Below are 60,948 nucleotides of genomic sequence, written 5' to 3'. Positions count from 1 at the left end.
AATAATTTATTATTATTTCATATAATAATTTAAATGATTATACTTTATTATTATTGTTTTTGCAGATAATTTCATATAATTCACTTTTGCTAATATGTGCGTCCCTGCTCATTCCCTCAGTCGTGTCTGACTCTTTGTGACCCCATGGACTGTAGCCCACCAGGTTCCTCTGTCCCTGGGATTTTTCAGGCAAGAATCCTGGAGTGGGTTGCCATGTCCTCCTCCAGGGGGTCTTCTCGGCCCGGGGATCCAACCTGCATCTCCTGTGTCTCCTGCAAAGCAGGAGGATTCTTTACCTGATGAACCATCACTAATATGTAAGGTTCTATTTATTATTAATAGTTTGTCAGAATTTATTATCCTTTCTGAATTAATGTCCACTAGTTTTCTCCTCTAGATTTTGGTGCTAGTACAAACAGGACTGCATTCTTATACCTTTCTTTACATACCAGGTATAATATTTCCCTGTGCCTGCGTATATAAAAATTGAGCCTTAGGGTCACCACGTGAACTTTACAAACTAAGACAAAATGCTTTCCAAATTAAGCCAAATAAATAATCCCAGCAACTGTTGTGTGTTTTCTAGGGTTGCACATCTAAAATTCAATTGGTACTATTCTTTCTAAGTTTTAAAATTGCTGGCTGTGCCAGGTGGCATGTGGTTTACTAGTACCCTGAACAGGGCTAGAACCAGCACTCTCTGCAGGGAAGCCCAGCATCTTAACCACTAGACCTCCATGGAAGTCCTGGCACTTAATGTTCTTTACCTTTGCTAGTCTATTAGGATAAAATAGTATATCACTCTAGTTTTAGTTTGCATTTTTATGACTTTTCAGTTTAGTTCAGTTCAGTCGCTCAGTCGTGTCCAACACTTTGTGATCCCATGGACTGTAGCACACCAGGCATCTCTGTCCGTCACCAACTCCCAAAGCTTGCCATCGACTTGGTGATTCCATTCAACCATCTCATACTCTGTCACCCACTTCTCCTGCCTTCAATCTTTCCCAGCATCAGGGTTCTTTCCAATGAGTCAGGGCTTCATATCAGGTGGTCATAGTATTGGAGCTTTAGCTTCAACTTCAGTCCTTCCAATGAATATTCAGAACTGATTTCCTCTAGGATTGACTGGTTTCATCTCCTTGCAGTCCAAGAGGCTCTCCAGCACCACAAGAGTCTTCTCCAATACCACAGTTCAGAAGCATCAGTTCTTCGGTGCTCAGCTTCATTTCTGGTCCAACTCTCACATCCACACATGACTACTGGAAAAACCATAGTTTTGACTAGACAGATCTTTATCAGCAAAGTAATGTCTCTGCTTTTGATATGCTATAGGTTTGTGATAGCTTTGCTTCCAAGGAGCAAGCAACTTTTAATTTCATGCCTGCAGTCACCATCTGCAGTGATTTGGGAGCCCAGGAAAATAAAATCTTTCATTGTTTCCAATTTCTCCTCATCTATTTGCCATGAAATGATGGGATTGGATGCTATGATCTTATGATGAAAAAATAAGAAGCCAAGCTTAAAGAACTTAAAAAGACCTCAGTAAAATAGCAAGGAGGGACTTTTAGGGGAGGGAGAAGTATTCTGTGTCTTGATTGTCATGCCATCTATCGATAGAGGTGCAAAATCTCGTCAAAAAGTATTGAAACGTATACTCAAATTGGGTGCATTTTATTGCAGAATTGTTGCTTTTAAAGCTTGTGTAATCGTAGTATTCAGGACCTAGGGAGTTGCTGAGTTTCTTGCTCAGCTCCTCTGGCAGGGACAGCGGAGAGAAGCAGCCATGAACCCCTAAGGAGTCCCTGGGTCTGGATCAATGAATGTGCTGAGCAAGGCAATCAGGGTACCTCTGCTGATTATTCCTGAAGGCACAGTTTTGCCAAGTGAAAAGCTCAAAATTACATGTCTTAATAAAGATTGTTAGGAACCCAGCAAGGTCACATCCTGTGTCTCTTTTGCTAGATACCCTGCAAACTGGGGAATCTGAATCCCCTTACAGCTTTCTTTCCTGTCCTTGGGTTTGTGTTCCCACCAGCTGTTTTCCACCTCCCCTTCTGCTCATCCTGTGTGGTCATTTACAGACTTTTCCTTCTGCTTTATGCTCTTTCAAGGTGGGTTTCTGTTAGTTCCTACCCTCCTACGACACCACTGATTTCCTGAGCTGGGTCCATGGTGAGTTTGTGCTCTAAGAAGAGCTGACGTGCAGCACTGTGGACTGGCTTCTGGCACAGAAATACAGAGCCGAGTCCGCTGCCTAGGTGGAGTTGATTTCCAGGCTGCAGGGTGAGTTTTGGGGCCACGGATCCAAAAATTGCTGTTGAAATACTTCTGTATCTTCCACAATGTCTTGATTCTTTAAGTAAACCAAAAATTCAAATGCTCCTTCTGGCTTCTTGCGATACCGGTAAATATTCATATGTCCTTTTATGGGGACACAATCCATCTTTGCTTTCTGGCCTTTTCCTTTGACAGATGACCTGGACTCTGGATGACCTCAGTGTTCATGGAGCCTGTAAGGAATGAGACAGTAAGTGCAATGAAAGCCCAGGAGAAAGGCTGATTTTGCAGCCACAGGAGAAAGTCCTGAGATTGGAATCCAACAACTTCACAACAGGGACTTACCTGCTCCCAAGAAAAAAAAAAAAGCTGCACAGCATAGGAGCCTGAGCACCTCTCTGGCTCAGGGAGAAAGCAGGGTGGTGACTTTTTCCCTAAGGTGCTCATCCCCCTTCAGCAACTCCTTGTGACGTGGTGGGTTCACGTGGTCATTATAGCCCCTGTGTACATGAGTGTCTAACATTTCATAGGCTGGGAGGGCAGAGAAAGCTGGGGAAACAACTAGTTTGAATTTGAAACTGCTTTATTTTTCTTTTTTCCTGATTCTTCTCTCTCATCAGTCTTTAAAGAATAGAAGTCATTTCACATCAGCAATTTATTTCCTTTTTTAACTTGTCGATTTGCCTTTTCCCCTTCTCCCATCCCTCTTAGGCAATGAATGATACACTTTGCTATATGTCAGTCATAGCTTCTATTGCATTTACAAAATCGTATAGCAGCTACTTTATGTTTAAAAAAAAAACAAATTTTGAGCTCTACAAATATTTATGATGAACATGCAATACATCTAGAGAAATCACAAAATGAATGATCTTGCCTGGAACAATCAGTTTAGGAAACAGACTTTCACTAAGAATTTTCAAGTCTCCGTGTTATTTTTGTAGATTCTTATATTTCTTTCTCTACCTATCTTGGTAATCGTAACATTATCTTCCCTATTCTCTCTCTTTTCCTAAATTTCAGTGACTTTCATCAAGTTTCATGAGAATATCTTTTGTGATTTTCATTAGTGCTGCATTGAATGCATAGATAATAGTACAAAAACAGATATACTCTTTCTTTTGGTTTAGCTTATTCATGATCATGGTGTATAGCTTCACTTGTTTCAGGTTTTTTAAATGTTTTTCCTAAAATGTAATAGTTTTCTGAATTAAATAATCATTTACCAAATAGATTTTTAATGTATTTTATATGTTGTTATAATTGTAAATAGTCTCTCTCTGTATAAAATATATTTTTGACTGTTTCTTGCTAATAATTGGAAATAAATTGACTTTTTAAGTTTATGTTAAATTCAGTCAATTTATTAAATTTGTTGTTATTAATAATGCAATGCTTCTTTAGATTCCTTTGGTTCTTCTCAATTTTCTATCTGTCTTTAATCATTTCTTCACTCCTTTACTCAGTCTCACCTTTTTTTCTAGTTGAATATCTAGATTGGCTAGATATTCAGCACAATCATGACCAGAAATCGTGGCAGACTTCATTTACTTACTTGTCAATTATGTTTGACCCAGAGAGCTACAGGTAGTAGATATGTGGTAGATGCTATGGAGGGTTAAAAAGTGTAAGATTAGGTCCTGCTATTAGAGGAGTTATTGGCATGCCAGGATATTTGCAAATCATTCTCCACTGTTACTGGACCAGGTTCTTCCTAACTGACCCACAGCTCAGTTCAGTTCAGTTCAGTTCAGTTGCTCAGATGTCCGATTCTGCGACCCCATGAATCGCAGCACGCCAGGCCTCCCGGTCCATCACCAACTCCTGGAGTTCACTCAGACTCACATCCATCGAGTCAGTGATACCATCCAGCCATCTCATCCTCTGGCGTCCCCTTCTCCACCTGCCCCCAATCCCTCCCAGCATCAGAGTCTTTTCCAATGAGTCAACTCTTCTCATGAGGTGGCCAAGGTACTGGAGTTTCAGCTTCAGTATCATTCCCTCCAAAGAAATTCCAGGGCTGATCTCCTTCAGAATGGACCAGTTGGATCTCCTTGCAGTCCAAGGTACTCTCAAGAGTCTTCTTCAACACCACACTTCAAAAGCATCAATTCTTCGGCGCTCAGCTTTCTTCACAGTCCAACTCTCACATCCATACATGACCATTGGAAAAATCATAGCCTTGACTAGATGGACCTTTGTAGGCAAAGTAATGTCTCTGCTTTTCAATATGCTATCTAGGTTGGTCATAACTTTCCTTGCAAGGAATAAGCGTCTTTTAATTTCATGGCTGCAGTCACCATCTGCAGTGATTTTGGAACCCCAAAAATAAAGTCTGACACTGATTCCACTGTTTCCCCATCTATTTGCCATGAAGTGATGGGACCAGATGCCATGATCTTAGTTTTCTGAATGTTGAGTTTTAAGCCAACTTTTTCAGTCTCCTCTTTCACCTTCATCAAGAGGCTTTTTAGTGCCTCTTCACTTTCTGTTATAAGGGTGGTGTCATCTGCATATCTGAGGTTATTGATATTTCTCCTGGCAATCTTGATTCCAGCTTGTGCTTCTTCCAGCCCAGCATTTTTCATGATGTACTCTGCATATATTAAGTGCCTATATATGCATAGCTAAAATGCATAGCTATTTTAAATTTATGATTTTCCATTTGTCCACTTACTTATACAAAATTATAAAATAATTTGATGATTAGACTGCAAATTCACATCACTTTGTAGTTCTTTAATATTATCTGGAGTATTCTTTCCACTTTTTTCCACTTAAATTTTGACTACTTTTGTCAAATTTCATGAAATTCCTCTTGTGACTTTGTTTAGTGCTGTAGTGAATACATAGATGATAGTGCTGAAATTGGAATACTTTTAGTATTGGTTTAACTTATTCATGGACTTCCCTGGTGGCTCAGACGGTAAAGCGTCTGTCTACAATGCAGGAGACATGGGTTCGATCCCTGGGTCGGGAAGATTCCCTGGAGAAGGAAATGGCAACCCACTCCAGTACTCTTGCCTGGAAAATCCCATGGATGGAGGAGCTTGGTGCAGGCTACTGTCCATGGGGTCCCAAAGAGTCAGGCATGACTGAGCGACTTCACTCACTTTAACTTATTCATGATCATGGCATGTAACTTCAGTTATTTCAGATTTTAAAATGCCTTCCTCTAAAATTTAATCAATTTCTGAATTGTTTATCTTTGTATAGATTTAGGTGTATTATCTTTTATATTTTCTGTTACTAAACGGTCTCTCTTTAAAAAGCTATTGCTAGTATGTGGCAATAAACTGACTTTATGTTAATTTTCATTAACTTATTAAATGTTATTATAAATAATGCAATGCTTCTTTAGATTCCTTTGCACCTTCTAAACTTGTCCTCTGTCTATAATCACTCTTTCCCCCTTCTTTTTTCATTTTCATGCTTTTTTCTTGTTTTACCAGGCTGGAAATTCAACACAATCTGGAACAGACTAGTGATGACATTCATTGACTTACTTATCATTTACGTGTGACCAGAACAACTACTGGTACTGTAGACTGTGATACATGCTCTGGGGATTAGGAAGTGTAGAATTAGATCCTGCTATTTTCAAGCCCTATTGTCATCCCAGGATAGCTGCAAATCATTCTCCCAACTGTTACCACGTTCATTTTGCCCTAAGTACAAGGAGTCAAACTGCTGAGACTCTGATGTTTTCAGCAAGTAAGGGCTTCTTCTCAAGCCAGCCAAGCAAGGGTATCCCCCTCCCCCCTACCTCATTGGGCTGACTCTGTGACCCATGAACTGTAGCCTCCAGGCTCTTCTGTCCATGGGATTCTCCCGGCAAGAATACTAGAGTGGGTTGTCATTTCCTTCTCCAGGGGATCTTCCCGACCCAGGGATCATATCCATGTCTCCTGCATTGGCCTGTGAGTTCTTTACCACTGAGCCACCAGGGAAAACAAGACCTCAAATCCGCCTCCACAAAGGCAAGGGCACAGGGTATTTACAGGGTCACAAATGAAGCATGACTTGAAGGTCTGAGATATGGGCTTCCCTGGTGGCTCAGTGGTAAAGAAATCCGCCCTGCCAATGCAAGGGATGCGGGTTCAGTCCCTGGTTTGGGATGATCCCCTGGAAAAGGAAATGGCAACCCACTTCAGTATTCTTGCCTGGAGAATCCCATGAACAGAGGAGCCTGGCGGGCTACATCCATGGGGTTGCAAAGTGTTGGGCATGAGTTAGCTACTGAGAATGTGCACATGGGGAGCCTGGGGCGCTTGGGAAGCTTGGGGGAGGGTGACTGAAAAAACGTGCGTGTGTTGTCCTTCTCTGCTGGGATAACTGAGCTGTAACCTCTGCCCGTTCACCACAGAAGTGCTCAGCAAGATCTGAGAATGGAGTCTTGGATCCTCTGAGGTCACAAGGTCCCCAGGCAGACACCTGTGCTTCCCTAGGAGGAGGGTCACTGGTTCTAACTAGTCTCAACCAGTTCGGCTCAAACTAGACACAGCTGACTCTGGGCTCTGCTGCACTACCAGCAGTTTCCTGGAAAATAACTCAGGCAAACATCTTATTCAGGACACATGCCACTTGGAGGCCAAGCGAGTCTTAAGACGACCTTGATTAGTGAAGGCAGGTGCAATGGATCTGATTAATCCCTACTCATGCTTTCACAACCACTACCTCAAAGATCTCTCCTGAGTTTCCAGAAGTATCAGACAACTTCTCAAATGAAGGAAAGTTGGTGCTGCTCTCTATGCTCTGACGTGTTTTACAGAAAGACCCACATCACCCCCTAGTGCTCAAGTGAAAGTCTCTCAGTCGTGTCCGACTCTGCACCAGTCCATGGGATTCTTCAAGCCAGAATACTGTAGTGGGTAGCCTTTCCTTTCTCCAGGGGACCTTCCCAACCAAGGAACTGAACCCAGGTCTCCCGTATTGCAGGCAGATTCTTCAGCAGGCTCAGATTCCCAGCTGAGCCACAAGGGAAGCCCAAGAATACTGGAGTGGGTAGCCTATCCCTTCTCCAGTGGATCTTCCTGACCCAGGAGTTGAATCGGAGTTTCCTGCGTTGCAGGAGGATTCTTTGCCAAAGGGAAGCACTGATAACTCTGACTGACTGACTGACTCGATGGTCAGAGGGGCACACTTCTCACAGGCCCTCTGGTCTCAGGAGGTCTTCACCTCCTGTGTGGTGAGTGGGGAGTTTGTCTACGCTGCACAGTGGCAGCCAGACACCCCAAGAATCATCAGGACCAGGAAACATGCAGCCATGCGTGTGCTGACCTGCTGGAGTACTGCAGAGATTTGCTACTAGTACTTAGTTACACAGTCACTGATCCAGTACTGATTGGTGTTATTGATCAGTTAATTAAATTTAATCTCTTAGGGCCACATTCAAGGTGAGTGGGCTCCTCAGATCTCTGTCCTCAGTGCTTTGATCTTTTCTTTGTATATTCTGTCATCAAGGAATCAAGAAGGCACTTTCATTCTTACAATTATGGAAATTGTCTCAAATTTTTACCTTCACCCAGGTCCATTTTTTGAGCCCCGGACTCCTACGTATCACTGCTTTCTGCATATTTCTGGTGAGATTTCTGTCTCAGAGACATCCCCAATATCAAGAAAATCATGATCTTCCCACTTGGTCCTCCTGATTCATCTCACTTGTAGTCAAAACCTTCCTCTCCATCTATTGCCTCTCGTGATGAAACAGTTACCCAGGTCTTGATTTCATTTCCTAATTATGTTTTAAAACTCTCATTTTCCTGTACTTCTAGCACTGCCACCATAATCGTCCTAGCTTCAATACCCCTACGGTTGTTTCTTATATTGTCTCTCCTTTTTGATCTCACACGCGTTTGGTTGTTGTTTAGTCACTAAGTCGAGTCCAAGACTCTGTGACCCCATGGACTGCAGCACACCAGGCTTCCCTCTCTATCACTATCTCTCTGAGTTTGCTTAAACTTGGGTGCACTGAGTCGCTGGTGCCATCCACCCATCTCATCTTCTGTTGTCCCCTTCTCCTCTTGCTCTCAGTCTTTCCCAGCCTAAGGGTCTTTCCAACGAGTCAGCTCTTCACCCCAGGTGGTCAAAATATTGGAGCTTCAGCGACAGCATCAGTCCTTTCAATGAATATTCAGGACTGATTTCCTTTAGGCTGGACTGGTTGGATCTCCTTGTAGTTCAAGGGACTCTCAAGAGTCTTCTCTAGCACCACAATTTGAAAGACTCTCTCTAACACTCTTTATTTCTAGGCTTTTTATATTTTTCTAATCAAATGGATATCAATTTACATATAATTGCGTCTTTTTCCATGTTTCTTGATCACCAGGAAATCAATGTTAATTGATTACAGATGTTTCTTCTCCAAAGTGTATGTTAATATTTTTGCTTATTTTTACTGGGCTATGCAGGAGATCCAACCAGTCCATTCTGAAGGAGATCAGCCCTGGGATTTCTTTGGAGGGAATGATGTTGAAGCTGAAACTCCAGTATTTTGGCCACCTCATGAGAAGAGTTGACTCATTGGAAAAGATTCTGATGCTGGGAGTGATTGGGGGCAGGAGGAGAAGGGGACGACAGAGGATGAGATGACTGGATGGCATCACTGACTCGATGGACGTCAGTCTGAGTGAACTCTGGGAGTTGGTGATGGACAGGGAGGCCTGGCATGCTGCGATTCATGGGGTCGCAAGGAGTCAGTCATGACTGAGCAACTGAACTGAACTGATACAAGATTTATGGTCAATGTGTGATTTTTCCTTTTCCTAGAAAAGGATATTTCTAGGGGTTTAAACTCAGTGCTTCACTTACTAGCTTGTGGCTTCTGACAGAACTTTCTAGTTTTGCACACAAACCTTGTTGTCTGAAGTCTTTCTTATTTATCCTTTCTCTCTTCTCTTCCCTCTGATCCCTTTATGAAGGTTCTGCGCATGCTCTGTATTTGGGTGTAGAGTGTTGCCTGGTCCAGTCCTACCCTGTTCTTTCATCAGCCTCAATACTGTATATAGCACATCCCTGAATTCTTTCATGAGTGAACATCTCTACTTGGCTGCCTAATGATTCCATTTGTCTTGAGAGTCTAGGATGGTGACAAGACAGTGCTGAATTTTCTTGGAGGAAAAAACTCCAGTGTTTATTATAAAAGTGTTAGTCACTAAGTCATGTCTGACTCTTTGTGATCCCCTGGACTATAGCCTGCCAGGCTCCTCTGTCCATGGAATTTTCCAGGCAAGATACTGGATTGGGTTGCCATTCCCTTCTCCAGGGGAACTTCTCAACCCAGGGATGGATCAAACTCCCATCTCCTGCATTGCAGATGGATTCCTTACTGTCTGAGCCACCAGGGAAGCCCATTACTGAAGTATTCATTGCTTTATAGAAGCATTTTGGGATCTACCTATAGGATTATGTGTCAATTTATCTAAGAACTTATGATTATCATATGGGAGAATCAGAAAAAAAAAATCCAGATTTTATAATTTTCAGCCCAGGGAACTTGGTTGGCCATTGATAGGCCTAGCTCCATTTCCATATGGCTAGTTCTCAAGCACCATACCATCCCCCTGCTCTCTACTCAGATATTTTTCTCTCCCTTTCTCTCTCTACACACACAGCCACAGATGACTCGTCAGAGAGGCTGTGGTTTTCTCTCTCCACACCTCCTTCCACAGGGCCCCATGGTTCAGTGGGGTGGGGAAGGGGGTTGCTACCAAGATTCTTGTCTGGGTCTCTGATCTCTGCCCAGCGCTGTGTCTCTAGCACTGCAGAAATAGAGGCTGCTGTCTGCAGGATCCACTCTTGTCACCATCAGAGATGAAAATTTTAGGTCTGGTTGATTGATGGGAAACTTGTTCTTGTTATAACCTTGTTCGTATGTGGCATTAGTGCCCTCATTAGAAGTTGCCATCAGCACGAGGCCTCGTTTCGGGAACTGACGATACCAGAACATACTTGAGGCTTGAAAGTCCACTGCACGGCACTCGATGGTCACAGAGGCTCCACTCTTACTGACAGCCCTGCGGGGCTGCTGAGAGACGAGAGCGCCAAGCCCAGAGCCTGCTGAGACACAGGTCAAGGAGATGAGAGCCCAGCAGGACAGGAAGACATGACCATAGGCAGAAAACCACAGCCTGGCTCACTCGTTCACCTTTTTCCTGGCTCCAAGGGAATCCTGTTTGTTTTGTGAAATCATCCTGTCCTAATTCTTAGGCTTCTCATCCCCCATCTCTCCTGACTGGTGGCTCCTCACCTTACCCTTTATACCTCCAAATAGGATGGAATGTCCCCTCTCATTTTGTTCAGTGTAAAAAAATCCACAGTCTTAAGGAATTCCCTGCTGGTCCAGTGGTTAGGATTCAGTGTTCTCACTGCCAGGGACCAGGTTCAATGCCTGGTGGGGGAACTAAGATCCCACAAACCAAGCAGCCAAAAAAACTTCAAAAATTATAAAAGTCCACAATCCCTGACTATCACTTCACTCATGCCAACACACACACACACACATACACACACACACACTTGACCAAGCTACTTAGCTAATCAGGCTCGTACTGGGTCCCAGAAGCAGCAGAAGCACCAGCATCTTCAGGAACTGGCCTCACACCACATCTCTCAGCAGAAAGATATGACCTTGCCCTTTCGTTCTCCACCCCTAGAAGGAGGGCTGAGTGTCTGCATATTCTAAGGATGCTCTCGTCTGCCCCCTGGTGGTCATCATTACCACTGATGCAGGATCCGCCCCTCTTTAATCAAGTGAAAGTGAAAGTCACTCAGTCATGTCCAACTCTTTGTGACCTCTCGAACTATAGCCCATCAGGCTCCTCTGTCCATAGGATTCTCCAGGGAAGAATACTAGAGTGGATAGCCATGCCCTTTTCCAGGGGATCTTCCCAACCCATTGAGCGAACCTGGGTCTCCTGCATTGCAGGCAAATTCTTTACTGTCTGAGGCACCAGGGAAGCCCTTTTCCATAAAAGAACCATTCAAACATTGCTGGAAGGAACCTCAGAGATGTTGTAACCCAACGCTCAATGTTATAGGACAGAAACTGAGGCCTAGATCATTGAAATGATAGTAGTTTCCTAGTCTTATGTAAGGAAATGGCTATATTTGTGTGGTAAATGACATTGTTAATTCTTTATTTCTGTAACGTATCCTCAAAGTAATCAAGACAACTCATGCTTGTTAATCACTAGAACCATAGATGAACATAAAGACTATCAGGCTAGAAGCTCAATGATCTTCACATTGAAAAAAAACATGTCCTCAACTTCTCAATGAAGTATTTATTTCATGAGTATCTTATGCCAGTCCCCTCATATAATGGACTGAATACTAAACATATCTATGTATTATATAAACACACATCTCTTTATAATACTCTGAATGCGGTAGAAGTGACGCCATGATTTTTGAAGCTGGGTCACAAGTAACCTTATAGATCCCTCCAGGGTCTCTCGAATGCTCACTCTAGGGGAACCAGCCACGAGATAATCATGTTCACTTCCCCGAGGCCACCATTCTGCAAGGAAACCCACGTAGCCACATTGAGGGGCTGAGGGCAGAAAGACAGACGTGCTAGGCTGGCGCACAGCTGTCCCGGGCGCCCCAGGGCGGGGCCCAGCCACGCGCGGAAAGACGCCATCCTGGATGTGCGGGCGGCTGGAGCCTCAGGCGTCTCCCGCCTCAGGGGCTATCTGACCATGACCGCATCACTTCAGTTCAGTTCAGGGACTATCTGACCATGACCGCATCACTTCAGTTCAGTTCAGCCGCTCAGTCGTGTCCGAGTCTTTGCGACCCCATGAATCACAGCACGCCAGGCCTCCCTGTCCATCACCATCTCCCGGAGTTCACTCAGACTCACATCCATCCAGTCGCATGAGCGGCCCCAAATGCGGACTGCCCAGCCAGGCCCACTCAACCCACAGAACCATGAGAAATAATATATGTTTAAGTCACTACATTTTGAGGTGGCTGTTGTTACTGTTGTTTTTCTAAGCTTTTAAAATGAGATATAAAATCCACATGTAATAGACTACACAAACCTTGAGTGTATAGCATAGTGAAATTTCACAAATGAGTACATCTATATACCTATGACCCAGATCAAGATATAGGACATTCTCATAACCCACAAGCCTCCCTCATGCTTCTCTACAAGTAAATTAAAAATGCCCTCAGAATGTAGCTGCTGTCTTAATTTGGTACAGTCTGTGCTCTGGCTTCTTTTTCAAGAAGAGCTCCATACATTCCTGAGATCCATCCATGATTTCACAAATAACATTTGCTTTTCTGCTAGATTTCATTCCATTCCTAAGGGTAGCTATTTGTTCACTGTGTTGCTGATGGTCATTTGGGTGTTTCCAGCCTGAGGTCACCATGAATAGAGCTGCCATGACAATAGGTTTTTCTCACATATCCCTTTCTATTTCCTCAGAATTCTGCACTATTTAAGTTTTTATACAATTAAACTGGTTTTATGACTTGTTTAATTTACTCATTATTTTTTCAAACTATGTATATGGTGTCCAAGAAACATTATAGTTATTTGATTGTATTTTTCTAGAAATTGTTCTTCCAAGGTAATTGATGCAATGGCTTCTTAACACTAAGAAAACATTGAGTGATACTTTTTTGACTTTCATACAGTCACTTTCTTACAACTTGGCCATGGGAATAGGGGCCATTATGAAATTTCACAAAGAGTTCATTTTAGTACTAGGAGCACCCTGATAATAAAGAGTTCGATAGTTTTACAGTGGATGTTTCAAAATCAAGTGATGTTTTAAAATCTGCTTTTTTTGTCATAAATTCTTCCACTAGAAGGAGGAAACCTGTTTCCTTTCCGTAGTTGATTTAGTCACTAAGTCATATCTGGTTCTTTGCAACCCCATGGACTGGAGCCCGCCAGGCTCTTCTGTCCATGGGATTGTCCAGGCAAGAATACTGAAGTGGGTTGCTATTTCCTTCACTAGGCCATCTTCCTACCCAGGGATCGAACCCATATCTTTGGCATTCTTTACTGCTGTGCCAGCTGGGAAGCCCCTAATGTAGATAGGTGTGATTTTTAACAATCAACCCAGTGGATTGCTGAATCAGGATTGTGCCATTCCAAGACGTGTGTTCCTGCAGCAGCTGCTTTGGGTGCCTGGTTCAGGAGGAAGAAGCCGACGGCCAAGGGTACTGAACACAGAAAAGCCCTGCCACCTGGTGGGAAGCAGGACTCATTTGTGTGCAGAGAGGAGGTGGCTTTGAGTCACTGTGTCTCTACTAGCAGCACAGAGATACAGAGCCGTCTGGTTCTTCTGTGCTGATGTCACGGTAAGAGGAAAGAAAGGCTTCTTTTCACGAGAGGCACTGTAGCCTTTAGCTATGTCTTCTTCCTGAACATTGTTTACAAATTGCGAGAAGAAGATCAGCCTCAGTCCTAGACCTGGGTCCTGTCGGTACCAGCACATTGAGTCATAATCAAAATCCTGTTCACATTCCAGGGTCACAGCTCCGCCTTCCTTTTTGAGCAGGTATTTAGGGGTCTGACTGACCCCACCAGCCATGGTGCCTATGGAGGAAAGGGAGCGGCTCAGGAAACATGGCCCAAGAGGGCAGCCAATGCTGCTGCCGTGAGGGAAGGCTTAGCTCTGGAGCTGAGCATCTTTAGCATGGGAATCTACTCTCTGAACCTGGGACTCACCTGCTCCAAAGAGACAAAGGGCCACGTAGCAGATCACCTGGTTGCCCATAGTAGGAAGGGGGTCTCCTCGTAGCCCCCAGCGCAGACCGATGAGGAAAGAAACTTAGCTATGGGGCTCCCCCTGGTTGAATGTGTGGAATCTATCAGAAGGCCAGAAAGGAGAGTTGGACAGGATCCTGTAGATATCCAAGAGGGGCTCCCTAATCTGGCAGATGAGGGCACTGAGGACAGAGATCTGAATCACTTGCACCTCCCTTGTGCCTCCCTCCCCCAAACCCTGCATTTTGTCTGGCCCTAGTGGGCGCCACCCCACATTTCCAGGCCAGAGCCTCACTGTGATTGGCCCACCTTCCTCCTTGCAGTAAGGAAGGTTTGATCACAATGGGATCACAGTAGATGCTCTGGTCACAAAAGAGCACAGAGTTTATTTTTTTTAACTTTTTATTTTGCAATGGAATATAGCTGATTAGGTTCATCTAGTCAAGGCTATGGTTTTTCCTGTGGTCATGTATGGATGTGAGAATTGGACTGTGAAGAAGGCTGAGTGCCGAAGAATTGATGCTTTTGAACTGTGGTGTTGGAGAAGACTCTTGAGAGTCCCTTGGACTGCAAGGAGATCCAACCAGTCCATTCTGAAGGAGATCAGCCCTGGGATTTCTTTGGAAGGAATGATGCTAAAGCTGAAACTCCAGTACTTTGGCCACCTCATGGGAAGAGTTGACTCATTGGAAAAGACTGTAATGTTGGGAGGGATTGGGGACAGGAGGAGAAGGGGACGACAGAGGATGAGATGGCTGTATGGCATCACTGACTCGATGGACGTGAGTCTCAGTGAACTCCAGGAGTTGGTGATGGACAGGGAGGCCTGGCGTGCTGCGATTCATGGGGTAGCAAAGAGTCGGACACGACTCAGCGACTGATCTGATCTGATCTGAGCACTGATTAACCATGTTTGGATGTTTTCAAAGGGACTCAGCCATACATATGCTTGTATCCATTCTCCCCCAAACTCCCCTCCTATCCAGGCTGCCACATAGCCCTGAGCAGAGTTGCCTGTGTTGTACAGTAAGTCCTTGTTGGTTCATCTACTTTTTGATTTTCTGCAATTGTTTCATCAAAGCAAGTGTAACAAAATGGTGTTTTGTAGGTGTCCAACATTTTTTGTTTGATGAGAATAAAAAAACAAATCAAAATTCACCGAGATGAAAATCTGAGGTGATGTGTTTCTAATGAATAATATTTCAGGATCAGACCCATCTCTTACATTCCAGACCAGTTTATCCAACTCTATTCCCACCATCTCTGGGATGTACCATAGACATTTAAAGAATTTCTAATCCTGGCATCCATACCTCCCTGTGCAAGCACTAGGCAGGGAACGTTCCAGAAAGAATAAGATGCAACATAGGTTGGTATAAAGAGCACAACCCTTTTGGCCAACACACCTGTTGTTTTCTCTCTCTGTTTCTCCACTGCCCACCTCCCATTTTTTTGAGCTTGAGAAAGAAAAAGTGAACTCCTGAAACCGTATTTTCCTAAGTTGAAAATGAAGAAAATAGTGCCTTTGCTTGTCTTGGTGATTAAATAAAATCCTATATTTAAAGCATGTGGTAGAGAACTCAAAATACAGTATGAAAGAGAAGCATCAGGCAATGCATATTTCCCATGACAAATGATGTTGTTCTAAATTATGTTCCGGTTTTGGGGTAACACAGTCTTCATCCCTGAGCCTCAGTTGGCGTGTTCCAGCCCTCTCCTATCTCCATCTTCATCCCTTGGAAGGCTTTGTAGCCAATTTCACTAATCAGACATGTCGGCTTCCCCAGCCCACGGCTGTTTCTGGGATGGGGCTGGAGAATGTTTGTGCAGTGGAAGGACATGACTGCGTTGATATGGATTAGGAACTGGCCCAGAAACACACTGGAGAGTCTCCCAGCTCCACCAACTGTATCTTCAAGACAGCAGGTCCCTCTTTGGGTAATTCAGCAGAAAAGCGCTCCAGTGGCATTCCTGACTCATGTATGATTTTTCGCTTCCTCAAGGTCAATCATGAATTTCAGATCTTCCTCCAGGAGCTGCTGATAGGAAACTTAACTGTGTCCTTTCACTGGGCTGCATCTCAGTGTTACCACCTGTTCTTCGCCCCTGACATGGTGTCTTGGGTTCCTGGTGATGCCAACATTCATGGGACCTCAGAGCTGAAGGGACTGCATGAGACAGAGTTTTAATAGAAGGGGACGTGAGTGCCTTCCAGTGAAGCAAGGCAAGGGGAGCTCAGAAATGTTTGAAGTCTCCTTCATTCATTTAAAAGTTCACAGGAATTATGCTTTGTACTCCAAAATGCAATTATTTGCATTGGTATGAATGTCAATACCTTTTAGAACATCTCTGGGCAACATGGAGGTCCAGGGCATATTCGAGACACAGCTGTTGACCCACAGATAAAGTCCAGTGATGTTGATCTGTTAGTTCAAAACTCACTGCCGCCAGGAGCCAGATGACCCCTCAGCTGAGTAGGCTGGTCCCCATGGCAGGGTTGGGCATGAAGGGGAGCCTGCAGGCAGGACCAGGGAGTATATTTAGTGCATCAGCTTGGGGAGCTAGAGCTCAAAGCTGGCTTCTATGAGGCCAGTCTTCCTGTGAGGTCACCATTTCCAGTGCATCCCATTGTCTCCAGAATTAATCTTGTACGTCACTTAAATGGAACTGAGGTTCAAGATTAGTCTTTTTTCCCCCTGAATTATGCACACAACCTGGTTTAGAATGTTTCACTATGGTCATAGTGTTGAGAGGTGAGTAGCGTCGTTATCAGTCCTTAGCTTCTGAAACAGTTTGTGCCACTTCTGCACACTTTTTACTTTTAATTCCTCCATTTTCTTTCATTGGCTTGTATCATCTTTCCATTTTCCATTACCGAGTACAGGGAGTGACCACATGTGATATTTAGGTACGTTTGTTGAGAGGCAGGGAAGTGGAGACAAGAATTTCTGCCGAAAAACAATAGAGACAGAAAAGGATTTGACTCAGTTTCTTTCCTCCACCTCAGCTAAGCAGGGCTTCAAGCATCTTGAGAGAACCTTAGTTAATGGTTCATAATCCATTTTATTCTCTGTTATTATCCTACTTGATTTTTTTGATGTAAGTAATACAAAGAACAGTCACTATAAAAACCATAAACTCTCCCTCTCAAACCTTTTGTCTCATTTCTATTTATTTGTATTATTCTCTTTAATCACGAATGATACCTGTGTGTGAGGGATCTTCTTTCCTTCTATTCTTTTATCCTTTCCTACCCTGTGACAGTAGATAATTATATGAAAGAAGATGCAGAGAAGGAATTAGACACCATCCCTCCCTTTTAGAACACACAGACTCCCTGGAGGAGATGTACCTTGTACATCTAGGATGCTTCAGGCCTCAAATAATAAATAAGATCATAGTAACTTTTAGTGTCCAAATAACTATGGCTCAAGACCTTCTTTTATCATAGCAGGGTCCTAAGGCCTTCTTCAAAGGGTCTCTCTTATTGTCATAGGCTTACCCAATTATATGCTTCAATCAGAACTTAGCTGCCATCACCACTTAGAATCCGCTCAGTCATTTCTCCTGAAAACACTCCAAATTGTTCACTAATGCTATTGACAAAAATGCCCATCACTGAACACACACGTCTAGCCTGAAGGGACTCTTTCAGGATGCTGTCAGATCCAGGAATCCTCAGGCTGCTAGGGCAGTAGGGAAATGAGTTATCTCTTCACTTTTTTGGCTATTACAGATAATGCTGCCTGAACACACACGTGAAAGTTTTTGTGTGGACACATGCTTTCAGTTGAAATTGCTAGGTTATATGGTAATTCCACTTTAACTTTCGAAGAACTACTCATACATTTTACACAGTGGCTGTACCATTTTCCATTCCCACCAGCAATGCACGTGGTGCCCAATTCCTCCCCAGCTGCCCCCAAATTTGTTGTTGTCTGTCATTTTCATCATGCCAAGTGGATGTCAGATGGCATCTTACTGTGATTTTCATTTCATTTCTTTAATGATTAATGATGCTGACTATCTGCTACATTTATTGGACACTTACATATCTTCTTTGAAGATGTGTATTTAGATCTTTTGCTCATTTTAAAGTTGGATTATTTGTCTTTTTATTGTTGAGTTGTAAGCTTTTTAAAATATATATATAAGCTTTAAATATATATATCATAGATATATGATTAATAAATCATATTTATCAATAAATTAATTATTAAAATAGTATAAACATTAATAATGTTGTTATTAAAATTATTAATAAATTAATTTTATTAATAAAATAATAAATCAGTTTTCTCATTTTGGAGGTTATCTTTGCCTCTCTTGAGAGTGCTCTTTGAAGCACAAACTTTTTTTTTTTTTTTCAGTTCAAAGAATTCCAGCCTACCTAGCTTTTCTTAGCTGCCTGTGGTTTTGGTGTGATAGTTAAATCATTGCCATTTCCATCATCATGAAGATTTACACCTTTGTTTTCTTCTAAGAATAATCTCAGATCTTATACTTAGCTCTTTGATACATTTGAGTGAATTTTTGTATATGCTATGAGGAAGGGACACAACTGTATTCTTTTGTATATGGATATCCAGTTTTCCTAGCACAGTTCATTAGAAAGAATATTGTTTCCTAGCTTAATGGCCTTTGCACTCTTATCTGGAGAAGGCAATGGCAACCCACTCCAGTACTCTTGCCTGGAATATCCCATGGACAGAGGTGCCTGGTAGGCTACAGTCCCTGGGGTCGTGAAGAGTCGGACATGAATGAGCAACTTTACTTTCACTTTTCACTTTCGTGAACTGGAGAAGGAAATGGCAACCCACTCCAGTATTCTTGCCTGGAAAATCCCACAGACAGAAGAGCCTGGTGGACTACAGTCCATGGTGTTGTAAAGAGTGGGACACGTCTGAGCAAGCATACACGCACTGTTCTAAACAGCCCTTTTGGCTTGAATTACATTTACTTGCCTTTTATTTATTTTTAACAGCTTCCTCCCAACCCAGAGTTTGAACCCAGGTCTTCCACATTGCAGGTAGATTCTTTACCAGCTGAGCCAGAAGGGTAGTCCAAGAATACTGGAGTGGGTAGCCTATCCCTTCTCCAGTGGATCTTCCCGACCCAGGAATCGAATTGGGGTCTCCTGCATTGAAGGCGATTATTTACCATCTGAGCTATCAGGGAAGCCCTAGATTTACTTACTTTTTAATTATTTTTAACAGCTTCATTGAGCTATCATTTATGTACCAAAACTGCACATATTTAATGTACACAGTTTAATGAGTTAGCATCAGTTCAGTTCAGTCGCTGAGTTGTGTCCAACTCTTTGCGAACCCATGGACTGCAGCACACCAGGCCTCCCTGTCCATCACCAACTCCTGGAGTTTACTCAAACTCGTGCCCACTGAGTCGGTGATGCCATCCAACCATCTCATCCTCTGTCATCCCCTTCTCCTGCTGCCTTCAATCTTTCTCAGCATTAGGGTCTTTCCCAATGAGTCGGCTTTTCACATCAAATGACCAAACTCTTGGAGCTTCAGCTTCAGTATTAGTCCTTCCAATGAATATTCAGAGTTGATTTCATTTAGGATTGATTGGTGTGATTTCCTTGCTGTCCAAAGGACTCTCAAGAGTTTTCTCCAGCACCACATTTCAAAAGCATCAATTCTTTGGCTCTCAGACTTCTTTGTGGTTCAACTCACCTCTGTACATGAATACTGAAAAACCATAGTTGGACAATATGGACCTTTGTCAGCAAAGTGATGTCTGCTTTTTAATACACTGTCTAGGTTTGTCATACCTTTTGTTCCAAGGAGCAAGCGTCTTTTAATTTCATGCCTTCAGTCACCATCTGCAGTGATTTGGGAGCCCAAGAAAATAAAGTCTTTCACTGTTTCCAATTTTTCCTCATCTATTAGCCATCAAGTGATGGGATTGGATGCTATGATCTTATGATTAAAAAATAAGAAGCCAAACTTAAAAAACTTAAAAAGACCTCAGTAAAAGAGCAAGGAGGGACTTTCAGGGGAGGGAGAAGTATTCTGTGCCTTGATTGTCATGCCAGCTATCTATGCCAATAAGTCGCTTCAGTCGTGTCTGACTCTGTGCGACCCCATAGACGGCAGCTCCCCAGGCTCCCCCTTCCCTGGGATTCTCCAGGCAAGAGCACTGGAGGGGGTTGCCATTTCCTTCTCCAATGCATGTAAGTGAAAAGTGAAAGTGAAGTCGCTCAGTTGTGTCCGCCTCCTAGCGACCCCATGGACTGCAGCCCACCAGGCTCCTCCATCCACGGGATTTTCCAGGCAAGAGTACTGGAGTGGGGTGCCATTGCCTTCTCCGGCCAGCTATTGATACAGGTGCAAAATCTCATCAAAAAGTATTGAAACATATACTCAATTGGGTGCATTTTATTGCAGAGATGTTGCTTTTAAAGCTTGTGTAATTGTAGTATTCAGGACCTAAGGAGTTGCTGAGTTTCTTGCTCAGCTCCTCTGGCAGGGACAGCTGAGAGAATCAGCCATGAACCCCTAAGGAGTCATTGGGTTTGGATCAATTAATGTGCTGAGCCACGTGATCAGGGTGCCTCTGTTGCTTATCCTTATTTCTGAAGGCACAGTTTTGCCAGGTGAAAAGCTCAAAACTACACTTTTTAATAAAGATTATTAGGAACCCATCAAGGTCACATCCTGTGTCTCCTTTGCCAGATACCCTGCGAACTGGGGAATCTGAGACCACTTACAGCTTCCTGCCCCATCCTTTGGTTTGTGTTCCCAACAGCTGTTTTCCACCTCCCCTTCTGCTCATCCTGTGTGGCCATTTACAGATTTTTCCTTCTGCTTTATGCTCTTTCAAGGTGGGTTTCCGTTAGTTCCTACCCTCCTACGACACCAGTGATTTCCTGAGCTGGGTCCATGGTGAGTTTGTGTTCGAAGAAGAGCTGACGTGCAGCACTGTGGACTGGCTGCTGGCACAGAAATACAGAGCCGAGTCCGCTGCCTCAGTGGAGTTGATTTCCAGGCTGCAGGGTGAGTTTTGAGGGCACTGAGCTGAAAATCGCTCTTTGAACACTTCTGTGCCTTCCACAATGTCTTGCTTCTGAAAGTAAACCAAGAACTCGAATGCTTCTTCCAGCTTCCTGCGATACCAGTAAACATTAATATGTCCTCTTATGGGGACACAATCCATCTTTGCTTTCTGGCCTTTTCCTTTGACCAGATGACCTGGACTCTGGATGACCTCAGTGTCCATGGAGCCTGTAAGCAAAGAGACAGAAAGTTCACAAAAATCCCTTGAAGGAGTTTGATTTTGCAGGCACAGGAGAAAGTCCTGAATCTAGAATCCAAGAGATTCACCTCACCTGCTCCCCAGATGAAAAGAGCCACACAGCACAGGAGACCAAAGCACATGGCTGGCTCAGGGAGAAAGAGAGCAGAGGCTTTTCCTCTCAGGCTCCTCCTCTCCCTGCAGCACCTCCTTGTGACGTGCTCTCTTCCTGTGGTCATCACAGGCCCACTTACTTGAGAGTCTAACTGGGAGGGCAGGGAAGCTGGTGAAACAACTAGTGTGGATTCCAGTCTTTCAATTGTCTTTTTTCCTGATTAGGCTCTTTCATCATATCTTTAAAAAAAAAAAATCGGTTACATCAATAACTTCTTTGCTTTTTCTCTTGTCTATCTGCCTCCTCCCCTCCTCCCTTCCCTCTCAGGTAACGAAATACACAACTTGCTGTACGTCAGTCACAGCTTCCACTGCACTTGCAAATTAACAGAGTAGCTATTTTATATTAACAAGCCAAATTTTGAACAATACAAAAGAAGTATTTGTGATGGATATATAAAGCATCTAGATAAATAATAAAATGAGTCGTCTAGCCTGAAACCGTTAGCTTAGCAGGCAGATTTTCTCTGAGAATTTTTAAGTCCCTGTGTTATTTTTCCAGATTTTATCATTCTTTCTCTACCAGGTCTGGGTAAACATAATCCCAAAGTTCCTGTGTTTACTCACTTTCATTCCATTTTCAGTTTTAGACTTGTGTAAGAATCTGTAAGTTACATATGAATCAGTATTTTATGTCTTTGAAATTTATCTAAGGGGTTTATTCTGTTTATACTTTTTTCCGTGTCATTTTTTTACTCAGCATTATGTCTGTGACAATAATTTATTATTATTTCATATAATAATTTAAATAATACTTTATTATTATTGTTTTTGCAGTTAATTTCATATAATTCACTTTTGCTAATATGTGCGTCCCTGCTCATTCCCTCAGTCATGTCTGACTCTTTGTGACCCCATGGACTGTAGCCCACCAGGTTCCTTTGTCCCTGGGATTTTTCAGCAAGAATCCTGGAGTGGGTTGCCATGTCCTCCTCCAGGGGGTCTTCCCGACCCGGGGATCCAACCTGCATCTCCTGTGTCTCCTGCAAAGCAGGAGGATTCTTTACCTGATGAACCATCACTAATATATAAGGTTCTATTTATTATTAATAGTTTGTCAGAATTTATTATCCTTTCTGAGTTAATCTCCACTAGTTTTCTCCTCTAGATTTTGGTGCTAGTACAAACAGGACTGCATTCTTATACCTTTCTTTACATACCAAGGTATAATATTTCCCTGGGCCTGCGTATATAAAAATTGAGCCTTAGGGTCACCACGTGAACTTTACAGACTAGGACAAAATGCTTTCTAAATTAAGCCAAATAAATAATCCCAGCAACTGTTGTGTGTTTTCTAGGGTTGCACATCTAAAATTCAACTGGTACTACTCTTTCTAAGTTTTAAAATTGCTGGCTGTGCCAGGTGGCATGTGGTTTACTAGTACCCTGAACAGGGCTAGAACCAGCGCCCTCTGCAGGGAAGCCCAGCATCTTAACCACTAGACCTCCATGGAAGTCTTGGCACTGAATGTTCTTTAACCTTTGCTAGTATATTAGGATAAAATAGCATATCACTCTAGTTTTAGTTTGCATTTTTATGATTTTTCAGTTTAGTTCTGTTCAGTTGCTCAGTCGTGTCCAACACTTTGTGATCCCATGGACTGTAGCACACCAGGCATCTCTGTCCGTCACCAACTCCCAAAGCTTGCCATCGACTTGGTGATTCCATCCAACCATCTCATACTCTGTCACCCACTTCTCCTGCCTTCAATCTTTCCCAGCATCAGGGTCCTTTCCAATGAGTCAGGGCTTCATATCAGGTGGCCAAAGTATCGGAGCTTTAGCTTCAGCATCAGTCCTTCCAATGAATATTCAGAACTGATTTCCTCTAGGATTGACTGGTTTCATCTCCTTGCAGTCCAAGGGGCTCTCCAGCACCACAAGAGTCTTCTCTAACACCATAGTTCAGAAGCATCAATTCTTTGGCGCTCAGCTTCATTTATGATCCAACTCTCACATCCACACATGACTACTGGAAAAACCATAGTTTTGACTAGACAGACCTTTATCAGCAAAGTAATGTCTCTGCTTTTGAATATGCTGTCTAGATGTGTGATAGCTTTGCTTCCAAGGAGCAAGCATCTTTTAATTTCATACCTGCAGTCACCATCTGCAGTGATTTGGGAGCCCAAGAAAATAAAACCTTTCATTGTTTCCAATTTCTCCTCCTCTATTTGCCATGAAATGATGGATTGGATGCTATGATCTTATGATTAAAAAATAAGAAGCCAAGCTTAAAGAACTTAAAAAGACCTCAGTAAAATAGCAAGGAGGGACTTTTAGGGGAGGGAGAAGTATTCTGTGTCTTGATTGTCATGCCATCTATCGATAGAGGTGCAAAATCTTGTCAAAAAGTATTGAAACATATACTCAAATTGGGTGCATTTTATTGCAGAGATGTTGCTTTTAAAGCTTGTGTAATCGTAGTATTCAGGACCTAGGGAGTTGCTGAGATTCTTGCTCAGCTCCTCTGGCAGGGACAGCGGAGAGAAGCAGCCATGAACCCCTAAGGAGTCCCTGGGTCTGGATCAATGAATGTGCTGAGCAAGGCGATCAGGGTGCCCCTGCTGATTATTTCTGAAGGCACAGTTTTGCCAAGTGAAAAGCTCAAAATTACATGTCTTAATAAAGATTGTTAGGAACCCAGCAAGGTCACATCCTGTGTCTCTTTTGCCAGATACCCTGCGAACTGGGGAATCTGAGTCCCCTTACAGCTTTCTTTCCCATTCTTGGGTTTGTGTTCCCACCAGCTGTTTTCCGTCTTCCCTTCTGCTCATCCTGTGTGGCCATTTTCAGATTTTTCCTTCTGCATTATGCTCTTTCAAGGTGGGTTTCCGTTAGTTCCTACCCTCCTACGACACCACTGATTTCCTGAGCTGGGTCCATGGTGAGTTTGTGCTCTAAGAAGAGCTGACGTGAAGCACTGTGGACTGGCTGCTGGCACAGAAATACAGAGCCGAGTCTGCTGCCTCGGTGGAGTTGATTTCCAGGCTGCATGTGAGTTTTGGGGCCACGGAGTCAAAAATCGCTGTTGAAGTACTTCTGTATCTTCCACAATTGATATCTTGATTCTTTAAGTAAATCAAAATTTCAAATGCTCCTTCTGGCTTCCCGCGATACCAGTAAACATTAATATGTCCTTTTATGGGGACACAATCCATCTTTGCTTTCTGGCCTTTTCCTTTGACCAGATGACCTGGACTCTGGATGACCTCAGTGTCCACAGAGCCTGTGAGGAATGAGACAGTAAGTGCAATGAAAGCTCAGGAGAAAGGCTGATTTTGCAGCCACAGGAGAAAGTCCTGAGATTGGAATCCAACAGCTTCACAACAGGGACTTACCTGTTCCCCAGAAGAAAAAAAAAGCTGCACAGCACAGGAGGCTGAAGCACATGTCTGGCTCAGGGAGAAAGCAGGGTGGTGACTTTTTCCCTAAGGTGCTCATCCCCCTTCAGCAACTCCTTGTGATGTGGTGGGTTCACGTGGTCATTATAGCCCCTGTGTACATGAGTCTCTAACATTTCATAGACTGAGAAGGCAGAAAAAGCTGGGAAAACAACTAGTTTGAATTTGAAATTGTTTTATTTTTCTTTTTTCCTGATTATTCTCTCTCATCAGTCTTTAAAGAATAGAAGTCATTTCACATCAGTGATTTATTTTCTTTTTTAACTTGTCAATTTGCCTTTTCCCCTCCTCCCTTCCCTCTTAGGCCATGAACGATACTCTTTGCTATATGTCAATCACAGCTTCTGTTGCATTTACAAAATCGTATAGCAGCTACTTTATGTTAAAAAAAAACAAATGTTGAGCTCTACAAATATTTGTGATGAACATGCAATACATCTAGAGAAAAAACAAAATGAATGATCTTGCCTGGAACAATCAGTTTAGGAAACAGACTTTCACTGAGAATTTTCAAGTCTGTGTGTTATTTTTCTAGATTCTTATTTTTCTTTCTCTACCTATCTTGGTAATTGTAACATTATCTTCCCTATTCTCTCTCTTTGCCTAAATTTCAGTGACTTTCATCAAATTTCATGAGAATATCTTTTCTGATTTTGATTAGTGCTGCATTGAATGCATAGATGATAGTACAAAAACAGGAATACTCTTTCTATTGGTTTAACTTTTTCATGATCGTGGTGTATAGCTTCACTTGTTTCAGGTTTTTTAAATGTTTTCCCTAAAATGTAATACTTTTCCGAATTAAATAATCATTTACCTAATAGATTTTAACATATTTTATATGTTGTTATAATTTGTAAATGATCTCTCTCCTTAAAAAATATATTTTTGACTGTTTCTTGCTAATATATGGCAATAAATTGACTTTTTAAGTTTATGTTAAATTCAATTTATTAAATTTATTGTTATTAATAATGCAATGCTTCTTTAGATTCCTTTGGTTCTTCTCAATTTTCCATCTGTCTTTAATCATTTCTTTGTTCCTTTCCTCATTCTCACCCTGTTTTCTAGTTCTATTGGCTAGATATTCAGCATAACCATGACCAGAAATAAGAGTTGGACTTCATTTACTTACTTGTCAATTATGTTTGACCCAGAGAGCTACAGGTAGTAGATATGTGGTAGATGCTACGGAGGGTTAAAAAGTATAAGATTAGGTCCTGCTATTAGAGGAGTTATTGGCATGCCAGGATATTTGCAAATCATTCTCCCAACTGTTACTGGACCAGGTTCTTCTTGACTGACCCACAGGAAAGCCAAAATAAGAGATGCCCAGGTTTGTGGGAGAGAAGAGGTTTGTCTTCAAAGCAGACAGCCAAGCAAGAAGATGAGAGATCTTCTGCCGTTTTTTTTTTTGTGTTGTTTTTGTTTTACATATTGAATTGATTGAACTTAGTATGAAAATTTTGGATATTAATGCTTTGCTGGTTATATCATTTGCAAATATTTTCTCCCATTCAGCAGGCTGTCTTTGTTTTGTCAACATTTTGTTTGTTTGTTTTCAGCTGTGACAAAGTTTTATGCTTAATAAGTTTCCACTTGATCATTCTTGCTTTTGTTTCCTTTTCCTGAGGAGACAGATCAAAACATATATTGCTAGAACTGATGGCAGAGAGTGTTCTGTGTTTTGTTCCAGGAGTTTTATGGTTTCTGGCATTACATGTCTAGCTTTAATCCATTTTGTGTTTGCATTTGTGTATGGTATGAGGAAATGCTCCAATTTCATTTTTTTACGTAGTTGTCTAGTTTAACCAGCACTGCTTATTGAAGAGAATGTCTATTTCAAACTCTTTATTCCTGCATTCCTTATCATAGTTTCAGTTTAGTTCAGTTCAGTCACTCAGTCATGTCCGACTCTTTGCGCCCCCATGAATCACAGCACGCCAGGCCTCCTTGTCCATCACCAACTCCCAGACTTCACCCAAACTCATGTCCATTGAGTCAGTGATGCCATCCAGCCATCTCATCCTCTGTCATCCCCTTTTCCTCCTGCCTCCAACCCCTCCCAGCATCAGGGTCTTTTCCAATGAGTCAACTCTTCGCATGAGGTGGCCAAAGTATTGAAGTTTCAGCTTCAACATCAGTCCTTCCAATGAACACCCAGGACTGATCTCCTTCAGAATGGACTGGTTGGACCACCTTGCAGTCCAAGGGACTCTCAAGAGTCTTCTACAACACCACAGTTCAAAAGCGTCAATTCTTTAGCACTCAGCTTTCTTCACAGTCCAACTCTCACAGCCATTCATGACCACTGGAAAAACCATAGCCTTGACTAGATGGACTTTTGTTGGCAAAGTAATATCTCTGCTTTTGAATATGCTGTCTAAGTTGGTTATAGCTTTCCTTCCAAGGAGTAAGCATCTTTTAATTTCATGGCTGCAATCGCTATCTACAGTGATTTTGGAGCCCCCAAAAATAAAGTCCGACAATGCTTCCACTGTTTCCCCATCTATTCCCCATGAAGTGATGGGACCAGATGCCATGATCTTCGTTTTCTGAATGTTGAGCTTTAAGCCAACTTTTTCACTCTCCTCTTTCACTTTCAACAAGAGGCTCTTTAGTTCCTCTTCAGTTTCTGCCATAAGTGTGGTGTCATCTGCATATCTGAGGTTATTGGTATTTCTCCCAGCAATCTTGATTCCAGCTTGTGCTTCTTCCAGCCCAGTGTTTCTCATGATGTACTCTGCATAGAAGTTAAATAAGCAGGGTGACAATATACAGTCTTGACGTCCTCCTTTTCCTATTTGGAACCAGTCTGTTGTTCCATGTCCAGTTCTAACTGTTGCTTCCTGAACTGCATATAGGTTTCTCAAGAGGCATGTCAGGTGGTCTGGTATTCCCATCTCTTTCAGAATTTTCCACAGTTTATTGTGATCCACACAGTCAAAGGCTTTGGCATTGTCAATAAAGCAGAAATAGATGTTTTTCTGGAACTCTCTTGCTTTTTCCATGATCCAGCAGATGTTGGCAATTTGATCTCTGGTTCCTCTGCCTTTTCTAAAACCAGCTTAATTTGACCATATATGTGTGGGTTTATTTCTAGACACTCAATTCTGTTTAGATCAATGATGTGCTCAGCCAGGTGATCAGGGTACCCAGGGAAGACAAATGACCTGCCAATTACCCTTATTCCTGAAGGTACAGCTTTGCCTGATGAAAAGCTCAGAACTGCATATTTTAATAAAGATTGTTAGGAACCCATCAAGGTCACATCCTGTGTCTCCATTGCCAGATACCCTGCAAACTGGAGAATCTGAGACCTCTGTACAGCTTCCTGCCCCTTTTTTGGGTTTGTGTTCCCACCAGTTATTTTCTACCTCCCCTTCGGCTCATCCTGTGTTGCCATTTACAGGTTTTTCCTTCTTCTTTATGCTCTTTCAAGGTGGGTTTCTGTTAGTTCCTACCCTCCTACCACACCACTGATTTCCTGAGCTGGGTCCACGGTGAGTTTGTGCTCTAAGAAGAGCTGATGTGCAGCACTGTGGACTGGCTGCTGGCACAGAAATACAGAGCCGAGTCCGCTGCCTCGGTGGAGTTGATTTCCAGGCTGCAGGGTGAGTTTTGGTGGCACTCAGCTGAAAATCTCTGTTTGAACATGGCTGTATCTTCTATAATTTCTTCATCCTGTAAGTAAACCAAAAACTCGAATGCTTTGTCCAGCTTCTTACGATACCAGTAAACATAAGTGTGTCCTTTTTTGGGGACACAATCCATCTTTGCTTTCTGGTCTTTTCCTTTGACCAGATGACTGGGACTCTGGGTGACCTCAGTGTCCATGGAGCCTGTGAGAAAAGAGAGAAAAAAGTGAAGAAAAAGCCCTTGAAGGAGCCTGATTTTGCAGCCTCAGGAGAAAGTCCTTAATCTAGAATCCAGTTAATTCACCTCACCTGCTCCCCAGAATAAAAGAGCCATACAGCACAGGAGGCCAAGGCACATGGCTGGCTCAGGGAGAAAGCAGCGCAGTGGCTTTTCCTCTCAGGGCCTCATCCCCCTTCAGCACCTCCTTGTCACGTGGTTGCTTCCTGTGGTCATCACAGTCCCCGTGTACTTGAGATGCTGGCTTTTCATAGACTGGGAGGGCAGGGGAAGCTGGTGAAACAACTGGTGTGGATTTCAGATGGCTTCAATTGTCTTTTTCCTGATTCTGCTCTTTCATCATTTCTTCAAAAATGAAAATCAGTTGCACGTCAATAACTTACTTGCTTTTCATCTTGTCGGTTTGCCTCCTCCCCTCCTCCCTTCCCTCTCAGACAATGAAACACACAATTTGCTGTACGTCAGTCTTAGCTTCCACTGCACTTACAAATGAATACAGCAGCCACCTTATACGAACAAGCCAAATTTTGAACTATACAAAAGAAATATTTGTGATGATTATATAAAGCATCTAGAGAAATAATAAAATGAGTCATCTAGCCTGACACTCTTAGCTTAGGAGACAGATTTTCTCTGAGAATTTTTACGTCCCTGTGTTATTTTTCCAGATTTTATCACTCTTTCTCTACTGGGTCTAGGAAAACATAATCCTAAAGTTTAAGTTTTTACTCACTTTCCTTCCATTATCAGTTTGAGGAGCCTGGTAGGCTGCAGTCAGTCCATGGGGTCGCTAAGAGTTGAATACGACTGAATGACTTCACTTTCACTTTTCACTTTCATGCATTGGAGAAGGAAATGGCAACCCACTCCAGTGTTCTTGCCTGGAGAATCCCAGTGACGAGGGAGCCTGGTGGGCTGCCGTCTATGGGGTCGCACAGAGTTGGACACGACTGAAGCAACTTAGCAGCAGCAGCAAGAATCTGTAAATTATATTTTCATCAGTGTTTTATGTCTTTGAAATTTATCTAAGGGATTTATTCTGTTTATACTTTTACTGTGTCATATTTTTATTCAGTTTTATGTCTGTGATAATAATTTATGTTTTTGCAGATAATTTTATATAATTCACTTCTGCTAATATGTGCATGCCTGCTCATTCCCTCAGTCATGTCTGACTCTTTGTGACCCCACGGACTGTAGCCCACCAGGTTCCTCTGTCCCTGGGATTTTTCAGGCAAGAATACTGGAGTGGGCTGCCATTTCCTTCTCCAGGGGATCTTCCCAACCCAGGGATTGAACCCTGGTCTCCAGCATTGCAGGCAGATGCTTTACCATCTGAGCCATGAGGGTAGCCCCATGGAAGCTCCAAATTAAGCCAGATAAATAATCCCAACAACTGTTGTGTGTTTTCTAGGGTTGCACATCTAAAATTCAATTGGTACTATTCTTTCTAATGTTTTAAATTTCTGGCTGTGCCCAGTGGCATGCGGTTTATTAGTACCCTGAACAGGAGTAGAACCAGCCCACTCCCCTCCCCCGCAGGGGAGCCCAGAATCTTAACCACTAGACGCCATGGAAGTCCTGTCACTTATGTTCTTTTAACTTTGCCAGTCTATTAGGATAAAATGATATATCACTTCAGTTTTAGTTAGCATTTTTATGATTTTTCAGTTTAAATCAGTTCAGTCACTCAGTCATGTCTGACTCTTTGTGACCCCATGGACTGCAGCATACCAGACTTCCCTGTCCATCACCAACTCCCAGAGCTTGCTCAAACTCATGTCCATTGAGTTGGTGATGCCATCCAACTATGCCATCCTCTGTCATCCCCTTCTCCTACTGCCTTCAATCTTTCCCAGAATCAGGGTCTTTTCCAATGAGTCAGGGCGTCATATCAGGTAGCCAAAGTGTTGGAGCTTCAGCTTCAACATCAGTCCTTCCAATAAATATTCAGGACTGATTTCCTTTACGATTGACCAGTTTGATTTCCTTGCAATCCAAGGGACTCTCAAGAGTCTTCCCCAACACCACAGTTTAAAAGCATCAATTCTTTGGTGCTCAGCCTTCTTTATGGTCCAACTCTCACAACCATACATGACTACTGGAAAAACCATAGCTTTGACTAGACAGAGCTTTGTTGGCAAAGTAAATGCCTCTGCTTTTTAATATTCTGTCTAGGTTGGTCACTGCTTTTCTTCCAAGGAGTTAAGAGTCTTTTAATTTCATGGCTGCAGTCACTATCTGCTCTGATTTTGGAGCCCAGAAAATAAGGTCTGTCACTGTTTCCATCGTTTCCCCATCTATCTGCCAGGAAGTGATGGGACCAGATGCCATGATCTTAGTTTTTTGAATGTTGAGTTTTAAGCCAATGTTTTCACTCTCCTCTTTCATTTTCATCAAGGGGCGCTTTAGCTCCTCTTCGCTTTCTGCTATAAGGGTGGTATCATCCGCATATCTGAGGTTATTGATATTTCTCCCAGAAATTTTGACTTCAGCTTGTGCTTCATCCAGCCCAGCATTTCACATGATGTACTCTGCATATAAGTTAGATAAGCAGGGTGACAATCTACGGCCTTGATGTACTCCTTTCCCAATTCTCAACCAGTCTGTTGTTCCATGTCCAGTTCTAACTGTTGCTTCTTGACATACATACAGGTTTCTTAGGAGGCAGATCAGGTGGTCTGGTAGTCCCATTTCTTTCAGAATTTTCCACAGTTTGTTGTGATCCACAGAGTTGAAGGCTTTAGTGTAGTCAGTGAAACTGAAGTAGACCTTTTTCTATAATTCTCTTACTTTTTGATTGAATATATTTTTTATGTTTATAGGCCACTAGTGTTTTTAGTACACTGCCGTTTGATCGTATTTCTTTTTGAATGTTCAGCTATTACTTACTTGTAACAATTCCTTACATAGTCCTGATAGCAAACTTTGTCAGTTACACGTGCTGCTAATATCTGTTCAATCAGTCACTTGTCTTTCACTCTTTGTAATGCCTTTTTTTTTTAGTTGGTATTCCTAATATAGTTGAGTCTACATTCTCTTTGGGGAGGGTATACATTGAATTCTTTATAATTATGTTCTTGTACCCCAAGATCATAAAGATATACTTACCAGTTATTTACCAGACAGCTAACATTTTACAGTTGTGTGTATGCATTTGATTCTTTAATAACGATTATCTTTGCTTAGGCTGTGGAAATGAATTTAAATCCATCCTTATTTCTGTGGAGAACAGCTTGTCCCAGAAGAACATTGCATTATTCCCCTGCAAACCTCCAGTGAGGGCTCTATCATATATAAAATGCCTACTTAAACACCAGTTCAGTTCAGTTCAGTCACTCAGTCATGTCCAACTCTTTGCAACCTCATGAATCGCAGCACACCAGGCCTCCCTGTCCATCACCAACTCCCAGAGTCCACCCAAACCCATATCCATCAAGTCGGTGATGCCATCCAATCATCTCATCCTCTGTCGTCCCCTTCTCCTCCTGCCCTCAATCTTTCCCAGCATCAGGGTCTTTTCAAATGAGTCAGCTCTTCCCATGAGGTGGCCAAAGTATTGGAGTTTCAGCTTCAACATCAGTCCTTCCAATGAACACCCAGGACTGATCTTCTTTAGGATGGATTGGTTACATCTCCTTGCAGTCCAAGGGACTCTCAAGACTCTTCTCCAACACCACAGTTGAAAAGCATCAATTCTTCAGAGCTCTGCTTTCTTTATACTCCAACTCTCACATCCATACATGACCACTGGAAAAGCCATAGCCTTCACTAGATGGACGTTTGTTGGCAAACTGATGTCTCTTCTTTTTAAAATGCTGTCTAGGTTGCTCATAACTTTCCTTATAAGGAGTAAGCGTCTTTTAATTTCATGGCTGCAATCACCATCTGCAGTGATTTTGTAGCCCAGAAAAATAAAGGCCGACACTGTTTCCACAGTTTTCCCATCTATTTGCCATGAAGTGATGGGACCAGATGCCATGATCTTCGTTTTCAGAATGTTAAGCTTTAAGCCAACTTTTTCACGCTCCTCCTTCACTTTCAACAAGAGGCTTTTTAGTTCCTCTTCAGTTTCTGCCATAAGGGTGATGTCATCTGCATATCTGAGGTTATTGATATTTCTCCCGGCAATCTTGATTCCAGCTTGTGCTTCTTCCAGCCCAGCTTTTCTCATGATGTACTCTGCATAGAAGTTAAATAAGCAGGGTGACAATATACAGCCTTGACGTACTCCTTTTCATATTTGGAACCAGTCTGTTGTTCCATGTCCAGTTCTAACTGTTGCTTCCTGATCTGCATACAGGTTTCTCAAGAGGCAGGTCAGGTGGTCTGGGATTACCATCTCTTTCAGAATTTTCCACAGTTTATTGTGATCCATGCAGTCAAAGGCTTTGGCATAGTCAATAAAAGCAGAAATAGATGTTTTTCTGGAGCTCTTTTGCTTTTCTTATGATCCAGCTTAACATTGTTCCCCTTTTAAATCCATGATTTTCGTTTGTCTGTTTATTTATGCCTTTTTCATTATCCTAAATTAAGAAATGATTTGATAGTTCAAGGAGAAATCAGCTTACTTTGTCCCTGTTCAACATTACTTTCTCTTTTCTCTGTGTTGACCACTTAAATTTCAGATGACTTTCATCAAATTTTGTGAAAATATCTTTCATGATTTTGTACAACCCTGAACAAACAGTTGATAGTGCAAAATTAGGAACACTCTTACCATTGGTTTTACTGATTCATGATCATGTTATACATTTTCACTTATTTCAGATTTTTTTAATGTTTTCCTCTAAAATTTAATCCCTTTCTGAATTACAGTCTCATTTACTTAATAGATTTATTTTTATGTATTTTATATGTTACATTAGAATTTTTAAATCATCTCTCTTTAAAAAATATTTTAACTGTTGATAACATATGGAATAAACTTTTTATATTTATGTTAAATTCAATAAGCTTATTAAATCTGTTATTAATAAGAATGCATTGCATCTTTAGATTCCTTTGGTTCTTCTTCTAAACTTGCCATCTGTGTTTTAAAACTTTTCTTCCCCTCTTTTTCTCATTCTCAGCCTTTTTTCTTGTTCTACTGGCTGGAATTTGGCAAAATCTTCACTAGAAATACTAGTGCCATTCATTTACTTATTTATCAATTATATTTGACTCGGAGAACTACAGGTACTAAATATGTGGTAGATGCTATGAGGGTGACAAGATATGAGATTACATCCTGCTATTAAAGGAGTTATCCACATGCCAAGTGAAAGGGAAAATGATGGTCTGTCGTGTCTGACTCTTTGCCACCCATGGACTGTAGTGTGCCAGGCTCCTCTGCCCATGGAATTCTCGAGACAAGAATACCAGAGTGGGTTGCCTTGCCCTCTTCCAGGGGATCTTCCCTGCCCAGAGATCAGACGAATGTCTCTTACATCTCCTGCATTGGCAGGCAGGTTCTTGACCACTAGTGAGGTTCATCTTGGCTGACCCCCATGAAGCCAAAACACGAGATGCCCAGGTTTGCTGCAGAAAGTGAGAGTGAAAGTCGCTCAGAAATGTCCAACTCTTTGCGACCCCATGGACTATACAGTTCGTGGAATTCTCCAGGCCAGAATACTGGAGTGGGTCGTTCCCTTCTCTAGGGGATCTTCCCAGACCAGGGATCAAACCCAGGTCTCCCACATTGCAGGTGAATTCTTTACCAGCTGAGCCACCAGGGAAGCCCAAGAAGACTTGAGTGGGTAGCCTATGCCTTCTCCAGCAGATCTTCCCTACCCAGGACTTGAACTGGGGTCTCCTGCATTACAGGTGGATTCTTTACCAACTGAGCCACAAGGGAAGCCCATTTGCGTCAGGGAAGGGATTTATCTGCAAAGCAATCAGGAAGACAGATGAAAGATCCTCTGCCCATTTTTAAAATTGTGTTGTTTGTGTTTTTCATATTGAGTTGCCTGTTTATATATTTTGAATATTAATGGTTTACTATTACTTTGTTTGCATATATTTTCTTCTATTCAGCACGTTATCTTTTTCTTTCGTCAGTGGTTCTCTTTTGTTTGTTTTTGCTGTAAGAAGATTTTAAGGTTAATTCAATTGCATTTGCATATTTTTGCTTTTGTTTTCCTTCCCCAGTGAGACAGATCTGAATATGCGTTGCTACAATAGATGTCAAAGAGCATTCTGACTGTGTTTTCTTCTAGGAGTTTTGCTGTTCCTGGCCTGCATGTCAGTCTTTAATCCATTTGAGTTTATATAAGTGTGTGGTGTGTGAAAACATTCTAATTCCATTCTTTTATGGAGCTGTCCAGTTTTACCAGTACTACTTATTGAAGACAATCTTTTTTAAAGTGTATATTCTTGCATTCCTTGTCATAGTTTCACTGACTGTGTTTTTGTGGGTTTATTTCTAGACTCTCAATTGTATGTCCATTTTTGTGGCAACACCATTCTGTTTTGATTATTATAGCTCTGTATTAACTATATTGACTGAAATCAGAGAGTATGACACCTTTAGCTTTGTGGGCATTTTTTTATTCTCTTGAATGCTCTTTACTATCTGGGGTCTTCTGTGTCTTTCGCATAAATTTTAGAACTATTTGGCCTAGTTCTGTGAAAATTGTTGTAGGCATTTCGATAGGGACTGCATTAAATCTGTAGTACAGACCTTTTAGCAATATTAATTTTAGAAATGGCCCGTGAGAGGAACAAGAAATGAATTCACAGACTTGACCAGCGGAGATGCAACAACTGAAAATCTTCTTTGCAAGTCATGTGCTTTGCAGTCAAAGAACTCCTTAAATATAGTTAACTCACTGGTTTGTTTTCAAAAGCAAAATGTATCTCTTCTTAAGTCTTCCAGTATGGTTGAATTAGTTTCTTTTACTTTAAAGCAGAACAATACTAACAAGCACACAGAAAATGAGGCTGCTCTTATGATCTCAGGTATGGTTGCTGGTGAACACTTATTTCTGGAGAAGGTGTTTTTCTATAATATATTGTGGTTGAGACATCAATTGAGAAATGTAAAGACTAAATCAAAGTGGGATAATGCAAAGTCTTGGAAGATATATTTTAATAAATAAATTCCATATGAATATTACAAAGTAAATTCATAATACGTGTCTTAAAAAAATTTGGAGAAAAGTAAAAAAAAAATTTCAACAAAATATGTGCTAGACATTGTCAATAAAAAATATACAAAGCAATGGTTCAGTTCAGTTCAGTTCAGTCGCTCAGTCATGTCCGACTCTGTGACTCCATGATTTGCAGCACGATAGGCCTTCCTGTCCATCACCAACTCCTGGAGTTCACTCAAACTCACGTCCATTGTGCTGGTGATGCCATCCAGCCATCTCATCCTCTGTCGTCCTTTTTTCCTCCTGCCCCCAATCCCTCCCAGCATCAGAGTCTTTTCCAATGAGTCAACTCTTTGCATGAGGTAGCCAAAGTATCGGAGTTTCAGCTTCAGCATCAGTCCTTCCAATGAATACCCAGGACTGATCTCCTTTAGGATGGACTGGTTGGATCTCCTTGCAGTCCATGGGACTCTGAAGAGTTCTCCAACACCACAGTTCAAAAACATTAATTCTTCAGCGCTCAGCTTTCTTCACAGTCCAACTCTCACATCCATACATGACCACTGGAAAAGCCATAGCCTTGACTAGACAGAACTTTGTTGGCAAAGTAATGTCTCTGCATTTTAATATGCTACAAAGAATGGTAAAAGAAGTTACAAAGACCTTAGTAAAATAGCATGGAGGGATTTTGGGGGAGGGGGAAGTAGTCTGTGTCTTGATTCTCATGCTGGTTGCATGGGTTATAAACTTGTCACAATGTACTGAAATACGGACCTAAATTGGTGCATTTTGTTTTGGTATGTTAGGCCTCAAAGTTGCTTTTAAAATTGCACGATTGCAGGAATCTGGTTGAAGGGAGATGCTGATTTTTCTTCTCAGTTGCTCTGTCATGGACAGATGAGAAGCAGCCATGAACCCTGAGGAGTCTCTGGGTCTGGAGCAATGATTGTACTGAGCCAGGTGATCAGGGTCCCCACGGAAGACAGGTGACCTGCCGATTATCCCTATGTCTGAAGCCACAGTTTTGCCAGATGAAAAGCACGGAATGGCATGTTTTAATCGGAGAAGGCAATGGCACCCCACTCCAGTACTGTTGCCTGGAAAATCCCATGGATGGAGGAGCCTGGTAGGCTGCAGTCCATGGGATCTCTGAGGGTTGCACACGACTGAGCGACTTCACTTTCACTTTTCACTTTCATGCATTGGAGAAGGAAATGGCAACCCACTCCAGTGTTCTTGCCTGGAGAATCCCAGGGATGGGGGAGCCTAGTGGGCTGCCGTCTATGGGGTCGCACAGAGTTGGACACGACTTAAGTAACTTAGCAGCATGTTTTAATAAAGGTGGTTAGAAACCCATCAAGGTCACATCCTGTGTCTCCTTTGCCAGATACTCTGCAAACTGGGGAACTGAGACCCCTTACAGCTTCCTTCCTCTTCCTTGGGTTTGCGTTCCCACCAGCTGTTTTCCATCTCCCCTTCTGCTCATCCTGTGTGGCCATTTACAGATTTGTCCATCTGGTTTATGCTCTTTCAAGGTGGGTTTCTGTTAGTTCCTACCCTCCTACGACACCACTGATTTCCTGAGCTGGGTCCATGGTGAGTTTGTGTTCGAAGAAGAGCTGACGTGCAGCACTGTGGAGTGGCTGCTGGCACAGAAATACAGAGCTGAGTCCGCTGCCTCGGTGGAGTTGATTTCCAGGCTGCAGGGTGAGTTTTCGTGACACTCAGCTGAAAATCGCTGTTTGAACATGGCTGTATCTTTTGTAATTTTTCCATTCCACAAATAAAGCAAAAACTCAAATGCTTCCAGCTTCTTGTGATACCAGTAAACAGAAGCGTGTCCTTTAATGGGGACACAATCCATCTTTGCTTTCTGGTCTTTTCCTTTGACCAGATGACTGGGACTCTGGGTGACCTCAGTGTCCATAGAGCCTGTAAGGAAAGAGAAATTTCACAAAAAGCCTTAGAGGGAGCCTGATTTGGCAGCCATAGGCGGAAGTCCAATACATTTGCCTCACCTGCTCCCCAGAGAAAAAGAGCCACCCAGCACAGGAGGCTGAGGCTCATGGCTGCCTCCAGGAGAAAGCAGGGCAGTGGCATTTCCTCTCAGGCGCCTCTTCCCCCTTCAGCACCTCCTTGTGACATGGTCACTTCCTGTGGTCCTCACAGTTCCCGGGTACCTGAGACCATAATATTTCATAGGCTGACAGGACAAGGAAGGCTGTGAAATAATCAGTATGCATTCCAACCTGCTTTGACTTTCTGTTTCCTGATTCTGCTCTTCCATCACTTCTTTAAATATAAAGTCATTTCTCATGAATAATTTATTTGCTTTTTAAATTTGTGCGTTTGCCCCCTCTCCTCCTCCCTTCCCTCTCAGACAATGAACCATGTAACTTGCAGTGTGTCAATCATAACTTCTGCTGCACTTACAAATTGGTATAGCAGCTACTTTATGTTAGCAAACCAAATTTTGAACTATACAAAAGAAATATTTGTGATGAACCTGCAATAAATCTAGTCAAGTAATAAAATGAATGATCTTGCCTGAAGCAATCAGTTTGGAAGCTAGATTTTCTCAGAGAATTTTTAAGTCCTTGTTGTTTTTCTAGATTCTATCATTCTTTTCTACCAGGTCTAGGTAACCATAATCCCAAAGTTCAAATTTTTACTCACTTTCTATTATCACTTTTAGATTTATGTAAGAATCTGTAAATTATTTATTTATCAGTGTTTTATGTCTTTGAAAATTATCTAAGGGGTTCATTCTGTTTATCCTTTTTTCCGGTAATGTTCTTTTTTATTCAATAGTGTGTCTGTGCCAATAATTCATGTTTTGCACATAATTTTAGATAATTCAAGTTCATTAATAAGTAGAATTCCATTTATTAGTTTGTCAGAATTTATTATCCATTCTTGAATTTATTCACAGTAGTTTTTTCCTCTAGATTTTGGTACTAGTACAAATGGGACTGCATTCTCATACCTTTCTTTATAAACCAAGTTGTAAGATTTCTGTATACCTGGGAATATAAAAATTGAGCCTTAGTGTCACCACGTTAACTTTACATACTGAGACAAAATGATTTCCAAGTTAATTAACTCAAATCATCTCAAGAACATTTTATTGTGTGTTTTCTAGTGTTACACATCTAGGACTCAACTGGCACAATTCTTTTGCCAGTCTATTAGGGTAAAATGGTACCTGACTGTAGTCTTAGTTTGCACTTTTATGATTGTTAAGGAGGTTGAATATATTTTTTTTCTGTTTACAGGCCACTAGTGTTTTCTGTAGGAGAAAGCAATGGCACCCCACTCCAGTACTCTTGCCTGGAAAATCCCATGGATGGAGGAGCCTAGAAGGCTACAGTTCATGGGGTCTCTAAGAGTCAGACGCGACTGAGCGACTTCACTTTCACTTTTCACTTTCATGCATTGGAGAAGGAAATGGCAACCCACTGCAGTGTTCTTCCCTGGAGAATCCCAGGGATGGGGGTGCCTAGTGGGCTGCCATCTATGGGGTCGCCCAGAGTCGGACAAGACTGAAGCGACTTAGCAGCAGCAGCAGTGTTTTCTGTACACTGCTATGCCCGCATTTCTTTTTGGTTTGGTAGCTATTACTTATTTGTAACAGGTTCTTGCACATTCTGGTTACCGAATTTTGTCAGTTACATTTGTTACTAATACCTTTTGATTTTGTGGCTTGTGTTTCACTCTTTGTAATTTTTTAACAATATGTTTATGTATCTCTTTGGCTGCTCAGGGTCTTGGCTGTGGCACACAGGCTCACTGTTGCAGCCTGTGGGGTCTAGTCCCCTGGCCAGGGATGGAACCTGGGCCCCCTGCACTGAGAACACCGAGTCTTAGCCAACAGACCCCAGGAGAGTGCCTGGAGTGTTTTTTATTGATACTTCTAATATAGTTGGGTCTACATCCTTGTTATGGAGTGTACACATTTAATTCTTTATAAGCAACGCTTTCATACTCCAAGGTCATAAGGATAAATTCACAAGTTATTTATCACACAGCTGACATTTTGAATGTTGCACTAAAGCATTTAATTGTTTTATAATGTATGGAATTTTAATGTTAAAGATCTTTTATAACAACTTGTCCCAGAAGAGCATTTTGTGTATGCGTTATTCCTCTGCATACATGCAGTGGTGGCTCTAGCATATGTAATATGCCTACATAAGCATGCTGCCCTTTCAAGTCTATGATTTTCCGTTTGTAAATTCGTACGCCTTTTTCATTGTCCTAAATTAGGAAATGGTTTGCTGATTCAAAGAGGAACCACCTCATTTTCTACTTGTTCAATATTATCTTCCCTATTCTCTTTATTCCACCTAAATTTCAGTTTACTTTCATCAAATTTCATGAAAATACCTAGTGTGATTTTGTTTTGTACTGCATTGAATTCATAGATAATACTGCAGAAACACTACTGCTTTAATTTTTTCATGATCATGGTATAAATCTTCACTTATTTCAGAGTTTTAAAATGTTTTCCTTTAAGATTTAATATTTTTCTGTATTAAAGTCTCATTTACCTAATCAATTTGTTTTTAATGTATTTTATGTTATTTTAGAATTTGTAAATGGTCTCTCCCTAAAAATATTTTTAACTGTTTGTTTCCAGAATATAGAAATAAACTGACTTTTTATATTCATGTTAAATTCAGTACTTATTAAATTTGTTGTTGTTAATAATGCAATACTTCTCTAGATTCCTTTGGTTCTTCTAAATTTGCCATCTGTCTTTAATAAGTTTTTTCCTCCTTTTCTGATTCACACTCTTTTCTCTTGTTCTGCTGGTTAGAAATTCAGCACAGTCTTGACTAGAAATTGTGGTCACATTCATTTACTTATTCATCAGCTATGTTTGACGTAGACAACTACAGATACTGGATATGTGGTAGATGCTATGGGGGTTACAAAGTGTAACATTAAATCTTACTATTAAAGGAGTTACTGGCATGCCAGGATATCTGCAAATCATTATCCCCAATGCTGCTGGACCAGGTTCATCTTGGCTGACCCACAGGAAGACAAAGAGGAACTAGATGCCCATGTTTGGAGCAAGAAGAGGTTAGTTTGCAAGGCAACCAAGCAAGGAGATGAGAGATCTTATGCCCAGTTTGTAATTGGGTTGTTTTGTGTTTTTTAAATTGAATTGCCTGAACTGTTTAGATATTTTGGATATTAATGATTTACTGGTGTTATTTTTTGCAAACATTTTCATCCATTTATCAGGTTGGATTTTTGTTTCGACAACTTTTTTGTCTCTTCTTTTTTTCTGTGAGAAGATTGTAATCTTGATTAGGTCCCGTTTGTTTATTTTTGCTTTTGTTTCTTTTCTTTGTAGAGACAGATCAAAAGATACACTGCTACAATCGATGTCAAAGAATGCTCTGCCTGGGTTTTCTTCTGGGAGTTTTATGGTTTACGGCCTTACACGTTGGTCTTTAATCCATTTTGAGTTTATATTTGTGTGTGGGGTGAGGAAATGTCCTAACTTCATTCTGTTATGTAGTTGTCCAGTTTCACTAGTACTGCTTATTGAGGAGGAAGTTGTTTCCAAACTGTATATTCCTGCATTCTTTGCCGTAGTTGAACTGACCATACAAGCCTGGGTTTATGTCTGGGCTCCCCGTTCTGTGTCCCTTTTTGCACCCGTTCCATTCTGTTTTAATTATTGCAGCTTTGAGCATTCACTGACATCAGAGATTGTAGTATCTCTAGCTTTGTTCTTTTTTCTCTTGATTGCTTTCACTATCTGGGGTCTCATGTGGTGTCATACCAATTTTAGAACTATTTGTTTTAGTTCTGTTCATAGGCACTTTGACAGAGACTGCAGGAAATCTGTAGTACAGACCTTTTAACAACATTAATTGCGGAACTGGCCGATAGGAAAAATAAGAAATGTATTCACAGATTGACTGGCAGAGAGGAAGCATCCACATTTTTCTTTGCAAATCATGTGCTTTGTCAAATATTCTCCTTAATTATTAACTCACTAGCTTATTTTCATAAGCAAAATATATTTCTTCTTAACTTTAACAATATGTTTGATTTAGTCTCTTTTTCTTTAAAGCAGAGCAGTACTAACAGTTGGGCACACAGAAAATGAGGCTATTTTTGTGATCTCAGTTTTGGTTGTCAGTAAACACTAACTTCTGGAAAACGTCCTTTTCTATAAACCTCTATACTGAGACTGAGACATCAACTGAGAAATGTAAAGACTAAATCAAAGTATTAAAATATAAAGTCTTTGCAAAAAATATTTTAATAAATAAATTCCTTATGAGTATTAAAAAGTGCATTCATAATATATCTCTTAAAATAATTTCAGGAAAAACTAAGAAAAATTCAACAAAATACATGCAGAACATGATTGATAAAGAAAAATATACAAAGCAATAGTGAGAGAAGTTAAAAGGACCTCAGTAAAATGCTATGGGGGATGTTTTGGGAAAAGGGAAATGTTTTGTGTCTTGATTGTCATGCTGGTTACATGGGTGTAAAAACTTGTCAAAATACATCAGTATGTGCCTAACATGGGTGTATTTTGTTGTGGGTATGTTATGCCTCAAAGATGCTTTTAAAAGTTGCACGATTGCAGGAATCTGGACAAAGGGAGTTGCTGAGTTTCTTGCTCAGATTCTCTGGCAGGGACAGCTGAGAGAAGCAGTGATGAACCCTGAGGAGACTCTGGGTCTGGATCAATGAATGTGCAGAGCCAGGTGATTAGGGTGCCCGGGGAAGACAGATGACTTGCCATTATCCTTATTCCTGAAGGTACAGCTTTGCCAGATGAAAAGCTCAGAGTGCATATTTTAATAAAGATTGTTAGGAACCCATCAAGGTCACATCCTGTGTCTCCTTTGCCAGATACCCTGCCAACTGGGGAATCTGAGACCCCTTACAGCTTCCTGCCCCACCCTTGGGCTTGTGTTCCCACCAGCTGTTTTCCACTTCCCCTTCTGCTCATCCTGTGTGGCCATTTACAGATTTTTCCTTCTGTTTATGCTCTTTCAAGGTGGGCATCTGTTAGTTCCTACCCTCCTACAACACCACTGATTTCCTGAGCTGGGTCCACGGTGAGTCTGTGCTCTAAGAAGAGCTGACATGCAGCACTGTGGACTGGCTGCTGGCGCAGAAATACAGAGCTGAGTCCGCTGCCTCGGTGGAGTTGATTTCCAAGCTGCAGGGTGAGTTTTGGGGGCACTCAGCTGAAAATCGCTGTTTAAACATGGCTGTATCTTCCACAATGTCTTGCTTCTGAAGGTAAACCAAAAATTCTAATGCTTCTTCCAGCTTCTTGCCATACCAGTAAACATAAGAGTGTCCTTTTATGGGGACACAATCCATCTTTGCTTTCTGGTCTTTTCCTTTGACCAGATGACTGGGACTCTGGGTGACCTCAGTGTCTATGGAGCCTGTAAGGAAAGAGAGAGAAAGTGCAGTGAAAGCCCAGGAGAAAGCCTCATTTTGCAGCCACAGGAGAAAGTCCTGTAACTGGAATCCAATAAATTCACCTCACCTGCTCCCCAGAATTAAAAAAAAAAAAAAAGCCGCACAGCACAGAAGGCTGAAGCACATGGCTGGCTCAGGGAGAAAGCAGGGCAGGGACTTTTTCTCTAAGGCTCCTCATCCCCCTACAGCACCTCCTTGTGACGTGATTACTTTTCATGGTCAGCATATGGAAAACGAGACTAACGTTGCACAGCCTGGGAGGGCAGAGCAAGCTGGTTAAACTACTCGTGTGGATTTCAAACTGCTTTAATTTTCTTTCTCCTGATTCTGCTCTTTCATTATTTCTTTAAAAATAAAAGTTAATTGCATATTAACAATTTATTTCCTTTTTTACCTTGTAGATTTGCCTCCTCCCGTCCCTCTCAGACAATGAACAGCTTGCTGTTATCAATCATAGTTTCCACTGCACTTAAACAATCATATATCTGCCTCTTTAAATTAAAAAGTTAAATGTTGAACTTATGCAAAATAATATTTATGATGAATATGCAATGCATTTAGGGAAAAAATAAAGCGAATCATCTTGTTTGAATCAATCAGCTTAGGAGTTAGATTAGCACTAAGAATTTTTAAGCCTCTGTGTTATTTTTATAGATTTATTGTTGTTTTTCTACCATGCCCATGTAACTACACTCCTGAAGTTCATATTTTTATTCACATGCTTTTCATTACAGTTTTCTCATTCATGTAAAAATCTGCAAATTTTGTATTAATCAGTGTTGTATGGCTTTTAAATGTTTTTGAGGGAGTTCTTTTTCTTGGCCATGCTCTTTTTGCATTCAACATTTGCCTATGATATTAAATCATGTTGTCTCATGTAGTTTTAGATAAATCAGTTTCACTAATATGTAGGATTCCATTTACTAGTTTGTCAGAATCTATTATCCATTTAACCTCATGCACCCTAGTTGTTTTTTTTCTCACCCAGATTTTAACGCTACAACAAATAGGAGTGTATTCTTACACAATTCTTTACATACTTAGGGGTTAAGTTTCTCTATACCTGGGATTGTAAAAATTGAGCCTTAGGGTCACCGTGTCTGTTTTACATAGCAAGACAAAATGGTTTCCAAATTAATTAAGCAAATAAATAGTCCCACAACAGTTTGTGAACTACATTCAAATGTTCCTCGTCTAGCATCTAGTACATTGGCATGTACTGTTCTTTTAATTTGTCAGTCTGTTAGGTTAAAGTGGTATCTCACTACAGCTTTAGCTTGCGTTTTTATGACTGCTAAGGAGATTGATATTCTGAATTAATACATTTAGAGGCCACTGGTTTTTTTGAACATTGCTCTTTTCTCATACATTTGGTAGATTAGCATTTATTTGTAACAGTTCTTCATATATCTCAGATACTAAACTTTGTCATTTACATGTATGCTAATATCTTTTCAATTTGTGACTTCCGTTTTAACTCTTTGTCAATTTTTTGTTGATATTTCTTATTTAGTAAAGTCTATCATTCTTTTTTTGGGGGGAAGGTGTGAATTCTTTAATTCTTTATGAGCAATGTTTCCATAGCTCAAGTTCAAAAATATATTCCTATAATATTTGTCAAACAGTTAATAATTTAAATGTTGCATTTAAGCATTTAATCCTTTTAGAATTTTTGTTTTTTTTTTGCTTATGCAGTGAGAAAGAATTTAGATTAATTTTTCTTCCTGTGGAGAACTACTTGTCCCAGAAGAACCTGTATATTGCATTACTCCCCTACCTACCTGCAGTGGTGGCTTTACCACATATTCAGTTCAATTCAGTTCAGTTCAGTTCAGTCGCTCAGTCGTGTCCGACTCTTTGCAACCCCATGAATCGCAGCACGCCAGGCCTCCCTGTCCATCACCAACTCCCAGAGTTCACTCAAACTCACGTCCATCGAGTCAGCGATGCCATCCAGCCATCTCATCCTCTGTCGTCCCCTTCTCCTCCTGCCCCCAATCCCTCCCAGCATCAGAGTCTTTTCCAGTGAGTTAACTCTTCCCATGAGGTGGCCAAAGTACTGGAGTTTCAGCTTCAGCATCATTCCCTGCAAAGAAATCCCAGGGCTGATCTCCTTCCGAATGGACTGGTTGGATCTCCTTGCAGTCCAAGGGACTCTCAAGAGTCTTCTCCAACACCAGAGTTCAAAAGCATTAATTCTTCCACGCTCAGCTTTCTTCACAGTCCAACTTTCACATCCATACATGACCACTGGAAAAACCTTAGCCTTGACTAGCTGGACCTTTGTAGGCAAAGTAATGTCTCTGCTTTTCAATATGCTATCTAGGTTGGTCATAACTTTTCTTGCAAGGAGTAAGCATCTTTTAATTTCATGGCTTCAGTCACCATCTGCAGTGATTTTGGAACCCAAAAAATAAAGTCTGCCACTGTTTCCACTGTTTCCCCATCTATTTCCCAGGAAGTGATGGGACCAGATGCCATAATCTTAGTTTTCTGAATGTTGAGTTTTAAGCCAACTTTTTCACTCTCCTCTTTCGACTTCATCAAGAGGCTTTTTAGTTCCTCTTCACTTTCTGCCATAAGGGTGGTATCATCTGCATATCTGAGGTTATTGATATTTCTCCTGGCAATCTTCATTCCAGCTTGTGCTTCTTCCAGCCCAGCATTTTTCATGATGTACTCTTCATATATTAAGTGCCTATATGTGCATAGCTAAAATGCATAGCTATTTTAAATTTATGATTTTCCATTTGTCCACTTACTTATACAAAATTATAAGATAATTTGATGATTAGACTGCAAATTCACATCACTTTGTATTTCTTTAATATTATCTTAAGTATTCTTTCCTCTTTTTTCCACTTATATTTTGACTACTTTTGTCAAATTTCATGAAATTCCTCTTGTGACTTTGTTTAGTGCTGTAGTGAATACATAGATGATAGTGCTGAAATTGGAATACTTTTAGTACTGGTTTAACTTATTCATGGACTTCCCTGGAGGCTCAGATGGTAAAGCGTCTGTCTACAATGCAGGAGACCTGGGTTCAATCCCTGGGTTGGGAAGATTCCCTGGAGAAGGAAATGGCAACCCACTCCAGTACTCTTGCCTGGAAAATCCCATGGACCGAGGAGCTTGGTGCAGGCTACTGTTCATGAGGTCCCAAAGAGTTGGGCATGACTGAGTGACTTCACTCAATTTAACTTATTCATGATCATGGCATGTAACTTCAGTTATTTCAGATTTTAAAATGCCTTCCTCTAAAATTTAATCAATTTCTGAATTGTTTATCTTTGTATAGATTTATGTGTATTATCTTTTATATTTTCTGTTACTAAACAATCTCTCTTTAAAAAGCTATTGCTAGTATGTGGGAATAAACTGACTTTATGTTAATTTTCATTAACTTATTAAATGTTATTATAAATAATGCAATGCTTCTTTAGATTCCTTCGCACCTTCTAAACTTGTCATCTGTCTATAATCACTCTTTCCCCCTTCTTTTTTCATTTTCATGCTTTTTTCTTGTTTTGCCACGCTGGAAATTCAACACAATCTGGAACAGACTAGTGATGACATTCATTGACTTACTTATCATTTACGTGTGACCAGAACAACTACTGGTACTGTAGACTGTGATACATGCTCTGGGGATTAGGAAGTGCAGAATTAGATCCTGCTATTTTCAAGCCCTATTGTCATCCCAGGATAGCTGCAAATCATTCTCCCAACTGTTACCACGTTCATTTTGCCCTAAGTACAAGGAGTCAAACTGCTGAGACTCTGATGTTTTCAGCAAGTAAGGGCTTCTTCTCAAGCCAGCCAAGCAAGGGTATCCCCCGCCCCCCTACCTCAATGGGCTGACTCTGCAACCCATGAACTGTAGCCTCCAGGCTCTTCTGTCCATGGGATTCTCCCGGCAAGAATACTAGAGTGGGTTGTCATTTCCTTCTCCAGGGGATCTTCCCGACCCAGGGATCAAATCCATGTCTCCTGCATTGGCCTGTGAGTTCTTTACCACTGAGCCACCAGGGAAAACAAGACCTCAAATCCGCCTCCACAAAGGCAAGGGCACAGGGTATTTACAGGGTCACAAATGAAGCATGACTTGAAGGTCTGAGATATGGGCTTCCCTGGTGGCTCAGTGGTCAAGAAATCCGCCCTGCCAATGCAAGGGATGTGGGTTCAGTCCCTGGTTTGGGATGATCCCCTGGAGAAGGAAATGGCAACCACTTCAGTATTCTTGCCTTGAGAATCCCATGAACAGAGGAGCCTGGCGGGCTACATCCATGGGGTTGCAAAGTGTTGGGCATGAGTTAGCTACTGAGAATGTGCACATGGGGAGCCTGGGGCGCTTGGGAAGCTTGGGGGAGGGTGACTAAAAAACGTGCATGTGTTGTCCATCTCTGCTGGGGTAACTGAGCTGTAACCTCTGCCCGTTCACCACAGAAGTGCTCAGCAAGATCTGAGAATGGAGTCTTGGATCCTCTGAGGTCAAAAGGTCCCCAAGCAGACACCTGTGCTTCCCTAGGAGGAGGGTCGCTGGTTCTAACCAATCTCAACCAGTTCGGCTCAAACTAGACACAGCTGACTCTGGGCTCTGCTGCACTACCAGCAGTTTCCTGGAAAATAACTCAGGCAAACATCTTATTCAGGATACATGCCACTTGGAGGCCAAGCGAGTCTTAAGACGACCTTGATTAGTGAAGGCAGGTGCAATGGATCTGATTAATCCCTACTCATGCTTTCACAACCACTACCTCAAAGATCTCACCTGAGTTTCCAGAAGTATCAGACAACTTCTCAAATGAAGGAAAGTTGGTGCTGCTCTCTATGCTCTGACGTGTTTTACAGAAAGACCCACATCACCCCCTAGTGCTCAAGTGAAAGTCTCTCAGTCGTGTCCGACTCTGCGCCAGTTCATGGGATTCTTCAAGCCAGAATACTGGAGTGGGTAGCCTTTCCTTTCTCCAGGGGACCTTCCCAACCAAGGAACTGAACCCAGGTCTCCCGTATTGCAGGCAGATTCTTCAGCAGGCTCAGATTCCCAGCTGAGCCATAAGGGAAGCCCAAGAATACTGGAGTGGGTAGCCTATCCCTTCTCCAGTGGATCTTCCTGACCCAGGAGTTGAATCGGAGTTTCCTGCGTTGCAGGAGGATTCTTTGCCAAAGGGAAGGCCTGATAACTCTGACTGACTGACTGACTCGATGGTCAGAGGGGCACACTTCTCACAGGCCCTCTGGTCTCAGGAGGTCTTCACCTCCTGTGTGGTGAGTGGGGAGTTTGTCTACGCTGCACAGTGGCAGCCAGACACCCCAAGAATCATCAGGACCAGGAAACATGCAGCCATGCGTGTGCTGACCTGCTGGAGTACTGCAGAGATTTGCTACTAGTACTTAGTTACACAGTCACTGATCCAGTACTGATTGGTGTTATTGATCAGTTAATTAAATTTAATCTCTTAGGGCCACATTCAAGGTGAGTGGGCTCCTCAGATCTCTGTCCTCAGTGCTTTGATCTTTTCTTTGTATATTCTGTCATCAAGGAATCAAGAAGGCACTTTCATTCTTCCAATTACGGAAATTGTCTCAAATTTTTACCTTCCCCCAGGTCCATTTTTTGAGCCCCTGACTCCTACGTACCACTGCTTTCTGCATATTTCTGGTGAGATTTCTGTCTCAGAGGCATCCCCAATATCAAGAAAATCATGATCTTCTTCCCACTTGGTCCTCCTGATTCATCTCACTTGTAGTCAAAACCTTCCTCTCCATCTATTGCCTCTCGTGATGAAACAGTTACCCAGGTCTTGATTTCATTTCCTAATTATGTTTTAAAACTCTCATTTTCCTGTACTTCTAGCACTGCCACCATCATCGTCCTAGCTTCAATACCCCTACGGTTGTTTCTTTTATTGTCTCTCCTTTTTGATCTCACACGCGTTTGGTTGTTGTTTAGTCACTAAGTCGAGTCCAAGACTCTTTGTGACCCCATGGACTGCAGCACACCAGGCTTCCCTCTCTATCACTATCTCGCTGAGTTTGCTTAAACTTGGGTGCACTGAGTCGCTGGTGCCATCCACCCATCTCATCTTCTGTTGCCCCCTTCTCCTCTTGCTCTCAGTCTTTCCCAGCCTAAGGGTCTTTCCAACGAGTCAGCTCTTCACCCCAGGTGGTCAAAATATTGGAGCTTCAGCGACAGCATCAGTCCTTTCAATGAATATTCAGGACTGATTTCCTTTAGGCTGGACTGGTTGGATCTCCTTGTAGTTCAAGGGACTCTCAAGAGTCTTCTCTAGCACCACAATTTGAAAGACTCTCTCTAACACTCTTTATTTCTAGGCTTTTTATATTTTTCTAATCAAATGGATATCAATTTACATATAATTGCGTCTTTTTCCATGTTTCTTGATCACCAGGAAATCAATGTTAATTGATTACAGATGTTTCTTCTCCAAAGTGTATGTTAATATTTTTGCTTATTTTTACTGGGCTATGCAAGGAGATCTAACCAGTCCATTCTGAAGGAGATCAGCCCTGGGATTTCTTTGGAGGGAATGATGTTGAAGCTGAAACTCCAGTATTTTGGCCACCTCATGAGAAGAGTTGACTCATTGGAAAAGATTCTGATGCTGGGAGTGATTGGGGGCAGGAGGAGAAGGGGACGACAGAGGATGAGATGACTGGATGGCATCACTGACTCGATGGACGTCAGTCTAAGTGAACTCTGGGAGTTGGTGATGGACAGGGAGGCCTGGCATGCTGCGATTCATGGGGTCGCAAGGAGTCAGTCATGACTGAGCAACTGAACTGAACTGATACAAGATTTATGGTCAATGTGTGATTTTTCCTTTTCCTAGAAAAGGATATTTCTAGGGGTTTAAACTCAGTGCTTCACTTACTAGCTTGTGGCTTCTGACAGAACTTTCTAGTTTTGCACACAAACCTTGTTGTCTGAAGTCTTTCTTATTTATCCTTTCTCTCTTCTCTTCCCTCTGATCCCTTTATGAAGGTTCTGCGCATGCTCTGTATTTGGGTGTAGAGGGTTGCCTGGTTCAGTCCTACCCTGTTCTTTCATCAACCTCAATACTGTATATAGCACATCCCTGAATTCTTTCATGAGTGAACATCTCTACTTGGCTGCCTAATGATTCCATTTGTCTTGAGAGTCTAGGATGGTGACAAGACAGTGCTGAATTTTCTTGGAGGAAAAAACTCCAGTGTTTATTATAAAAGTGTTAGTCACTAAGTCATGTCTGACTCTTTGTGATCCCCTGGACTATAGCCTGCCAGGCTCCTCTGTCCATGGAATTTTCCAGGCAAGATACTGGATTGGGTTGCCATTCCCTTCTCCAGGGGAACTTCTCAACCCAGGGATGGATCAAACTCCCATCTCCTGCATTGCAGATGGATTCCTTACTGTCTGAGCCACCAGGGAAGCCCATTATAGAAGTATTCATTGCTTTATAGAAGCATTTTGGGATCTACCTATAGGATTATGTGTCAATTTATCTAAGAACTTATGATTATCATATGGGAGAATCAGAAAAAAAAATCCAGATTTTATAATTTTCAGCCCAGGGAACTTGGTTGGCCATTGATAGGCCTAGCTCCATTTCCATATGGCTAGTTCTCAAGCACCATACCATCCCCCTGCTCTCTACTCAGATATTTTTCTCTCCCTTTCTCTCTCTACACACACAGCCACAGATGACTCATTCAGAGAGGCTGTGGTTTTCTCTCTCCACACCTCCTTCCACAGGGCCCCATGGTTCAGTGGGGTGGGGAAGGGGGTTGCTACCAAGATTCTTGTCTGGGTCTCTGATCTCTGCCCAGCGCTGTGTCTCTAGCACTGCAGAAGTAGAGGCCGCTGTCTGCAGGATCCACTCTTGTCACCATCAGAGATGAAAATTTTAGGTCTGGTTGATTGATGGGAAACTTGTTCTTGTTATAACCTTGTTCGTATGTGGCATTAGTGCCCGCATTAGAAGTTGCCATCAGCACGAGGCCTCCTTTCGGGAACTGACGATACCAGAACATACTTGAGGCTTGAAAGTCCACTGCACGGCACTCGATGGTCACAGAGGCTCCACTCTTACTGACAGCCCTGCGGGGCTGCTGAGAGACGAGAGCGCCAAGCCCAGAGCCTGCTGAGACAGAGGTCAAGGAGATGAGAGCCCAGCAGGACAGGAAGACATGACCATAGGCAGAAAACCACAGCCTGGCTCACTCGTTCACCTTTTTCCTGGCTCCAAGGGAATCCTGTTTGTTTTGTGAAATCATCCTGTCCTAATTCTTAGGCTTCTCATCCCCCATCTCTCCTGACTGGTGGCTCCTCACCTTACCCTTTATACCTCCAAATAGGATGGAATGTCCCCTCTCATTTTGTTCAGTGTAAAAAAATCCACAGTCTTAAGGAATTCCCTGCTGGTCCTGTGGTTAGGATTCAGTGTTCTCACTGCCAGGGACCAGGTTCAATGCCTGGTGGGGGAACTAAGATCCCACAAACCAAGCAGCCAAAAAAACTTCAAAAATTATAAAAGTCCACAATCCCTGACTATCACTTCACTCATGCCAACACACACACACACATACACACACACACACTTGACCAAGCTACTTAGCTAATCAGGCTCGTACTGGGTCCCAGAAGCAGCAGAAGCACCAGCATCTTCAGGAACTGGCCTCACACCACATCTCTCAGCAGAAAGATATGACCTTGCCCTTTCTTTCTCCACCCCTAGAAGGAGGGCTGAGTGTCTGCATATTCTAAGGATGCTCTCGTCTGCCCCCTGGTGGTCATCATTACCACTGATGCAGGATCCGCCCCTCTTTAATCAAGTGAAAGTGAAAGTCACTCAGTCATGTCCAACTCTTTGTGACCTCTCGAACTATAGCCCATCAGGCTCCTCTGTCCATAGGATTCTCCAGGGAAGAATACTAGAGTGGATAGCCCTGCCCTTTTCCAGGGGATCTTCCCAACCCAGGGAGTGAACCTGGGTCTCCTGCATTGCAGGCAAATTCTTTACTGTCTGAGGCACCAGGGAAGCCCTTTTCCATAAAAGAACCATTCAAACATTGCTGGAAGGAACCTCAGAGATGTTGTAACCCAACGCTCAATGTTATAGGACAGAAACTGAGGCCTAGATCATTGAAATGATAGTAGTTTCCTAGTCTTATGTAAGGAAATGGCTATATTTGTGTGGTAAATGACATTGTTAATTCTTTATTTCTGTAACGTATCCTCAAAGTAATCAAGACAACTCATGCTTGTTAATCACTAGAACCATAGATGAACATAAGGACTACCAGGCTAGAAGCTCAATGATCTTCACATTGAAAAAAACACGTCCTCATCTTCTCAATGAAGTATTTATTTCATGAGTATCTTATGCCAGTCCCCTCATATAATGGACTGAATACTAAACATATCTATGTATTATATATACACGCATCTCTTTATTATAGTCTGAATGCGGTAGAAGTGAAGCTATGATTTGTGAAGCTGGGTCACAAGTAACCTTATAGATCCCTCCAGGGTCTCTCGAATGCTCACTCTAGGGGAAGCCAGCCACGAGATAATCATGTTCACTTCCCCGAGGCCACCATTCTGCAAGGAAACCCACGTAGCCACACTGAGGGGCTGAGGGCAGAAAGACAGACATGCTAGGCTGGCGCCCAGCTGTCCCGGGCGCCCCAGGGCGGGGCCCAGCCACGCGCGGAAAGACGCCATCCTGGATGTGCGGGCGGCTGGAGCCTCAGGCGTCTCCCGCCTCAGGGGCTATCTGACCATGACCGCATCACTTCAGTTCAGTTCAGGGACTATCTGACCATGACCGCATCACTTCAGTTCAGTTCAGGGACTATCTGACCATGACCGCATCACTTCAGTTCAGTTCAGGGACTATCTGACCATGACCGCATCACTTCAGTTCAGTTCAGTTCAGTCGCTCAGTCGTGTCCGACTCTTTGCGACCCCATGAATCACAGCACGCCAGGCCTCCCTGTCCAGCACCATCTCCCGGAGTTCACTCAGACTCACGTCCATCCAGTCGCATGAGTGGCCCCAAATGCGGACAGCCCAGCCAGGCCCACTCAGCCCACAGAACCATGACAGATAATATATGTTTAAGTCACTACATTTTGAGGTGGCTGTTGTTACTGTTGTTTTTCTAAGCTTTTAAAATGAGATATAAAATCCACATGTAATAGACTACACAAACCTTGAGGATACAGCATAGTGAAATTTCACAAATGAGTACATCTATATACCTACGACCCAGATCAAGATATAGGACATTTTCATAACCCAGAAGCCTCCCTCATGCTTCTCTACAAGTAAATTAAAAATACCCTCAGAATGTAGCTGCTGTCTTAACTTTGTACAGTCTGTGCTCTGGCTTCTTTTTCAAGAAGAGATCCATACATTCCTGAGATCCATCCATGATTTCACAAATAACATTTGCTTTTCTGCTAGATTTGATTCCATTCCTAAGGGTAGCTATTTGTTCACTGTGTTGCTGATGGTCATTTGGGTGTTTCCAGCTTGAGGTCACCATGAATAGAGCTGCCATGACAATAGGTTTTTCTCACATATCCCTTTCTATTTCCTCAGAATTCTGCACTATTTAAGTTTTTATACAATTAAACTGGTTTTATGACTTGTTTAATTTACTCATTATTTTTTCAAACTATGTATATGGTGTCCAAGAAACATTATAGTTATTTGATTGTATTTTTCTAGAAATTGTTCTTCCAAGGTAATTGATGCAATGGCTTCTTAACACTAAGAAAACATTGAGTGATACTTTAACTTTTTTGACTTTCATACAGTCACTTTCTTACAACTTGGCCATGGGAATAGGGGCCATTATGAAATTTCACAAAGAGTTCATTTTAGTACTAGGAGCACCCTGATAATAAAGAGTTCGATAGTTTTACAGTGGATGTTTTAAAATCAAGTGATGTTTTAAAATCTGCTTTTTTTGTCATAAATTCTTCCACTAGAAGGAGGAAACCTGTTTCCTTTCCGTAGTTGATTTAGTCGCTAAGTCATATCTGGTTCTTTGCAACCCCATGGACTGGAGCCCGCCAGGCTCTTCTGTCCATGGGATTGTCCAGGCAAGAATACTGGAGTGGGTTGCTATTTCCTTCATTAGGGCATCTTCCTACCGAGGGATCGAACCCATATCTTTGGCATTCTTTACTGCTGTGCCAGCTGGGAAGCCCCTAATGTAGATAGGTGTGATTTTTAAGAATCAACCCAGTGGATTGCTGAATCAGGATTGTGCCATTCCACGACGTGTGTTGCTGCAGCAGCTGCTTTGGGTGCCTGGTTCAGGAGGAAGAAGCCGACGGCCAAGGGTACTGAACACAGAAAAGCCCTGCCACCTGGTGGGAAGCAGGACTCATTTGTGTGCAGAGAGGAGGTGGCTTTGAGTCACTGTGTCTCTACTAGCAGCACAGAGATACAGAGCCGTCTGGTTCTTCTGTGCTGATGTCACGGTAAGAGGAAAGAAAGGCTTCTTTTCACGAGAGGCACTGTAGCCTTTAGCTATGTCTTCTTCCTGAACATTGTTTACAAATTTCGAGAAGAAGATCAGCCTCAGTCCTAGACCTGGGTCCTGTCGGTACCAGCACATTGAGTCATAATCAAAATCCTGTTCACATTCCAGGGTCACAGCTCCACCTTCCTTTTTGAGCAGGTATTTAGGGGTCTGACTGATCCCACCAGCCACGGTGCCTATGGAAGAAAGGGAGCAACTCGGGAAACAAGGCCCAAGAGGGCAGCCAATGCTGCTGCCGTGAGGGAACGCTTAGCTCTGGAGCTGAGCATCTTTAGCATGGGAATCTGCTCTCTGAACCTGGGACTCACCTGCTCCAAAGAGACAAAGGGCCACGTAGCAGATCACCTGGTTGCCCATAGTGGGAAGGGGGTCTCCTCGTAGCCCCCAGCGCAGACCGATGAGGAAAGAAACTTAGCTATGGGGCTCCCCCTGGTTGAATGTGTGGAATCTATCAGAAGGCCAGAAAGGAGAGTTGGACAGGATCCTGTAGATATCCAAGAGGGGCTCCCTAATCTGGCAGATGAGGGCACTGAGGACAGAGATCTGAATCACTTGCACCTCCCTTGTGCCTCCCTCCCCCAAACCCTGCATTTTGTCTGGCCCTAGTGGGCGCCACCCCACATTTCCAGGCCAGAGCCTCACTGTGATTGGCCCACCTTCCTCCTTGCAGTAAGGAAGGTTTGATCACAATGGGATCACAGTAGATGCTCTGGTCACACAAGAGCACAGAGTTTATTTTTTTTAACTTTTTATTTTGCAATGGAATATAGCTGATTAGGTTCGTCTAGTCAAGGCTATGGTTTTTCCTGTGGTCATGTATGGATGTGAGAATTGGACTGTGAAGAAGGCTGAGTGCCAAAGAATTGATGCTTTTGAACTGTGGTGTTGGAGAAGACTCTTGAGAGTCCCTTGGACAGCAAGGAGATCCAACCAGTCCATTCTGAAGGAGATCAGCCCTGGGATTTCTTTGGAAGGAATGATGCTAAAGCTGAAACTCCAGTACTTTGGCCACCTCATGGGAAGAGTTGACTCATTGGAAAAGACTGTAATGTTGGGAGGGATTGGGGACAGGAGGAGAAGGGGACGACAGAGGATGAGATGGCTGTATGGCATCACTGACTCGATGGACGTGAGTCTCAGTGAACTCCAGGAGTTGGTGATGGACAGGGAGGCCTGGCGTGCTGTGATTCATGGGGTCGCAAAGAGTCGGACACGACTCAGCGACTGATCTGATCTGATCTGAGCACTGATTAACCATGTTTGGATGTTTTCAAAGGGACTCAGCCATACATATGCTTGTATCCATTCTCCCCCAAACTCCCCTCCTATCCAGGCTGCCACATAGCCCTGAGCAGAGTTGCCTGTGTTGTACAGTAAGTCCTTGTTGGTTCATCTGCTTTTTGATTTTCTGCAATTGTTTCATCAAAGCAAGTGTAACAAAATGGTGTTTTGTAGGTGTCCAACATTTTTTGTTTGATGAGAATAAAAAAACAAATCAAAATTCACCGAGATGAAAATCTGAGGTGATGTGTTTCTAATGAATAATATTTCAGGATCAGACCCATCTCTTACATTCCAGACCAGTTTATCCAACTCTATTCCCACCATCTCTGGGATGTACCATAGACATTTAAAGAATTTCTAATCCTGGCATCCATACCTCCCTGTGCAAGCACTAGGCAGGGAACGTTCCAGAAAGAATAAGATGCAACATAGGTTGGTATAAAGAGCACAACCCTTTTGGCCAACACACCTGTTGTTTTCTCTCTCTGTTTCTCCACAGCCCACCTCCCATTTTTTTGAGCTTGAGAAAGAAAAAGTGAACTCCTGAAACCGTATTTTCCTAAGTTGAAAATGAAGAAAATAGTGCCTTTGCTTGTCTTGGTGATTAAATAAAATCCTATATTTAAAGCATGTGGTAGAGAACTCAAAATACAGTATGAAAGAGAAGCATCAGGCAATGCATATTTCCCATGACAAATGATGTTGTTCTAAATTATGTTCCCGTTTTGGGGTAACACAGTCTTCATCCCTGAGCCTCAGTTGGCGTGTTCCAGCCCTCTCCTATCTCCATCTTCATCCCTTGGAAGGCTTTGTAGCCAATTTCACTAATCAGACATGTCGGCTTCCCCAGCCCACGGCTGTTTCTGGGATGGGGCTGGAGAATGTTTGTGCAGTGGAAGGACGTGACTGCGTTGATATGGATTAGGAACTGGCCCAGAAACACACTGGAGAGTCTCCCAGCTCCACCAACTGTATCTTCAAGACAGCAGGTCCCTCTTTGGGTAATTCAGCAGAAAAGCGCTCCAGTGGCATTCCTGACTCATGTATGATTTTTTGCTTCCTCAAGGTCAATCATGAATTTCAGATCTTCCTCCAGGAGCTGCTGATAGGAAACTTAACTGTGTCCTTTCACTGGGCTGCATCTCAGTGTTACCACCTGTTCTTCGCCCCTGACATGGTGTCTTGGGTTCCTGGTGATGCCAACATTCATGGGACCTCAGAGCTGAAGGGACTGCATGAGACAGAGTTTTAATAGAAGGGGACGTGAGTGCCTTCCAGTGAAGCAAGGCAAGGGGAGCTCAGAAATGTTTGAAGTCTCCTTCATTCATTTAAAAGTTCACAGGAATTATGCTTTGTACTCCAAAATGCAATTATTTGCATTGGTATGAATGTCAATACCTTTTAGAACATCTCTGGGCAACATGGAGGTCCAGGGCATATTCGAGACACAGCTGTTGACCCACAGATAAAGTCCAGTGATGTTGACCCGTTAGTTCAAAACTCACTGCCGCCAGGAGCCAGATGACCCCTCAGCTGAGTAGGCTGGTCCCCATGGCAGGGTTGGGCATGAAGGGGAGCCTGCAGGCAGGACCAGGGAGTATATTTACTGCATCAGCTTGGGGAGCTAGAGCTCAAAGCTGGCTTCTATGAGGCCAGTCTTCCTGTGAGGTCACCATTTCCAGTGCATCCCATTGTCTCCAGAATTAATCTTGTACGTCACTTAAATGGAACTGAGGTTCAAGATTAGTCTTTTTTCCCCCTGAATTATGCACACAACCTGGTTTAGAATGTTTCACTATGGTCATAGTGTTGAGAGGTGAGTAGCGTCGTTATCAGTCCTTAGCTTCTGAAACAGTTTGTGCCACTTCTGCACACTTTTTACTTTTAATTCCTCCATTTTCTTTCATTGGCTTGTATCATCTTTCCATTTTCCATTACCGAGTACAGGGAGTGACCACATGTGATATTTAGGTACGTTTGTTGAGAGGCAGGGAAGTGGAGACAAGAATTTCTGCCGAAAAACAATAGAGACAGAAAAGGATTTGACTCAGTTTCTTTCCTCCACCTCAGCTAAGCAGGGCTTCAAGCATCTTGAGAGAACCTTAGTTAATGGTTCATAATCCATTTTATTCTCTGTTATTATCCTACTTGATTTTTTTGATGTAAGTAATACAAAGAACAGTCACTATAAAAACCATAAACTCTCCCTCTCAAACCTTTTGTCTCATTTCTATTTATTTGTATTATTCTCTTTAATCACGAATGATACCTGTGTGTGAGGGATCTTCTTTCCTTCTATTCTTTTATCCTTTCCTACCCTGTGACAGTAGATAATTATATGAAAGAAGATGCAGAGAAGGAATTAGACACCATCCCTCCCTTTTAGAACACACAGACTCCCTGGAGGAGATGTACCTTGTACATCTAGGATGCTTCAGGCCTCAAATAATAAATAAGATCATAGTAACTTTTAGTGTCCAAATAACTATGGCTCAAGACCTTCTTTTATCATAGCAGGGTCCTAAGGCCTTCTTCAAAGGGTCTCTCTTATTGTCATAGGCTTACCCAATTATATGCTTCAATCAGAACTTAGCTGCCATCACCACTTAGAATCCGCTCAGTCATTTCTCCTGAAAACACTCCAAATTGTTCACTAATGCTATTGACAAAAATGCCCATCACTGAACACACACGTCTAGCCTGAAGGGACTCTTTCAGGATGCTGTCAGATCCAGGAATCCTCAGGCTGCTAGGGCAGTAGGGAAATGAGTTATCTCCTCACTTTTTTGGCTATTACAGATAATGCTGCCTGAACACACACGTGAAAGTTTTTGTGTGGACACATGCTTTCAGTTGAAATTGCTAGGTTATATGGTAATTCCACTTTAACTTTCGAAGAACTACTCATACATTTTACACAGTGGCTGTACCATTTTCCATTCCCACCAGCAATGCACGTGGTGCCCAATTCCTCCCCAGCTGCCCCCAAATTTGTTGTTGTCTGTCATTTTCATCATGCCAAGTGGATGTGAGATGGCATCTTACTGTGATTTTCATTTCATTTCTTTAATGATTAATGATGCTGACTATCTGCTACATTTATTGGACACTTACATATCTTCTTTGAAGATGTGTATTTAGATCTTTTGCTCACTTTAAAGTTGGATTATTTGTCTTTTTATTGTTGAGTTGTAAGCTTTTTTAAATATATATATAAGCTTTAAATATATATATCATAGATATATGATTAATAAATCATATTTATCAATAAATTAATTATTAAAATAGTATAAACATTAATAATGTTGTTATTAAAATTATTAATAAATTAATTTTATTAATAAAATAATAAATCAGTTTTCTCATTTTGGAGGTTATCTTTGCCTCTCTTGAGAGTGCTCTTTGAAGCACAAACTTTTTTTTTTTTTTCAGTTCAAAGAATTCCAGCCTACCTAGCTTTTCTTAGCTGCCTGTGGTTTTGGTGTGATAGTTAAATCATTGCCATTTCCATCATCATGAAGATTTACACCTTTGTTTTCTTGTAAGAATAATCTCAGATCTTATACTTAGCTCTTTGATACATTTGAGTGAATTTTTGTATATGCTATGAGGAAGGGATGCAACTGTATTCTTTTGTATATGGATATCCAGTTTTCCTAGCACCGTTCATTAGAAAGAATATTGTTTCCTAGCTTAATGGCCTTTGCACTCTTTTCTGGAGAAGGCAATGGCAACCCACTCCAGTACTCTTGCCTGGAATATCCCATGGACAGAGGTGCCTGGTAGGCTACAGTCCCTGGGGTCGTGAAGAGTCGGACATGAATGAGCAACTTTATTTTCACTTTTCACTTTCGTGAACTGGAGAAGGAAATGGCAACCCACTCCAGTATTCTTGCCTGGAAAATCCCACAGACAGAAGAGCCTGGTGGACTACAGTCCATGGTGTTGTAAAGAGTGGGACACGTCTGAGCAAGCATACACACACTGTTCTAAGCAGCCCTTTTGGCTTGAATTACATTTACTTGCCTTTTATTTATTTTTAACAGCTTCCTCCCAACCCAGAGTTTGAACCCAGGTCTTCCACATTGCAGGTAGATTCTTTACCAGCTGAGCCAGAGGGTAGTCCAAGAATACTGGAGTGGGTAGCCTATCCCTTCTCCAGTGGATCTTCCCGACCCAGGAATCGAATTGGGGTCTCCTGCATTGAAGGCGATTATTTACCATCTGAGCTATCAGGGAAGCCCTAGATTTACTTACTTTCTAATTATTTTTAACAGCTTCATTGAGCTATCATTTATGTACCAAAACTGCACATATTTAATGTACACAGTTTAATGAGTTAGCATCAGTTCAGTTCAGTCGCTGAGTTGTGTCCAACTCTTTGCGAACCCATGGACTGCAGCACACCAGGCCTCCCTGTCCATCACCAACTCCTGGAGTTTACTCAAACTCGTGCCCACTGAGTCGGTGATGCCATCCAACCATCTCATCCTCTGTCATCCCCTTCTCCTGCTGCCTTCAATCTTTCTCAGCATTAGGGTCTTTCCCAATGAGTCGGCTTTTCACATCAAATGACCAAACTCTTGGAGCTTCAGCTTTAGTATTAGTCCTTCCAATGAATATTCAGAGTTGATTTCATTTAGGATTGATTGGTGTGATTTCCTTGCTGTCCAAAGGACTCTCAAGAGTTTTCTCCAGCACCACATTTCAAAAGCATCAATTCTTTGGCTCTCAGACTTCTTTGTGGTTCAAATCACATCTGTACATGAATACTGAAAAACCATAGTTGGACAATATGGACCTTTGTCAGCAAAGTGATGTCTGCTTTTTAA

General features: G+C 42.2%; 2 long non-coding RNA genes and 8 gene segments (V, D, J or C); 2 read left to right on the top strand and 8 right to left on the bottom strand.

The window, feature by feature from the left end:
• Positions 1-9,928: 9,928 nt before the first annotated feature.
• Positions 9,929-11,103, bottom strand: LOC123466091. The segment is given in 2 exon segments: positions 9,929-10,332; positions 10,828-11,103. Coding segments are annotated over 2 exon segments (381 nt in total).
• Positions 11,104-13,469: 2,366 nt separating this feature from the next.
• On the bottom strand, positions 13,470-14,064 carry LOC123466100. The segment is given in 2 exon segments: positions 13,470-13,837; positions 13,970-14,064. Coding segments are annotated over 2 exon segments (384 nt in total).
• Positions 14,065-20,366: 6,302 nt separating this feature from the next.
• On the bottom strand, positions 20,367-21,829 carry LOC123466074. The segment is given in 2 exon segments: positions 20,367-21,255; positions 21,360-21,829. Coding segments are annotated over 2 exon segments (519 nt in total).
• A 2,457-nt stretch (positions 21,830-24,286) lies between these two features.
• On the bottom strand, positions 24,287-25,121 carry LOC123466086. The segment is given in 2 exon segments: positions 24,287-24,668; positions 24,781-25,121. Coding segments are annotated over 2 exon segments (432 nt in total).
• Positions 25,122-28,349: 3,228 nt separating this feature from the next.
• Positions 28,350-29,501, bottom strand: LOC123466097. The segment is given in 2 exon segments: positions 28,350-28,685; positions 28,791-29,501. Coding segments are annotated over 2 exon segments (375 nt in total).
• On the top strand, positions 28,350-39,121 carry LOC123466103. The gene is made up of 3 exons (XR_006641341.1): positions 28,350-28,457; positions 37,328-37,499; positions 39,068-39,121. It is a non-coding gene; the product is annotated as an uncharacterized LOC123466103 (long non-coding RNA).
• On the bottom strand, positions 37,354-38,252 carry LOC123466077. The segment is given in 2 exon segments: positions 37,354-37,724; positions 37,811-38,252. Coding segments are annotated over 2 exon segments (453 nt in total).
• A 1,598-nt stretch (positions 39,122-40,719) lies between the features above and the next one.
• Positions 40,720-43,836, top strand: LOC123466101. The gene is made up of 3 exons (XR_006641339.1): positions 40,720-40,880; positions 42,832-43,003; positions 43,670-43,836. It is a non-coding gene; the product is annotated as an uncharacterized LOC123466101 (long non-coding RNA).
• A 6,863-nt stretch (positions 43,837-50,699) lies between these two features.
• LOC123466090 lies at positions 50,700-52,177 on the bottom strand. The segment is given in 2 exon segments: positions 50,700-51,412; positions 51,906-52,177. Coding segments are annotated over 2 exon segments (381 nt in total).
• Positions 52,178-54,438: 2,261 nt separating this feature from the next.
• LOC123466093 lies at positions 54,439-55,659 on the bottom strand. The segment is given in 2 exon segments: positions 54,439-55,008; positions 55,141-55,659. Coding segments are annotated over 2 exon segments (384 nt in total).
• Between the last annotated feature and the right edge of the window lie 5,289 nt (positions 55,660-60,948).

The sequence above is a fragment of the Bubalus bubalis genome, chromosome 8 (assembly GCF_019923935.1).
Source record: "Bubalus bubalis isolate 160015118507 breed Murrah chromosome 8, NDDB_SH_1, whole genome shotgun sequence".
NCBI classification, from domain to species: domain Eukaryota; kingdom Metazoa; phylum Chordata; class Mammalia; order Artiodactyla; family Bovidae; genus Bubalus; species Bubalus bubalis.
This window is presented reverse-complemented; position numbering and strand designations above follow the sequence as displayed.